At 37.8% G+C, this 72,089-nt stretch overlaps 3 protein-coding genes and 1 long non-coding RNA gene across 4 annotated transcripts; 1 reads left to right on the forward strand and 3 right to left on the reverse strand.

Moving 5' to 3' along the window:
* Positions 1 to 14,743: 14,743 nt before the first annotated feature.
* On the forward strand, positions 14,744 to 17,992 carry LOC133830963 (protein MODIFIER OF SNC1 11). Its single transcript, XM_062261096.1, has 6 exons — positions 14,744 to 15,143; positions 15,786 to 15,887; positions 15,992 to 16,150; positions 16,249 to 16,309; positions 16,424 to 16,481; positions 16,601 to 17,992. Exons 1-5 carry the CDS (start codon positions 14,863 to 14,865, stop codon positions 16,457 to 16,459), a joined length of 639 nt encoding a protein of 212 aa, XP_062117080.1. The 5' UTR covers positions 14,744 to 14,862; the 3' UTR covers positions 16,460 to 16,481; positions 16,601 to 17,992.
* A 1,739-nt stretch (positions 17,993 to 19,731) lies between these two features.
* Positions 19,732 to 23,023, reverse strand: LOC133830964 (probable protein phosphatase 2C 38). The gene is made up of 5 exons (XM_062261097.1): positions 22,429 to 23,023; positions 21,801 to 22,232; positions 21,013 to 21,380; positions 20,455 to 20,691; positions 19,732 to 20,338 (listed from the first exon to the last, which is right to left on the reverse strand). Exons 2-5 carry the CDS (start codon positions 22,108 to 22,110, stop codon positions 20,114 to 20,116), a joined length of 1,140 nt encoding a protein of 379 aa, XP_062117081.1. The 5' UTR covers positions 22,111 to 22,232; positions 22,429 to 23,023; the 3' UTR covers positions 19,732 to 20,113.
* A 1,727-nt stretch (positions 23,024 to 24,750) lies between these two features.
* LOC133829270 (uncharacterized) lies at positions 24,751 to 26,410 on the reverse strand. Its single transcript, XM_062259101.1, has 5 exons — positions 26,298 to 26,410; positions 26,065 to 26,142; positions 25,869 to 25,989; positions 25,427 to 25,785; positions 24,751 to 25,323 (listed from the first exon to the last, which is right to left on the reverse strand). The coding sequence occupies exons 2-5, from the start codon at positions 26,094 to 26,096 to the stop codon at positions 25,086 to 25,088; spliced, it is 750 nt and encodes a 249-aa protein (XP_062115085.1). The 5' UTR covers positions 26,097 to 26,142; positions 26,298 to 26,410; the 3' UTR covers positions 24,751 to 25,085.
* A 33,809-nt stretch (positions 26,411 to 60,219) lies between these two features.
* On the reverse strand, positions 60,220 to 61,176 carry LOC133829271 (uncharacterized). Its single transcript, XR_009891651.1, has 3 exons — positions 61,109 to 61,176; positions 60,815 to 60,879; positions 60,220 to 60,508 (listed from the first exon to the last, which is right to left on the reverse strand). It is a non-coding gene; the product is annotated as an uncharacterized LOC133829271 (long non-coding RNA).
* Between the last annotated feature and the right edge of the window lie 10,913 nt (positions 61,177 to 72,089).

Raw genomic sequence — 72,089 nt, forward strand, 5'->3', positions numbered from 1 at the left:
GTTGAGGATCACCTCTTCGATTTCCTCCATCGGCTCTATCACCCTCTCGACCCCCACCCTAGGGTCGAGTTCGTCAACGTATGCCTCTCGGGCACCCCCAGTCTCTGGTAAATCCTCTGCCAAAGGTGCGGCAACAATCGCCTCCTGGACCGTGTAGACGGATCGGACAGAGACGTTATAACAGCTTTGTGCACTTCGTTGGTCTCCCCGGAGGGTGCCGATACGCCCGTTGTCGCATGGAAACTTCAAGCATAAGTGTCGTATCGAGGTTATGGCCCCAACATCGATTAGGACCGGTCGACCTAGGATGGCATTATACGCTGTGGGGCAGTCGACCACCACGAATGTGCAGTGCTTGTAGGCACAAGCGTCGCTGTCCCCTCTAAGGGTGACTGGAAGTTGAATTTTTCCTAAAGGCATGAGTGCTTCCCCATTGAACCCCTGGAGCTGGATGGGGCATGGGATCAGATCTGTCTCGGTTAATCCGATCGCGTGGAAGGCAGCTTTGAAGAGGATGTTTACGGAGCTTCCATTATCGACTAGGATCCGTGACACCTTCTTATTGGCGATCTGGGCTTCCACGACGAGGGGATCGTTGTGGGGGAAGTGCACATGTCGGGCGTCATCTTCCGTGAAGGTGATGGGAAGATCCATCATTCGGGGACGCTGAGCAGGTGACTGAACCAAGGCGCACATCTCCCCGGTGTGTTCTAACTCCCTCAAGTACCTTTTCTGGGAGTTGCGGGTGCTTCCGGCAAGGTGCGGTCCTCCGGAAATGGTGGCCACGTGTCCGTCAACGGGTGGCGGAGCAAGGCCAGGCGGATATGGTTTTCCGGGTCCTGGAGTCAACATGGCAATGGGTGCCGAAGAGGTCGGAGCAGGAAGCGCTGGGAATTGAGATCCAGGAGCTTGGGGGTGACCGGCCCCAGGAGCGCTAGCGGTCCCCCTCTGTCCCAGAGAGTATGCAGCTCCGTGAACTACTCCCTGTCCGGGATAGATTATGGGTATCCTCACCCATTGACCGAGGTGTCCCGCTCTTGCCAGGGACTCGATCTCATCCTTCAGCTGAAGGCATTCATTTGTGGTGTGCCCCACGTCTCCGTGGAACTCACACCTCTTATTGGAGTCTCGCGGACGCCTTCCTCCGTGAGACACTTTCGAGGGCTTCCGGTAGTTGACCATATTACAAGTCGCCCGATAGACATTCTCTCGCGAGTCTATCAAACTGGTGTACTCCGTGAACTTGGGCTCATAGTTCTTCCGGGGTTTCTTTGAATGGTCCCCCCGGTTGGTGTTTCTTCCACCTCGTTTATTCCGTGATTGGCTCAGATCTTGTTCTGGGCCTTCCGCTTGCGGTTGCGACGGGCCGGGAGCGATACTACATCCGGTCGGTACAGCCCCGTATCCAGAGAAATGGGTTTGACTCGGCGTCTGAGCAGATGCGGAAGGTCCATACACGCTTGGAGTGAACTGGGTTCCTGGAAGCGTGAGGGCTGGTGCGGGAGCTTGCGAAGCGAAGCTCGGTGCAGTCACGGAAGGCGTAGGAGCTGGAGGAACTCCAAAGGCCTGTTGGTAGGCGTCTTCAAGGTTGATGATTCCCTGAGCTTTTGATATGAATTCGGACAGAGTTTCTGCTCGTCTCCTTTGCATTTCTCCCCATAGCAGGGAGCCGACGGTAAGCCCCGATTGAAGGGCGATCAGCTTCATGTCATCGCTGACCTTGGTCTTAGCAGCAGCTTCCATCATTCTTTGAATGAAAGCTTTGAGGCTCTCATTGGGTAGCTGTTTGATGTTGGTTAAGGAACCAACCTCCATGTCGTGGTCCCGGGCAGCAATGAACTGCCTCCGGAATGCGGACTGTAGCTCCTTCCAACTGTGGATGGATCCGGGAGCTAATCTTTTCCACCAGTCCTCCGCGGACTTGGTAAGGGTAAGTGAGAAGCACATGCATTTGGCATCCTCACTTACGCGCGCCACTTGCATCATCTTGTTGTATTTAGCTAGATGGGTGCGCGGGTCTGTCCTCCCCTCATATAATTCTATATGAGGCATTTTGAAGTTCTCCGGGAGGGACGTTTCCGCGATCCTCCGAATACATGGTTCCGGGTCTTCTTCCTCAGAATCTGACAGGGCCCCACTTTGCTTCCGGACCAACTTGGTCAAGGCAGCGATCTGTTCCTCGAGCCTCTTTGTATCGCTCTCCGGGAGGTCACGTCCCCGGAGCTTGTCATTGAGGTGATTTCGCAGGTCATCTCCGCGAGGACGGGCCTTCTCTCCTTTGGCCTTTTCATACTTGGCCTCCAACTTTTTTCTTAGGTCCACCGTGGACCAGCTATCTTCGGAGTGCGTGTCCACAGCCCGACCGTCCTGGTTGACGGAATCACTGGGGCGGTTGTTCCTTCCCCTAGGCCTGGGTGCTTTGGCACCGAGCCCTTTAGGCACAGAGTGCCCCCTTGGGGCTGAAGGACGTCTGGGCTTAGGAGCGCCAGAGACCTTCTGCGCGCGGGGGGGGGGGGGGGGGCAGTCGGCCTGGTGATCCACGCCTTTAGGAGGTGCAGGGGCGTTAGTGCGCACAGGCTCCCCAACTTTCTCTTTGCCCTTGTTAAGGGCGGTTTTGGATGGTCCAGCAGCGGCGGGATCCGGCATGGTGGCATCAGCACCACCTAAAACAGGGGCGTCCTCGTCCGAGTCGCCTAGATCTCCGAACTTGCTTTGGAGGCGCTCCATCATGCGCTGCATTTTTTCGGAGACACGCTCCTGTTCAGCAAGCTTGGCCTTAGTGGCCCCCAGTTCTTCGGCTACTTAGACCAGTTCTGGATCCTTCTCGTAGTAGTAACCATCTTTGTAGTAACCGTCTCGGACATACTCTTCTTCGCTTTCTAAGTATGTCGTATCTTCAGTACTGACCCGATCCTGGCGGGATGTCGGGTCTTCACCTTGGTAATCCGAGTCGTGGGTACTTTCTCCTTCGGTCTGGGCAGCCGAGGGTTCGTTTTGTACCGCATCTTTCATCATAGTATCGGGGTTGACCTTAGTATTCTTGTCAACCGCGGATTTTCTCGTAGTCACCATCTTTTCAGTACGCAAAAAAAAGAGCTGACTAACAACTTCCTACAGCTCTCAATGAAAGCACCAAAATGTTTACCGAGTTTTTCGGAAACGAATACAAACAAAATAATAAAAAGATAAGAACTGTAGAAGTGCAGAAATATAAATGGACAAATAGGTTTTTTACGTGGTTCAGGCGTTAATGAGCCCTAGTCCACGAGTCGATGTTATTATACTTGTAGAGAACTACAGTAAGATGGCTGGTGTACAAGAACCTCACAAACTCACAGTGTTTCTCTCGAGTTCTCTAGAAGAAGACGAAGTTAGAGAGATTTTGACAGAGTTCTTGCTATGTAATTTTTTCCTCTCCCTCCTATTGCAAAATGAGGAGGTCTTTATAGCCAGAGTTCTGGATTAGGGTTTTACTCTGCCCCCCTGAGTCTTAATTACACCAGCCATAAATAGGGGATACAATTACAGTCGTCGCCTGGCTACCAGGTTCTATGTGGGTATATTTACATGAAAGTATGGGGAATGTAAAAAGGCAGCTGTCTTTTCCAAGTTGTCAGCGGAACAGTAGGCGAGAAGGTACTTTTAGGCGTGCTGGGATGTGTGCGGCCTTGACCTGTCGGGCGTGTCAGGCGGGATCCTGTGTCAGGTGAGTATCATTCCAACTATGCCTCCTCCATGACTCGACCGCTTGATCTTCTTCCGTGCGAGGCACGGAACTGTATCCGCGAAGGCGACCCGAAGAGTCTTCTCCTGGAGGGACCTTCCCCGAAGGGTATCCTTTCGGGAGTCCGGGAGGATTGATTAGCTTCCTGGTCGCGGTTGCTTGAAAGAGTATGCTGGACACTAAACGGGAGAGGTGGAGCCTTTTTGTCCCTCCGTGAGCTCTGGTCACCTTTCGTGAAAGACTTTGATAATTCTGCTTCCCCGAAGCTATCCATCTAAACGCTATCCGGAAATCTGGATAACAGAGACTGTGAAGAAAGTAGAAGATCGGTTCAGTTTTTTGATAATACTCTACAACAGAAATGATACAAGAGTTAGAGAAACTGAAGAAATGACTATTTCATTCCGCTACGTATACTGTAAGTATTCCTATCTTTGTTTCTCTTTGAATTCAATTTTAGAAACATGTTATAGGCTATCTCATATTAATTTGTTTAATATTAGATATACATGAAAATAAATAAAGATCATGTATAAGTTTTCCTAACAACTGGCCTCAGAGCCTTTGGTAATCTTTATTTTCATGCATGAACATGTTAAAAATTGGATTATTTGATGTGTTTGAATAATTGGATGGTTTTTCATGTTATTATGAAGTATATTGATTTTATGTGATTATTAGCAATTTGTAGGTTATTTTGTTGTGTTTTTTATACTATTAATTTTTATATATGCTATACTTTGTGTAAAACATGTTAAAAATTAATTAGAAAATGGTTTTGATTTGAAAAATTGCTCAATTTTTTTTTTAAAAAAAGCGCATCAATGCGAGCACGTGCACCGGCGCGCGCCAACCCAACAATATTTTTTTTAAATTAAAGAAGAATAAAATTTGTGGAAATAAATTATTCATAATCAAAGCCAAAAATATCATATTTGTTTTTTATTTAAAAATATTTTTTTAAAATAAGATATTTTTGTTAGTTGAGATTTAAATAATTAGATATTTTTACAAAGATTCAAATTCAAATTTAAAAATAGTCTAACAACTTAATTTTAAATCTTTTAATATATTAAAATATTATAATTAAGATATCAGATATTTAAGATATTTTCTTTTAAATTCTTGATCTTTTTATTAAATCTTTATTTGAAAATATAAATAACTGTTTATTCTATAGTTTTTAATATTTAAATTATTTGAAATTTGAATATTGTTAGTTAGATATTTTCATGGATATTTGAATTTGTTAACTGTTTTGAGATATTTTAGGGTTGTTATAGCTATTTATATATATATATTTAAAATTGTTAAAATATTAGCTAATAGTTGTAACAACACAAGATATTTTTGAAAAACAATTAAGATATTTATTTTTTAAAATTAAAAATGGTTAAATTTTGAAAAATATCATTTTTTCAGCCAATTAATAAAATATTTTTTTTAATAAATAGGATTTAATTTAACTTTGGTTAATTGTTGATAAATCCTATTTAAATTTTTTTTTTTTTTAAATTAACCTAAATCAAGTTGATTGTTGATAAATGACATTTAAATTAACTTTTGTTAATTGTTGATAAATTTTATTTAAATTGACTTTTTTTTGTAAAAATTTAATTAATTCAAATTTTTTGATAAGTTCTAGATAATTAATTGTGTTTTTTTTTGCAAATGAAATAAATTGTGGTATTTTTGCATAAATTCATAGAATTGCTCATATAGTAACATGATTAAGCCCATCCAATTATAACATGTCTGTGTTGCACTATATATGATATTTTTGCAATCGGGCTTAGATGCATATAGTGACTCATATGTTTGTTAGATATATGGTTTGTGCCAAATAAAATATTCATAAAATAATAGGTTTTATTTGGGCCCATTAGAAAATGTAAAGTGTAAATTTCTCTCTTGTGGGTGATTCCACTTGTGAATGCCCATTTGCTTTGCATGACTATAGTGGGTCTAATCAATAAATAACAATTAATAAAATGAAGGTTTAAATTCCTGTCTTTTGGACCTTGTATGGAAGATAGGGGGCATTTGTAGTGGGAACGACATACTGGATTCAGCCCTCCTCCATACAAGTCTAATTGTTAAGGCTCATTTACCTGAGTTGGACTTAATTGTATAGGTTCATTATATTAGTTAAACCTAAATATTGATTAGAAACAAATTAATTCTAAATTAATTGAATTTGTTTCAAAGTGACACTTTAGAATTAATAGGAAATTATAGGACTTTGGTTTTAAATATTTTAATTTGTCTTTTTTTTTTTTTGAAAACCGTAGTCATTAATTTTCTAAAAATAAATAATAAAAATACTATTTTTAATTTTATAATGAGCTTATTTTAAGAATTTTATTCGATCTCCAACGTTGGTTTAACATAGTCAATAGCTTAATAGGGCCTCGAGGCGCTTTGATTCGTCCCCCTACGGAAGGTGTTCATTAGTTATTTTGACAAGGTTAGATTTCGAAAGATAGATAATTATAGGTCAAATTCTACTAGACTCACCCCTACGGTGACTACTAGGACTAAATCTATGATTATTGAAACCGTGGGTCTAGCTCATAAAATAAGAGATTTTGTTTTCCATTTTGATCGAATAGTAGGTTGTTAATAGTGGTGTCCATTATTAAATGAGTTTACAACTCTATTTAACTAGTGCTATTTTTTAATCTCGCCAACCAGGACAATGATATCATATATTAGTTAAAAACTAAAAGAAATAGAGATATGATTGTTTTTGGTATTTTTTTCTCATATCTTACATATTTTTGGTATATATTGTGCTATTTCTTGAAATATGTGTGAATAGAAGTTTTATTGAGAAAATGCGATTGATTTCTATTTTATTGGTAATTGGTAGTTTTAAGTTATGAATGTGTCTATTCCCATCCTTTCTCAACTTTCGATGGAGAAACTCACTGGAGAAAACTTCCTTAAATGGAAGCAGAACATCAACATTGTGTTGATTGGTGACAACTCCAAGTTCGTCATGTCTGAGGAATCCCCGGAAGTTCCAGCTGAAGGAGCTACCAAGTCTGTGAGGGACAAGTATGAGCATTGGCAGGCGGCTAACAACAAGGCGCGGTACTACATGTTAACTAGTATGGTCGATACTCTCAAGACAAAGATGGAAAATGTTGAGACAACCTACGAAATCATGGATCAGCTCCAAGACATGTTTGGTGCCAAGTCAGCGCAGACTTGTTTCGAGGCCACCAAGAAATATGACAATGCTCGAATGGCACCTTCTCAACATGTTCGTGATCACCTGATCAAGATGACAAACTACTTTCAGGAAGCTGAACTGCATGGAGCCATAATAGATAAGGAAACTCAAGTTGGCTTAATCCTCAACAGTCTCTCTCCAGCTTTTCTGCCATTCACCACCAACTATGTGTTGAATAAACTCAATTATGGTCTGACGCAGCTCATGAATGAGCTTCAGAATTTTGGGTCTATCATGGGTGGACCTAGTAAGGGAGGAGAAAAGAAGACAACTACTACTGCTGCTGCTGATCCAGCTAAGGCTGAAGCTAACCAAGCTTCATCTTCGAAAGCTGGAAACAAGAGGAAAGGTGGACAAAACAACAACCCCAAGCCTGCAAAGGCGAGTGCACAACCAAGTGTACAGACGCCTAAGGGGAAGAACAAGAGAAACAAGAAAGGTAAAGGTAAGTGTTTTCACTGCAAAGAGAAGGGGCATTGGAAATAGGATTGCCCCAAGTTTCTAGCAGCTAAAAACAAAGGTAATGATTATAGTTCATTTATCTTGGAAATATATGTTTTAGAGAATGATAAATCTGTTTGGATTATTGATTTTGGATCTACTAACCATGTTTGTAATTCTTTAGAGCTTCTTGAATCGTGGGAGGAAGTGGACGAAGGCAGCTTAAAGCTTAGACTTGAGAACGGAGCGTTCGTTGCGGTCCAAGCTAGAGGAAGAGCTCGTCTAAAGTTTGGAAATAAATTTTTAATTTTAAAAGATGTATTTTTTATTCCGGATTTTAGTAGAAATTTAATGTCAGTTTCTATGCTGCAATTAGAACGATTTGTTATGACTTTCACAAGTTTTAATATATCTATCTCTTTCAATGGATCACAATTGTGTATTGCATGTTTGGAAAATGGGCTTTATATCCTGCGACCTAACGAACCCCTTGCTCTTAATAATGGTTTATTTAAAGTAACTAAACCTAGGACCAATAAACGTTAAAAGATCAATAACGATAATATGACGTATTTATGGCACTTGAGACTAGGTCACATTAGCTATGATAGGATTCAAAGACTTACAAAGGACGGACCTTGAGGGAACTCACCTTAGGTGAATTACCTGTATGTGAATCTTGTCTAGAAGGCAAACTGACCAAGCGTCCATTCTCTGCAAAGGGTGATAGGGCCAAAGAACCACTTGGTCTTGTGCATTCAGATGTTTGTGGACCTTTGAACGTACAAGCCAGGGGTGGCTTTGAGTATTTCGTCACTTTCATTGACGATTACTCTAGATAATCATGTCTTTACCTAATGCATAGGAAATCAAAAACATTTTTAAAGTTTCAGGAATTCCTAGCAATGACTCAGAACCAATTAGGTAAAACGTTAAAGATCTTGCATTCTGATAGGGGTGGAGAATATTTGGATATGCAGTTCCAAGATCATTTAACTGAACTTGAGATTTTATCACAACTTACTGCCCCAGGTACTCCACAACAAAATGGTGTAGCGGAACGCCAGAATATAACTTTATTGGAAATGGTTAGATGCATGCTTAGTTACTCAACTTTACCAACTTCGTTCTGGGGACATGTAATTGAAACCGCGAACGACATTCTCAATGTCGTGCCGTCTAAATCAATCCCCAAAACACCTTTAGAATGCTGGAATGGTCGTGAACCTAGTTTACGCCATTATAGAATCTGAGGGTGTCCCGCTCACGTCCTGAGGAAAAAGGAGGGAAAGCTAGAACCGCGAACTGAAGTTTGCATGTTTGCTGGCTATCCTAAAGGTACTCGGGGTGGAATTTTCTATAGTCATTCAGAAAAGAAAGTGTTTACTTCTACAAATGCTACTTTTCTGGAAAATGACTATGTCCAGAACTTTAATCCTCGTAGCAAAGTAGTTTTAGATGAGATGGTTAAAGAATTGACTCTAATCCATGTTCCATTGTCATCAACGCAAGTTGATGATGAAATTCCCACTCTTCATGTCCAACCGACGCAAGTCAATTTAAATGAAGAAAGTACCACTGTTCCTGAGCAAACATTCATAGAGCCTCGTCGTAGTGGGAGGGTTTCTAGGAACCCAGTTCGCTATAGTTTGGACGGTGAAACCAATATGGTTGTTGGTGACACTAGTGATGATGATCCATTGTCTATCAAATAGGAAATGGCTAGCCCTAAAAAGGAACTATGGCTCGAAGCCATAAAACAGGAAATGGAGTCCGTGTACTTAAATTCCGTCTGGGATCTTGTAGAAGCACCTAGTGACTTTAGGGCCATTGGGTGCAAGTGGATCTACAAGAAGAAATGAGGTGTTGATGGAAATATCGAGACTTATAAAGCTCGATTAGTGGCAAAGGGTTATACCCAAAGAGAAGGCGTGGACTATGAGGAAACTTTTAGTCCGGTAGCCATGCTCAAATCCGTTCGCATCCTCTTATCCATAGCAGCCGCTCTCAACTATGAGATCTGGCAAATGGACGTCAAGACATCTTTTCTTAACGGAAAGTTTGACGAAGTCATTTATATGGATCAGTCAGAATGATTTAAAGTAGCCGGACAAGAAGGAAAAGTTTGCAAGTTGAATAGGTCCATCTATGGACTTAAGCAAGTTTCTCGTTCCTGGAATCTTAGGTTTGATGAAATAATCAAAACCTATGGCTTTTAACAAAATATTGATGAGCGATGTGTTTACCAACTGAAGGCAAATCAAATAGTGGTATTCCTATTCTTTATGTAGATGATATCTTACTCATTGGAAACAATGTTAAGTAATTATCAGATGTGAAGAATTGGTTGAGCACTCAATTCCAGATGAAGGATTTGGGTGAAGCAAGTTATGTTTTAGGTATCCAGATCATCAGGGATAGAAAGAACAGACTCTTAGCTCTATCTCAAGCAGCTTACATAGATAAAGTGCTTGAACGTTTCTCAATGACAAATTCCAAGAACGGGCATCTACCATCCCGCCATGGAATTCATCTCTCAAAGAAGCAGTCTCCCCAGACTCCTGAAAAGGAAGATGCAATGAGAAAAGTTCCTTACGCATATGCAGTTGGAAAGTCTGATGTATGCCATGTTGTGTACTAGACCAGATATCTACTATGCAGTGGGAGTAGTGAGCAGGTATCAGTCAAACCCAGGACCAGAACATTGGATAGAAGTTAAGCATATCCTGAAGTATTTGAGACAGACTAGGGATTATATGTTAGTCTACAAGAGTGGTGTTCTAAACCCTGTAGGCTACACCGATTCAGATTTTCAGATTGATGTTGATGACAGGAAGTCTACTTTTGGAATGGTGTTTACTCTTAGGGGTGGAGCTGTGATTTGGAGAAGCGTAAAGCAGTCTGCAATCTCAAATTCCACCATGGAGGCTGAGTACATAGCTGCGTCAGAAGCAGCTAAGGAAATAGTCTGGCTAAAGAGGTTCTATTCGGATCTTGGTGTTATTCCATAAATGAATAAACCACTTGTGTTGTTTTGTGACAATACAGAAGCGATAGCCAACTCGAAAGAACCTCGAAGTCACAAGAGGAGTAAGCATAGAGAAAGGAAGTATCACATTATTTGAGAATATGTGGCCAGGGGAGATGTGAAGATTATGAAGATTGCAACTGAAGACAATCTTGTGGATCCATTTACAAAAACACTACCAGAAGATACATTTGATAAGCATATCAAGGAAATGAGATTAGTAGAATTAAGCCATTAGTTTCAATTAGTGCAAGTGGGAGTTTGTTGGGGTTTTATGCCCTAATTAAAACTCAAATTCTTTGTAATCTCATTTTATTATCAATAAAAGAATATAAATCATTTTTTGACTTGGTCAATCACTTTGCTCACATGTTTTATTTTCATGATTATTTGTTTAATATAAACTTCTATTAAATCACGAGCATATAGCTAATCTTATTTATAGTGACGTAATCACAGTGGAATATAAATATGATTATATGTTCAAAATAAATTAATCCTAAGATTAGTCAATGCACATGATTTACACTGACTTGCTAATCTACGATATGATCTACTCACACATCACAGTGTTATGTTCTTTCCAAAACATTAACAAAGTAGATAAGATCGAATGTATTTGTTACATCGGATTGGACCGATATTGACAGTTGATAAGATAAGTAAACATACCGTTATTATCTATTCTAGTCATATCATATAGTTGACCATAGGTCAATTTAATCTCAATTCTGAGTGGTTAGTATTCTAACTGATTGTATTATTTGAGTTCTTTGACTTGTTCGTTACCAGCTTACGCTACGGACTAGCTCATACTTACATCTTGGGAACTCGGTAGTATAATTGAGTGGGAGTGTTAATCATAGATATGAACATCTATAGCTTCTGATGAAGAAGTGAAACGATGGTTTCCTTTTAGTTTGGTTCAAGGTGCTAAATAATAGAGATCTCATTTCAGTAATTAAATTAGTTTACTAAAATATCATTTACAAGAAACTAAGTGTTTTAAGGATAAAATACAATGAGGGGTAAAACGATATTTTAGTCTTATCTCATTGTAGATCATCTATAGAGGATTGAGTGACAATTGTGGTTGTGAAAATGGATAATTAATAGCGTATCTATATTTGTTATAGAGCGTTCTATGAATTCAAGAGTGCAATTCCAAGTCTATAGTGGAGTCACGAGGAATTAATAAGTTAGTAAATTTATTTGTTAGATTTATGATAACTTATTGGAGCTTGATTTCATAGGCCCACGGTCCCCATTGTATCTTTGATAAAATCATCTAGATAATCTCAATTAATTGATTTAATTATTAATTAGAATTATCAAAGTTGACCAGGTCAATTTTGGATAGTTTCACAGAGTTATGTAATTTAGAGAAGAAAAGAGAAATTATGACAGATTTATTAATTAAGATAAATTGGTATCTAAATTAATAAATAAGTTTAAAATCAAGGTTCAAATTATAAATAATTAATTTGATAAATGATTTAATTAATTAAATCAATATAAAATAATCCAGGGCTTGATTTTAAGTCCAATGGGCTTATAATCAAATGAGAAATTTCACGAGCCTAAAGCACATAATAATTTCGATCTAGGGCTTTAAAATTACTATTATTTTATTGATTTTTTAATTAAATTAAATGGCCTAATTGAGTCTATAAAATGAGTGCTTAGAAAGAAGTCTAGAGACAAGTTTGACAAGTCATAAGTCAGATTTTCTGATAGGTTTTAGATTCTCTCTAAACACAAGTAATTTTCTAAGCCTCTTATTATTCTTTTATCTTCTTCTCTCTGTATCTATCTCATGTGTTGAGAATTGCCCACGCTAGTCTAGGTGATTCTAAGGATACACTGGAAGACTGTGAAGAAAATAGAAGATTGGTTCAGTTTCTTGATAATACTATGCGACATAAATGATACAAGAGTTAGAGAAACTGAATGAATGACTCTTTCATTCCGCTGCGTATAATGTAAGTATTCTTATTTTTGTTTCTCTTTGAATTAAATTTTAGAAACATATTCTAGCTATCTCATATTAATTTGTTTAATATTAGATATACATAAAAATAAATAAAGATCCTGTATACGTTTTCCTAACAGCAACGTGCAATGTACGTTTGCTTAGTTTTAAAATTGTAAATATTGTCTATAATTTTAATAAAAACGGATTCACTGTTTTTAAAATATATATATATATAATAGAATGAATTATAATTCTATAGTATATATAATTATTTATATAAATAATCTCTACATATATGATATCTAAACACAATGTTGACATAAATATATTTACATGGCTTCATGACATCTATATAAAATACAATAATATTTAAAAAGAAATTAATAATAAAAATAAAATAAGAATAGAAAATGTCATAGTGTTAACATATATATAATTATATATAGTGTTGAAATTATAATAGAATGAATTATAATTCTATAATATATATAATTATTTGTATCAATAATCTCTATATATATAATATCTGAATACAATGTTGACATAAATATATATTTACATGACTTCATGACATCTATATAAAATACAATAATATTTAAAAAAAAATTAATAATAGAAATAAAATAAGAATAGAAAAAGTAATAGTGTACGAAGACAATAATATACATGCATTAACTATTTTTAGTTTCTGATGTATCTCACAATATCCTTTGGTGAATTTGATGAAGAAAAAAAGCTCCAATCAAATGATAAAAAAATAAATTATCACACAAATTTATAACATAAAAAATTATGTATGATTTTATTATTTTTAAATAAATATGATTTAATTATTTAAATTATCCTAAAATATCTTTAAAATATCGTTTTTAATTGATTAAATTTAAATTTAATTAAATTTTATTTAAGTTATAAAATATATGTGTTTATTATTTTTAAATAATTATTAGGGCTGTGCAGCAATTTTTACAACCCGCCCAACCCGAATAATCCGCCCAAACCAACCCGAAAAAACCATCAAAAAAGGCAACCCGAATAAACTGACCAAAATTTAAACCGCCCAATTGTTACATTGGGTGGGTTGAAAATAATTATCAACCCGCCCAATATAACCCAACCCGCCCAATTAAGAATTTATTATTAATTCATTTGTTGACCCAAGATTTGGCCAACTGACACGGAGTCAAAATATGCTTGATATGAATGAAAGAGATGAGAAGAACATAATGACAAAAGTGAGTAAGACACAGTAATTTATAGTGGTTCGGCCCCAGGATCTGGTAATGACCTACGTCCACTTAGAATGATATTGATATAAAAATCAGAAGAGTGATCAAAGAACTGGGGTTCAATGAGTTTCACTAATCTCTGAAGAACGATACAAGTTTACTAGGAGAATTACTATAGTCTCAAGCGATTCAAAAGCCAAAAGTCCCATCCCTTGAGCTATCTCTTGCTATTTATAGGCTCAAGGGGATTACAAAAGATTGTTACAGATATTCTTTCCTGAATAATCGGATACCCAGAAGATTGTATGAGATAAATTCGGGATTCATAAAGATCTTCCCATAAATGTCGCCTTGTACACAGAACCATCGACCAGACTGGTCGCGGATAAGACAGGCTTACACTGCTTCTAATGTGTCCTCTAGTCGATACTCTAGCAGACGTTTCCAGGTGTCAGCCACGTGTCCAGGGATTACTTGCCACATCATCCATGCTAATTTTATGGATAACATCATTATTTTTAATATATTCAAATAAATATATAAATTAATTAAATTTTGTTTTAATTTTTTTACTATAAATTTAAAATATTGTTTTAAGTTTAAAAAGATAAAATTCACACTATTAGTACTAGTATTTAAAAGAAAAAAATTACAAAAATGTAAAAAAAAAAAATCCACTTTTGTTTGGGCGGGTTGACCGACCAACCCGCAAAAAAAAAAAAACCACTTCGGTTTGGGCGGGTTAACCCGACCAACCCGCTCAAATTATTGGACGGGTTAAAATTTTTTTTTCTTAATTGGGCAAGTTACGAGTCACTTTTGCTAACTCGATTATGACATTGAACGGGTAAAAATACCTTGTAACCCGACCAACCCGCCCAATGATTAGCCCTAATAATTATTGTAAAATATCATAAAAATATTATATTTTAATTAATTTAATAATTATTTATTTAATTTTATTTAAATTTAAATCATAATTATAATTTAGTGAATATAAAAATATTATCGAATATAAGAATATTTAAAGTCAACGAGAAAAATAAAAAATTGTTTGGTTCCTTGAGGTGTGTGTATATATATATTGACAATGACTAAAATATTTATCTTTTCTTTCATAGAGAATGGTTTCCAAGCCTACCGCATTCTATTTTGTTCCATTACAACAACCCTAGCTTCATTCTTTAGATTTTCCTTCTCATTTCTTATACCCTCCACAGTACATTTATGGCTAACGAGGCGGAGAAGTCAAGCGACCATACCCCTTCCATTGAAAACCCTACCAAGACCGCCGACCCCCTACCCCCACTCCAAGATCCCAAACCCGATGATTTCACCGGAAAGGACCTCGACGATGGCGCCAAGCCTGCTCTCGTTGACTCCTCCGCCGCCGGGACCGCTACTGTGCCTCCCGTCTCAGACATCGAGAAGAAGATCCGTAGAGCAGAGCGTTTTGGGATATCTGTGCAGCTCTCCGAGGTTGAGAAGCGCAACTCCCGAGCTGAAAGGTAGTCATCTTTAATGGTTAGGGTTTTCTGGGGTTTTTATTTTCCCCTTTCGTTATCTTCGGTTTTGTGCCGAGAAATTGACTTGAAAGATTAAGTGTGGGAGCTAGGGTTTAAGATGACAATCCTTAGAATTTCCAAGATTTTCATGATTTTTTTTTTGTTATCTACGGGAGTTAGGGTTTACAAGCTTCTGTTATCATTACTCTGTATTTTTTTCATTCTATTTATGTTTGTGTGTGATAAGAAATTAGTGGAAAAGATAACGAAAATAAGGCTCATGGTTTACTTGTTTAAGATTTATTTCATGCTTAAGCCTTTTTAGTATTCTTCATTTACTTTTAGAATCCTTGGCGCCCCATCGGGGTTATGGTTATCTAGGGTTTCTTTCTTTTCTTTTTTTCTTCTACATTCTGAGAAATTAACAAGAAAATATAGTTGATTTGTTGTATATATTGATGGACATAGAATAGAAGGGATTTGTAAAATCTTATCGTTTGTCATCTTTTGTTGGGTTATGAACTTTATAGGGAAAAGTTACTTCTTAGATATGGACAAGCGGACAATGTGCTTGATTTATTGGCCTCTTCCACTATCTTTTCTACCCCGTAAGCGAATTTTTAACATTGGTTGATCTTATCGCAGGTTTGGCACTGTTACAGGCTCTGCATCCCCAACCCCATCTGCAGCTGGTTCAGAAGTATCTAAGAAATCGGAGGAGCTTAAAAGAAAAGCTAGAGCAGAGAGGTTCTTTTTAATCTTTTCAAGAAACTTGTAGTTCATTGATTATCTTAACAATTTTTTTCTTGTTGTTTAATTGTGATTCATGTTTTATTTTCTATTTTATTCAGGTTTGGCATTCCTAGTCCGACAGTAACTTCTGATGAGGAAGGCAAGAAGAAGGTAACCTTTGACGAGGAGGCTAAGAAAAAAGCTCGCCTTGCTAGGTTTGCACCTGCCTCCAAAACTGATCTCATAGAAGATGACAAAAGAAAAGCAAGGGCTCTCAGGTGAGGATATCTGCTAGCTATTTATAAAGCCGTAGAATATGTGTATATGTATCTGAGATTATTGATCAAAGGAAGGTTCTATGTTTTTATGTTATCAGGTTTTCGAGCACCCCATCAAATTCTGTTCCTCAAGTGAATGGAAAGTCCAACATTGAGCAGGTAAGGTTTCTGTAATTTGTAGTGAATTTGTGTTGGGTGCAAACTGAAGTCAAAGCCAGTACTGTGATGTTTTTTATATGCTTAGAGTGCTGATGTTTCCTATTTGCACTACAGAATGCAGCTATTGCTGGTGAGGCTGGGGGAGATTGAACAGAAGTACCTTCCTTAGATAGTAAGATGACTTGTTCAGTTGTAAATTTTGCTTGTTAGTGACTTGGAATTTTGATACACTACATATCTAACTGAATTTTATTAGCTTTGTTTTAATTAATTTTTGTTCCTTTATGACAGGTCTAGGTCCTAACAGTCTGGATTTCCTCAGTTTTTTTTTCTATTTGTCTTGTCTGCTTCCCGTTATGTGGGTTCTCATGTGCAGCCTCTCCATTGTTGGATACCTTCACCAAAGTAAATTTAACAGGATCTTGGCAGCAGTAGGAGCTTTCTCTCAGTTGAATATGCCTGTCACTATTACCCAGTGAGGTCTTGAATTTAGCAACACCTACATAGAGTTGGCTTATCTTGCAATCTACTAAGAATATCAGAAATTCTGAAATTAACACTAGGAAAAGTCGTGTCAATTTTAGCTACTATTTTGTTTAGTTTACTCTCTTTTTTTTTTTTTTTTGGTTCACCTCACTCATAACCCACTTGCATATCATTTTGGGCAACATCTCAGTACTTCATTTGGTTCATATTCGTGATGCTGTGTGATGAATGATCGGGGTAAGTTAGTTTTTGTTGCAATTGATCAAAGAATAGATATGTCTCGAACTTCACTGAATTGCTTCATTAAGAATTTTTATGTTGCTGGTGTAGTTAACCTTGATCAATTTGGCGGGGAAAAAAATAAGCGGAAAGTTTTTAACTTTATTTAGAAGCAACCTTCTTGCTGACTCAGCTTTAGCACTTGCTATAGATGTTTTGCATCCTTGCATTGGTCATTTTTTCTCCTCTGATTTTCTAACTATTTAATGGTAAGAATGAATCAATTCATCGTCTTATAAACACACTTACTCAGGAAAGCAGGAAAAAAAAGTCTCCTTGTTTCTGGTAAGACCAAAGATGATACAAGGCTGTGTCATTATGTGACTGGTATATGTTTGAAGGCTGTGCTAACAATAACCGACTGTATTATTATTTTGACTATTATATTATCCATGTGCACTTCATTTGATTGCATTTGCATTAGATGCCATTTGGAGTTGTATTAGAAAAAAAAATGCTTTGCCATCATACAAACATGTCAAAATGGGGTTCGCTGGCAAATGTGTTTGTCAGGTGAAATAACCCGTTTGAGCTTATTATTGGCATTTCTTTTGTCAGAAGAAGATGAATCTTTCTATGCTTTTCGTAGTTGTTAGTTATGGAATTTGTGATGTCTTGGTTGGTTATTTGGGATAAGTGAACTCTTTGGAGGTGTTGGTTACTTTTCTTTGGCTTACTGGGTGAATACGTAAATCTTGAAGACGGGAGAGTTGAATTTAAATTTATGGTATTTATCAGCTGAGTTGATTTTGTAGTCTTTTTGTTTTTGTATTTTGTGTATGGAGATTTCTTCATTGCAGAAATTCACAAATATATACCGTTCTATACCAGAGTTCAGTGTTTTCTTGTTTATCATGTAATGGGAGGAAAGACCAGATTACTTTAAATTTGAGGGAATCAAACTTTATTTTACTGTTATTATTTTTAAGTTACTTTGTTTTTTCATGCCTCTGTTGTGATGATATCAATTCATCCAGTGTTCCTGAATTTGATGACACACTTCCACTGGTAGATAGTTAGTGTGCAGTGCTGCGAAGTATATGATAGATTCCTCCCTTATTGAAAACATTTCAAACTTTCACCTACAAGGCATTTGACCTAATCAAGCTGATAGCAAAAATTTAGGCTTCAAAAAGTTACTTTCAGTAAGTTGGGTAAACTTCTCAGTTTTCTTAAGCTTTCGGCAAGTATTTCGCTTTGTGGCAAAATCAATTATAATGTACTTGTTTAAAAAAGGGAAATTTGCGGCATAAATTCTCATTTTGTTGCTAATAAGTACCTAATTTTTAAAAATTGCGGCATATATACTTATTTTGTTCATTTTGTTGCTAATAAGTACCCAATTTTTTAAAATTACTGCATTAATACTCAAAATTTCACTTTTTAGACTCTGCCGTTGGTACCCACTTAACAGAGTTACTATTATTAAGGACACGTGTACTGTCTTGATAATTCTTTTTTTTTTTTTCACCTAATTAATTAAGAAAATACAATAAGTACCATCAATAATGTGTTTAGCTTTATTTTTAGCCCAATAAAAAGTCCAAGAGGAAACTTTAGAGTACTTACTATCAGATGTCATCTGTCTGTAAAACTTTAGAGTACTAATTTTTATTTTAATTAGTTTTATGTATTTTCTTAATTAATTAGGTGAAAAAAAAGAAGAATTATCAGGACAGTACACGTGTCCTTAATAGTAACTCTGTTAAGTGGGTATCAACGACAGAGTCTAAAAAGTGGAATTTTGAGTATTAATGCAGCAATTTTTAAAAATTGGGTACTTATTAGCAACAAAATGAACAAAATGAGTATTTATGCCGCAATTTTTAAAAATTAGGTACTTATTAGCAACAAAATGAACAAAATTGGTATTTATGCCTCAAATTTCCCATTAAAAAATTTAGACCATTGGATTTTACTTAAATAGTCTATAGATTTAAAGCAAAATTCATACCCTTGCCGCACCGAAAATGACTTGGCTCTTGCTGACGTTCTTAGACAAATTTATGGGTATTGCTTTGTAAATTGCAAGTGAATTCGAATTTCAGACCTTTTGAGAATAAATCATGCCTGACTATTTGAACCAGGAAAAAATTACATGTTTATTTACAATTTCACCTTTGATTATTATATTTACACATTTTTTTATAACGTTTTTTTTAACTTGCTATAATATATTTTTTTTCAATCGCTTTGGGTTCAAGGTGGTACTATCATGATTTACTCTTTAAAATAGTAATTTGGATATTTACTCTTTAAGATAGTCATTTTGATATGTGGAGAACATAGATTTTTTTTTACTGTGTCCTTCTTAGATTTTTTTTTATTAAGTAACATTGTAATTTTACATTTTAAATTGATAGGCTAAACTTTTCGTTTGACCTCTTCTACATTTAACTCAACAATTTTAGTAGCCTAAATCCTTTTTAATGGCTTGAGTTTCATTCCTTTTTAATCTAGAACCCATTTTACTACCTAACATCATGGCATAGATTCAACATGTATTTGAGCTTCAATTATAGCATTCGAAGTTTGAAGAGCCAAGCTCTAGTTTAGGAGCCTAGTATGTTTTCAACTCATACATGATATCAGTACTTTGTCAAGATAATCCCATGGCTTCAACTTCGTGGGATTTTGATTACTGAGACAAGAGGAAGTAGTAGAATGGAATGGAATTCAAATTTTACACATTATTCCATAAATGAACAATCTTCAAACCTTAACTAGACATTTCACATTTGAGGTTTTACATTAATGAAAGATTTTATCTATTGCCAAATAAATGGCACATTTCTTAGCTTAACAGTGTAAAAGATTTTATCTACAGAGACAGCAGGGAAGGGAAGGAAGGCGCAACTTATCTAAAGCCCCAAGGCCAAGTTTTTTCCAACCAAGAGTAGAGATGAAGAATCATCATGGGGCGATGGGGAGCTTTCCAATTGAACCATAAGTTCAATTCATTAGTAGCATGATTTCAGGTGTTGCTATCCCTACGAGAAGCTTGACATTTCCAAACATTTTCTATTATTCTAATAATTTTCATGTAGTGGGAGCAACAGGGTTTCCTCCCCTTATAGAAACTGGGGAGCTGTGTAGGAAGTTCTCGCTTATCGAATGTGGATCTATAAACACAACTACAACTGTAATATCATCGTGAAAATGGCGTCTCACTCCCCGGTCAATTTTTTTCAGGTCTGAGTATCTCAGCTCTCGCTTCTTAGCTGCTTCTTCGAGCGCAGATTTAACAAGCCTCCTGGCAATTCCCTACATAAGAAGGAAAATAGAATGTGAGTTATGTCCGTGGAAGGCAAACAATGATAAAACCACATAGACTAATTGTTGGAGAGTGCATATGCATAAATACTAGCACCAAATCTTACATTACGCGGGTGGTTGTGGACGATGTCAACTGCCTCCTGGTTGCTAAGATGTTCCCATAGGCCGTCTGAAGCAAAGATGAGAAATTTATCTTGGCGGCTGAGTTTTTGAACTGTTATTGATGGTTCTGCACTAAGGATTGGCTTGAAGAAAGGTTCAGGAAGTCTGAATTTTTGTAGTAGAGGCTCTCTGTTGAATTCTGTTCTCTTTAGATAAGCATCACCAATAGATCTTGAAACCTGCAGAGGCAAATGATTAGACATTATTATCTGGCGGTGTCACAAGTTTATGAACATCTTGGATCCACGTTCATGTTGGAGCCATGTGCTCATCTCCATGTTCACTGAACTTTTGGTTTACAGCGAGACAAGATGATTGAGTTTCAACACTTGGGATGAAATCCTAGCACTGAACAAATTCTGGACATGTTTAAGGTGAAATCCTAGGACTAGGTTTAAGGTGAATTTTATACTGCTAGATAAGTTTTGCATTTTCTTTATAAAAATGGCTTAGACAACATTGGAATAGTGAAATCAAAATAGAAAAGTCTTGAATTTTACCTGAATAAGGCCCTTAACACGCCAAACTTTATGTTTTAACACCACAATCTGTGGATCATAAGGGTGCATTGCTTGAAGTTCCTCTCTCACTGATGGAATACTTGCATTGTGCTCTGAAGATAACTGAACAGCTCTGACTTCATGAGTTGCCCTTTCTTCTTTCCCTAAAACAGCCCGGGAATCTCCAACGTTTGCAATGTACATCGTTCCGTTACATATTATTCCCACCAAACAACATGTTCCAGCAGAAGCAATTTGCGGTCTGCTATGCCACTGTCTCTCAACATGAGAAAGAAAACTCTCTTCTGTGGCCAAGAAAGCCTTCTTGATAACATGTTCCGTTACGCCTTGATGCTCAGCTACAACTCCTGCCCAAACCAAAATCAAATAAACACTCAGCAACTCACTACACTGCACTGAACAAGAAAACAACATTTAACACAATTTCCTGATCCTCCCCAATTAGAAATCTTTGTACTAAAAGGGAAAGTTTAAGCCATAGATCTATACAGATTACCTTCCCATTAAGCTATTGATACTAATAAGAGAAAGCTGTTTTTTATGATCAATTAATGTGAATGTGATCGTAGCAAACTTCTTCTTAAACTAGCCTCCCCGCCTAACCCTACAATATTAGGCTCGTGAAAGACTCAAACCTCAGAACTTGTGGGAGCAAATCACATCATATCAAACAACTATATTGGTTCAGGTTCAATATAGAAAGATCTTTGCAAGTTGATAACCATCTAGGCATAATACACATCAAAACAATCAAGAGAGAGACATACTCTTAAGATTGGAGAAAAGGTTCTCATTGACAAATCTTGAAGCCTCAGGTCCTCCATGACCATCATATACACCAACAAAGGTCCCATGAGGACCAGAAGTTGTGGAACTCAGTGACCCAGATTCAAGTTGGCTTTGATCTTCCAAAGTAGCATTGGCTTGAATCACAGCCATTGAAAAAACTCCATAAGCATGGTGACCCAGATCCTTATACCACATCAAACCATCAACCCGACCGGACCCATCACCCCCTCCTCCTCTACGACGAGGTCCATCACCCTCAACAGACGGTTTCCAACAAGGTTTAATCATTTTCAAGCAAAAACTTCAGAACAAATAAGAGTAGTAGTAAGTTCAACACTCATTATCCCAAATGACCCAGAAGCCGCAGCAGCAATCAATGGAATATGAATCAGGTCTTGTTTTAACTTGTGCTGAAAAACAAACCCATTTGGTAAAAATATATACCCATCAAGCCAAGACACCATTAATAGGACCAAAGTAGAGATAGATAGAGAGTAGAGACCAAATGGGTATGGGCTAAATCAACTGAAAAATGTCTTCTTGGGACCAAAAAGCAATAGCTTTAAGTGAGTTCAGAGAATATGAAAGCGTGCTGGTTCTATGTACCTTGAATCTGGGTTGCATATGTTTGGCCCTTCCATGTGTGCCAATCTTTCAGAAAACAAACTTAGCTGTAAAAGCACATACACATTTCTTGAATGCCAGAGTTGGTCCAAGATCAGAGTGATCAAAGGGGAGCAAAGGATAAGAGAAGGGCTTGGAGTTTTTTGGCAGAAGATCTTCAGATTGTTGTCAGATGAGATCTAAGATGGGAAAAAAAATTAAAAATAACAAAAAAAATGAGATTTTTAAACTACAACCTCTGACATTGTTGTGTTCTCTCTCTCTCTTCTCCTCAAGCTTTCTTTCTTTATTGTTTTATGTTTTTGTGGCCAAGTGGGGTTTTTGAGAGAGGCTTTTCTGAATTTCATGGGTGAGGTTTTGAGTTCTCTGACCTTTCTTACGTCTACTAATCCATCCACCATTCTAGGCAAATTTTCTTCATCTCTCTCCTACTTAGTGGCAGCTCCTCTCTCTCTCTCTCTTTCTCTCTCTTAACTTTCTCTCCCTTAATATTTATTTATGTAACATGGGAAAGAAAGAACTGTTTGTGCACAAAACCGTGTCTTAAACCACTTTTTTTTATTTTTTTTATTTTCATGGGTGTTGGCTTGGGACAACCCTTTTGAAGATTTGATTTTTGGCATCCAACATTGACCACCTTAACAACACCTAATCTTTTTTGTACTTATTTTTAAGTTAAAACAACTTAAATTGCATCTACTTATACGAGTTATGACCCCAAATAATAAAAGTATTAAATTATTGAGCTGTGATGTGTTTTACAATGTCTATCACAAAAGTCATAATAAATAATGCAAACTAATATTAACTATGCTTTGGAGTTGGCAATGAGTTGGAGTCAATAGGCAGGCTGAAATTCTATTTGATACCATCCATGGAGACCCATGCCACACCATTACTTCTCTCTATTCTCAAATAAGGGCCAATATAGCCATTCTGGTTTCCCAGCATTAATCTTTGAAAAGGCCCTTCATGCTTATTGAAAATAGGACAAGAGACCCACCAAAGAAATTTAAATAATAATAATATAAAATTTTATAATTAATGCACTTACTTGAAAGAGAAAAACAGACCGTATCATTTTAGTTCTAAACAAGTATATTTAGAAAGTTTGTAGTGCTACCTAAGAATCTAGATTTGGTTGAGATAGAGAACCAACAATATATATAGCTATAGTTTGTTACGCCACTTTTGTTTATATGGCTAGTAATTTGCAAATATTAGAAATGTATTGTTTTCTTAGTATCACGACGACCCTTTTTATGAGACCAACCAATGCACACATTGAGACTCCAATATTGGATGAACATATGCATCTTGATCAACTTGGTTCATACCGAGGACCATCCACTATACCCTCAATTAGAAAACAAAATCAAATGAGAGAGACAGAGAGAGAGACCTATTGTATTCTAGAAATGGTTAGCTGTATGGATAAAAAAGAAAATGAAGAAAAGAAAAGCAGTGCTTTGTAAGAAATTTGATCGGTTCTGCTCTACTTTTCTTTGTTTTGAATCTAGCTCCATATCTAACTATATATTATTTGAAAATCGAGAAATTATAACAAATGCTATATAGGTACACAGATCGGACTCGAACTTCAGACTTTGTAGAAGCAAACCACGTGTCTTACCAGTTCATACTCTTCTCAAATGATATTTTTTCTGCACATTTGACTTAGTATTCTCTGTAGTACTAAATAGAAATTAGTTACAATTTCACTTATTTCTTATCCCTTTTAAAGTTTGACCAAGGTAGGTATTAGGTAAGAAAAAGAGAGCCTTCTGATTTTCAAAGATCATACCAAATCTCAGTTAAGTAACAAGTTTGTAACTCAATTAAACTCTCTATAGTCTCGTCTCATATTATATCATCATATTAGATTTTCATTTCCAACCATGTCAGGTAAAACCATTGGTCTAACAAGACCAATTCAATCGTTTTAGGAGAAAAACCAAAGGCTGTCTAGAGACTTTATATCAGACACTATTACAGCGTCTGTATTATATGTACATGGACATGTGATGGGGTGCATGTAACTCCAAGCACTGAGTAGACTGATAAGCCAGGCTAAGGGAATTTGTCTAAGGCTTTATACCAGTCTTTGTTTCTTTGGCAGTATTCATTCTAAATACTCCACTACTGCAATTAAAGCATGTTTCACCTTTGGAGAACATTTTTATTCATGAATTATTCTAATTATAATTGTGAATTTTGAATCAAATTTTTTTGAGCTTCTAGCCAAGCCAAGCCAAGCCAAGCCTAAGTGGACAAGTCACAAGAACCAAGTGAGGTGACCCCCCATTCAAACCAAACTCTTGAAAAATTCAATTAAAAAAAAAATGGGCATAAACATTTTGGATCAAACCAAAAGAGGGTTTTAAAATTAAGAAATCCCACTTCACATGCTCTCTGTGAAGTGATGTGAACACAGTCAAAAAGAGATCTTATTACATCCACACACACACACAGTTTCATCCATATATTCTGCTATTTTATCTCAACTATTTGCATATCAGAATATAAAGAGAAGTTATTCTTAACAAAATGTGATTTTATTGTATAATGTCATCTAATAAGGAGATAAGCACATATATATATGTGTGTGTGTGTGTGTTTACTTTTAACACAGCTGAGTTTTAAGTTGGGCCAACTCTAACCATACATCTTCTTATCTCCATTGGGCTTTGAATTTTGTCTCTGATATACTTAAGTGAGTCAACAGTTTCTGATACATTTTCATGAACTGGCTTTATCTCAATCCTTTTGGGGGCTTCAGCTACAAAGTAACTCATTGGCACTAGTGCAAAAGAGTCATCTACATATTCCTCATGATCAATCTCATTCTCTTCCACTGAAGATCTTAAGTCTACAGAGCTGAATAGGAAAATACCAAATTATTCTTTTAATCAGTATGCAGATTGTATGGACTACAGATCTCAAGTAGGAGAGAAAGAGAGAGAGAGAGAGAGAGAGATACCTTGATTTATGACTTGGGTTATCATAGAAATCTTCAAAGCTAGTATTATCTTGATCAATTGAATTCTCAGCATTAGGACTTTCATGATTTTTCTTTGATTTTTGTGAGGTAACATGAAAATTGGACTCATTCTCTTCTGAGTCAATGGGGCCTGAAGAAGTACTACTAGATGTGATAGTGAATAATGATCTACAAGATGCTTCACTCTTCTCAGAACAACATGATTGTTCTGATGATTCCACTGATATGGATGAAGAAATGTTAAGACTCTGAAGCTTTTTCTTTATCTTCTTAAGCTTCTTTTCAGATTTGTTCCTCAGTTTGATCTCTTCTTTTAACAGTTTCTCTAGCTCTATTAGCTGTAAATAATAAAAAAGAAATCAAAATTTTGAACAGAGAGTAAGTTGAGATAATTTTATTATTATGATAAAATTAATCTAACCTTACTCTCCATGCATTCGGATTCCTCTTTAGCCATCCTTGAAGCTTGTCTCTCTGCAAGAAGCCTTCCTCTTAAGCACTCTACAGTTCTCCAACCATCATCTCCTTCCATTTTCTTGTCACTGATACAAACCCCATATCACATTTCAATATATATATATATATACAGAGAGAGAGAGTAATGAGAGAGAACCCACCTGCATTTTCTGTCATCTTCACTAGTTTCCATCTTTTTGCTTCAAAATCCTCAGTACTCACAATGTTTCTAATCAGACCTATGAACTTAAAAAAAAAAAAAGAATCAAAGAAGAATGTGAAATGTTTTTGTTTTTGGTCAGAGAAAGAAAGAATCTATAGTGGAAAAACAAAGATGCCCACTGTTAAATATTTGTTTAGAAAACCAAGACTACTTGAGAGAGGATGGACTCACTCATGAAAATTTAAAACTTTATAAAAATCCCATGTTTCCATACAAGCCAGAAGACAGAAGTATGTTGTTGTTGTTGGTAAATGTGATTGTTTTTAACTACCACATCTTTTTTTTTTCTAGTTTTCAGTTTTACCCCTTTTTTATTCTTAAAAAAACATTTTACTATATATGGTTTGCATTAAAACCACTTTTAATAAAGTTTCACTTTAAAGTACTCCACGCCTCAGATATTGCAATAAGCTCACTACTTTTGATCTGGAGGAGAGGACCCTTGAGTAGGAAGTATCCATCTATAGGTGCCATTTAGATAATTATATATTATATGTAAAATTATATATATATTTTTTTTAGGGTTTATACATTTTTAGACCCTGTGTTTTGCCTAATTATTTGTTTGGATTCTGTGTTTTGACAAATTATTTTTGGACCTTGTGTTTTGTAAAATGGTTCAAATAGGCCCATAAACCTGATTTTGATGAACAAAAAATTGAATATAACAATATAGTTCTTAGGTAGAATGATTGTATTTTTGTTTTGAGTTGTTAGTTTGATGAATTATTTGTAATTTTAGTTCAAAAAACTTTGATCAAAATAAGATTTAGGGGTCTATTTGAATTATTTTAGAAAATATAGGGTTCAAAAAGTAATTTTTTAAAATACAAGATCCAAACAAGTAATGAGCTAAAATACAGAGTCTAAAAACGTATAAACTCTTTTTTTTATTGATTTTTTAGACATTAAGAATGTTTCATAACAAAAGCTATAATTAAGTTTAGAGTGTGAGCAGTAAGATTCATAAATAATCATATTTATATAAAGTGTCACAAAAATGATAAAACTAATTTTAGAGTGAGCAGTAAAAACTGAGTTGTGCCCTTGAAGAAATACCATTTGATCAGATATTTCAAAATTCAAATAGTGACAGATATATTACGCAGAAAAAGCATTTATTATGAATAAAGAGAGTGGTGGGTAGATAATTACACTTGTACTTGTGAATTTATATAATGTAGATGTACATATTTCAAATTTTGAATAAACAATACCGTGTATGTACATAATAGTACTAATAATAAGAATGAAAAAAATAAAAATGGTCACGTGAAGTACCCAATTGTTTAATGGGTAAGGTTCTCATTTACTTGTTAGAAACCTTTTGAATTCTATTGTCTTTGCCTCACTATTTGAGAGAAAAAAATGTTTCAAAGTTAGCATGTGAAAAAAAAAAGTGGATACTTCCAAAGATTTTTTTTTCCAAAAAAAAATGATAGTAATATAATTTACCTTTATGTAAAGTTAATAAATAAGTTTTTTTTTTGACAAAGGAAAGAATTCATTAAACTGAACATAAATACAATAGGCTAGGCGACTCTGCGTTGAAAACAGCAGATGCACACTCAGGGATCAACCCCAGCCAACAACACTTGAGACACTCGAACCAGGCCTTCAACGAGTCATAACCGTTTTCATAGTAACCTAATCTAACCACCACACTCAATGAGCCACTTTTAATAGATGGGAAATTTGGGTATTTATGCATAAAAATGAGGTCATAAATAAAAAATATCCTACCCAATATATGTTGGGATTAGGCTTCATAAACCTTTGTAAAATTCCATTGTTAGTAATTACCAAATTAATTAAACCATGTGAATTAATTAAAGTGCGGAATGGTAATTAACTGTTTACACAGATTCCAGTTCTGTCGGGACAGAATCCGAACTTGTCACGACAGAAACTGAACACAATGAAAAGACAGTGCAAAACAATAAAGAACACAACGAATTTTTACAAGGTTCAGAAACCCTTTCGGATAACTTACTCCTTAGGGCCACGCCCAGAGAATAAAACCAATTAATAAAAAATCACAAGTACAAAAAACATTGACTTAAACAAAACAAGACTCCTTCTTGAGATTTGTCGCAACTTTGTTGTACTTCTCTTCACTAATCTGATTTTGATTGAAACGCTCAACCACTTGAACTCCCTTCAATGGCCAGCGAGTGCTTGCATCCTCCCAACGCAAGGCTTGTAAAAATCTTCTCCCGAAGACTATAAACGTTGTGTTCAAATTACAATGTGTATTCACTCATGAACATGGTATAAACTCACCACTTATGACCTTGAATACAAAGAGGAACTCTCACAAATATTACAATAATGCTCACAAATAATGCACCAAAGAGTTCACTCTTCTCACTGCCTTTAGAGCCCTATTTATAGAGTCCTTTTTCGTGCTCACAAATGATGAGAAAGAATTCTTCTAATAAAGGCAAGAATCATAGAAGTTATTCTTGATTGACGAAGAGTTGCCTTATTTAGAAGATGCTGATCCGACAGATGCGATATCGGTAGGGACAGCTCAGACCTGTGTCAGATCAAAACAAGCTCAAAAAGGAAACAACAATTAATAACACTAAGAACCAGTTTCCTGATTGCAATCCTTGAGCTGCACGAAAATATATAAGCAAATAATCCAAAAACAACTTTGGGTAAGTACCGAATATTTGCAATATACTTTTTCCCTTTATAAACAAAATGAGACAATATAGGCTAAATAAGGAAGCACATTATTGTCCAAAATTCACAGAAAGGGAAAGTGGATTTCCAAAAATTGTAATAAAGGAAACCAAACAATTCCGAAAATTATAATAAAGGGAAACAACTAATTCAACCAATTTTATCTTTTAAGAAAAAGACACTTCTATAAAAATGCCAATTATAGGATTTACACTTTGTTTATATTACATCTCAATGACAAAATTATACAAGGAAATCTAGTAGCGGAAGCACATGCACCCTAGAGGGTGCCATGTGTCACGGGCCGGCTATTTGGGTACTCCAACTAGACGGAACGTGCGACACTTGCAGACTCTTCAAGCTAGCAAGTCAGCCTACAACACACACCTACAGGCAAACAAACTCAGTGGTTAGCCACATACACATCTCGGACATGCAACAGGCAATAACGAAGTATGAGCAAGCACAAAGCAAGTCATTCCTAGGAACGTCCACACAACACAAAGCACCAAGGCATGCTCACTTACAAAATGTCCCCATGTGGGTGTGCCAAAGGGGCAGCACGCCACACTCTCCCCCACTCAGTCCTTCGGCGTCCTCGACGAAGTAGCTTGTAGATCTTCAATCTTTTGCGTGAGCTTCTTCAAGTCTTCTTCCCTCTCCCAGCTGATCTCGTCATCTGCGAGCCCCTTCCATTTTACCAGATACTCTTTATGCTTTTTACGGTCAGTGGTGACCGTCCTTTCCGCCAAGATTTCTTCAGGTTGACGCTTGCTCCTTGGCTGAACGATGACTCCTCCTCTGGTTGACTGGTTGCGCTTTGGATTTTCTGGATCTTCATGATACGGCTTCAAGTTGCTGACGTGAAGGACTGGGTGTATCTTCATCCATGCTGGTAGGTCGACTTTGTAGGAAGTTAGGCCAACTTTTTGAGATGATTGAGACCGGACCCTCGTACTTGCGAACGAGTTTGATGTCTTTGTCCCCTCAGAATCTCAACTGTTCGGGCCTCAGCTTGATTAACACTAAGTCACATGCTTTGAACTCGAGTGGTATGCGCTTCTGATCTTCCCACTTCTTCATTCTTCTTGATGCTTTTTCTAAATAAGCTCGGGCAATCTCTGTCATTTTCTTCCAGTCTTTTGTGAAGTGAAAGGCTCGCGGGTTCCGACTGCGATATTCGTCCACTGTGTGGGGCAACAGTGGTTGCTGTCCATTAACAACTTCAAAAGGGCTCTTATTCGATGAAGAACTCTTCTGAGAGTTGAAGCAAAATTGAGCTACATCGAGTAGTTGCGGCCAATTCTTCTGATTGGCATTGACAAAGTGGCGCAAGTACTCCTCCAACATCCCGTTGAATCTTTCTGTCTGCCCATCTGTCTGTGGATGGTAGCTCGAGGATATGTTCAGTTGTGACCCCAAGAGACTGAATAGTTCGGACCAAAAGGTCCCGGTGAATCTTCCATCTCGGTCACTAACAATGTTCTGGGGCACTCCCCAATATTTGACAATATGCTTGAAAAATTGTCGGCCTGTCTCTTCTGCCGAACAGTACTTCGACACTGGGATGAATGTTGCATACTTCGAGAATCTGTCCACGACCACCAAGATCGCACTTAAATCCCCTGTCTTCGGAAGACTGGTGATAAAGTTAAGCGACACGCTCTCCCATGGTCGGCTTGGGACTTGCAAGGGCTCCAACAACCCAGGTGTCTTGTTCCTATCGACCTTGTCTTGTTGGAAGACGAGATAGGTCTTGGTGTACTCCACTACATCATCTCGCATTTGTGGCCAGTAGTATCCCTGCTTCAAGAGTGCGTGGGTTCTCTGCCACCCTGGATGACCTGCCCACAAGGTGTCATGACACTTGCTTAGTAATGTCCTCCGCAAATCTCCAGCTTTCGGAACATACAAGCGACCCCCTTTAGCCCACAGAAGATCATCCTCCACCTAGAAATGGCGAGTCTTGCCTTCTTTTACGAGCTTCAGGATGGTCCTGACAACCGGGTCTTTCTCCAGGTTTTCTTTTATGCACTCCTTAAGTGGAGTGTTCACCACGCTAGCCGACAAACTAGCCAAGATCTTTAGAGTTGCCAATTCTGCTTTACGACTCAAGGCGTCAGCTGCCTGGTTCAAGCGTCCTGCCCTGTGCTCAAAACGGAAGTCGAATTCCGCCACGAACTCCTGCCATCAAGCCTGCTTAGGGGTCAGTTTCGACTGAGTAAGGAAATGACTAACCGCTGCATTATCTGTCTTCACCACGAACTTTGACCCCAGCAAGTAATGCCTCCACACTCGCAAGCAATGGATAACTGCGAGGAGTTCCTTATCCTGGGCAGTATACCGCCTCTCAGCTTCAGACAGCTTGCGGCTTTCATATGCGATCAGGTGGTCTTCTTGTACTAGTACCCCTCCCAGAGCATAATCTGAGGCATCTGTCTGTACTTCGAAGGGCTTGCTAACATTTGGCAAGGCAAGAATAGGATCCTTCATCATGGCTTCCTTCAAACTCCTGAATGCTTCAACACACTTGTCAATCCACGCCCAAGTCACACCCTTTTTCAGAAGCTCGGTCAAGGGTGTCGCCCTTCTTGAGTAGCCGTCCACAAATCGTCTATAGTAGTTGGCTAAGCCCAAGAAGGAGCGGAGTTCTTTCACATTTGTGGGGGCTTTCCATTCTTGGATTGCCCTCACCTTCTCTAGATCCATACGAATTCGGCCATGTTCCACAACGTGGCCTAAGAACTTGATGCTCTCCTGTGCAAACGAGCGTTTCTCGCGCTTCACATATAGCTAGTTCTCTCTCAACTTCTGAAACACTTGAGCCAAGTGTTCTTGATGCTCTTCAATCGTGGCGCTATAAACCACGATATCATCCAAGTACACCACCACGAACTTATCTAGATACTCGTGGAATACTTGGTTCATCAGTGTACAGAAAGTAGCAGGTGCATTTGTCAACCCAAACGGTATTACTCGAAACTCAAATGCTCCCTATCGAGTAACACAAGTTGTCTTGGTTCATCCCCATCTGCAATCCTCACCTGATAGTAGCCCAATCTCAAGTCCAACTTTGTGAAGTATTTGGCTCCACTTAGCTGGTCGAACAAATCAGCGATCATAGGGATGGGGTAGGTGTTGCGAACTGTCACCTTATTGAGAGCCCTATAGTCGATGCACAGTCTCAAGCTCCCATCGTGCTTCTTCTGGAATAGCACTGGTGCGCCAAATGGCGCCTTCGATGGTCTGATGAAGCCTGCCTCCAATAACTCTTTTAGTTTTCTCCTTAACTCTTCTAGCTCAGGGGGTGCCATTCTGTAAGGCGCTTTAGTTAGAGGTTTTGCTCCCGGCACCAGCTCTATCTGGTGATCAATCCCCCTCTTTGGTGGCAAGGATTTGGGGAGTTTATCTTGCATCACATCCCCATACATATTTAAGACCCTCGTAATTTCTAGTGGAACAATCTCTTCCACTGCTTCTTCAAACACGGTGGGTACCGCTACATAAGTGGGCTCCTGCTTCTTCACACCCTTCTTGAACTGTAAAGCTGATAGAAGCTTCACACCAGGGGGTGGTTTCACCTTTGTAGGCACCATTGCAGGAGTCTCTCCCATTATGAGCAAGCTCCCAGTGGCAGGGATTGGAATGGCACCTTTCTCGGTTAGAAAGTCCATTCCCAAGACTACATCAAAGTCATCCATATGGACCACCACTAAATCAGTCTGCCCCTCCCACGTGTCGATTCTAACTTTTACCCCTTTAGCCACGCTAGTTGTGCCCAAGGCCTTGGATTTGACCGCTTTCATGCGGCCGACATCTTTCTCCAGATTTAGTCCCAGTCGCTTTGCTTCGAGTTCAGAGATGAAGTTGTGGGTGGCACCCATATCGATCATCATGCTTTTGGCGGGCTTGCCATTGATGGTGGCATCTACGAGCATTAGCCCCTTTCCCAGGGTCTTCTTCCCTTTTTCGCCATGTTTCTTGAGAGCATTCAACAGGCGGATAGCGCCAGTGTGCGCGTACTCTTCGTCTTCCTCTTCTCCTTCGCCCTGTTGTTCTTGGCCAATGAGGGCATTCAACTTGCCCCGGTAAGGGCAAACTGCCGACTTATGTGGGCCTTTGTAGAGCCAACAAGCTAGCGGCTTCCTCCCTGCAGCGGCATCTGTACCTCTGGAAGAATTGGACTCAGCTGTCCTCTTCTCTCCCCCACTCTTGCCCTGCCATGACTTCCCAGACTTCTTACTCCCAGCGCTACTTGAGCTAGTTGGAGGGGTAGCCCTTTTCAGTAGGTTGCTCTCCGGAGTGTAGTCTATTAAGCGTTCAGCAGCTGCTTGAGCGGTGGCTAGGTCAGACACACGCTGTCTCTGAAGTTCTTGCTTGGCCCATGGTTTCAATCCCTCGAGGAAGCAAAAGAGCCTGTCTACTTCGGACATGTCCTTTATGTCGAGCATTAGTCCCGAAAACTTCTTCACATATTCTCAGACTATCCCAACTTGTTTAAGCTCTCTCAACTGACGTCGAGCCATATAAGCGACATTTTCTGGCAAAAATTGCGTCTTTAATTCTCTCTTCAGGTCTGCCCAAGATGTGATGGTGCACCTGCCATTCTCTATGTCATCATACTTGGTCCTCCACCACACCTTGGCATCCCCAGACAAGTACATGGTAGCCATGGCGACCTTTCCATCTTCCGAATCAGCCCGCACGGCTCTAAAATAATGTTCCATGTCGAAGATGAAATTCTCCAAATCCTTTGCGTCTCTGGCCCCGTTATAGGGCCTCGACTCGGGTACTTTAGCTTGGCCATATTCCATACCTATCGGCCCTGTTGCAGGGGCATTCCCAATCGCTCGCATGGTCAGGTTTACCTTGGCAGTTAGTGTAACGACCCAAATTCGCTAATAAGGCTTAAGGGCCTTGATTAGTGTGCCAGGAGGGCAGGTTGGGATTTATGTGTGATTTTATGAATTAAATGCATGATTATGATTTAAAGCATGTTATTTGGCTATTTGTTTAACTGAGATGCATGGCTATGTTTACTAGTATGCATGTAGGCCCGGATCGTGTTAGAAGGGCATAATTGTAATTTTGGCCATGTTGGGCATAACTGTATTGATATGTGATAATTTTATTCTGTGAATTGTACCACGTGGGTGTGGTTGTTTTATTGTGATGCACGTGCCGAGACGGTCCTAGAGAGCTAGTTAACTCAAGAGTCACAACGGGATTTCTATACCCGGCTCGGGAGGAGCCTAGGGGTACCTCGGGATTTTATGGTTAAGTTGAGGTTTAGCGGGTAATGGTTATTGGAGATTTAGTAACCTGGGTAACCATTAGTTACTGCTGAGAGTAACAAGTTTTAGAAAGAAAATGGTAGAAATGAAATAGAATGAAAGGACTTAAGTGCCCTTGAGGTTTAAGTAGGAAAGGATAGGCAAGGAGGGGCAAAATGGTCATTTGGTTGGGAAATAGATAAATGGCAGCTGGGATTTGGGGGTATACGGTTTGGGGCATTTATGCCACTTGAGGCTTGATAGAAATTGAAGAGAAGAAAGAGAAGGAGAAAGAAGGTTAGGGCAAGAAGAAGAAGAGAAGGAGAAGTGGGAGTCTAGGAGGAGATCAAGGACTTTGTGTGGGTTCTCCATTTGAGGTAAGGTTTTTTAGACTCATCTAAGTTTTGATTTCTGTTTTGATTGGTAAAATCTAGAGCTTAAGTTGTTTTTGTTGAGTTTTGAGTTAGTTGTTTGAGTTTTGGTTTGGGTGGCTGAAAATAGGCATCAAGGGGTGGATTCTTGGGTGTGTTGATGTTTTGATCTTGTATCTAGTGCCTATAGGTTGTTAAGTTGTTCATATGAAGCTTGGAATTGAGTTTTGGGGTTTAGATATTGGTCTAGGGTGATTTGGAGAGGTTGAAGCTCGGGAAAACGCGAAGGAAAAACCCAGAATTCTGGGTCTGCGAGGGCGTGCCGCGGCACGGGTTTTGCTTGCCGCGGCGGGGAGCCTCTGGTTTATGGGTGCCGCGGCACAAGGCAAATTTCAGGATGGCATTTTTAGGCAATGTTAGGCCTTTGCTCCGGGGGTTCGGGGGATGTCTCCGGGGTGTTGTTTTAAGGTTTTAGAGGTCCCGGGAGTGTAGGATTGGTCCCGGGAAGTGGTTTTGGGTTGATTAGTAATGAGGTATGTTTCTTGTGTGTTGTGACTAGGTTCTTGGAGAGGCTCGTGCTAGAGGACCGTGCTCGTGGATTTAGTGCATCAGGAGGCTCGGAATGCAGGTAAGAAAACTATAACACCCGTAGGATAGGGCGTGGGCCCATAGTATGATTGCGGGGCGCGGCCCTATATTGCATCACATGTTAGGGTGCAGACTTAAATGAATAAATATTTGATTGCATGTTGTTGTGTTATATTATATGTGTGATTATGATGAAATGAACGGCAAGGGCCGAGTACGGCGTAAGCCGGGGCGGCCGTGGGCCGAGTACGGCGTAGGCCGGGGCGGCCGTGGGCCGAAAGTAACACCTAGCACATGGGATGCTATAGTCAGGGCGGGGCCCGGCGGATTCATGTGTTATGCTATATTCAGGGTGGGACCCAAGAGATACATGAGTTATCCTCGCGGTGAGAACCGATACCCCAGGGCTTTGGTAAGGTCTCTGGGGCGGCATGGCCGTGTTTGCTTAGTCTAATGGTTGACTTGTTTATTTGAGGATTATCTGTTATGATAAACTGTATACATTGCATATGTTATGTTCTGCATGAGTTTTCTTGCTGGGCTTCGGCTCACGGGTGCTCTGTGTTGCAGGTAGGGCAATGACTGAGTCAACCAACCATGAGTACGGAGAGCGTGAAGCGACGCGTACATGTTTGGCCTGCCCGACTGCTTTGGTTGGGGGTTTATTTGAAAATGGCTGTAATAATCTATGATTTTTATGATTTATCAACTGTGAACTCATTTTTTGATGTAAATAGTTTTCAAACCTTATTTTGGGATCCCAATGTTTAATATTAGGAGTTTTATTGAAACAACGCATTTTTCTAAGATTACAGCCTTAACTTTTAATTAGTCACACTTTCGTTTCAAAACCTCGGTTAGCGAGATCCTTGCACACTGTTTTGTCTTAAAACTCACTAAGTAACGGCTCTAAGGAAGTAGGGCGTTACAACTTGGTATCAGAGCGAGCCAAGGTTTATTGGTTCTGGAGATCGACCGAACATGTACGCTCGCTGTCAGTGACAAGCTCGACTCAGGGTTGGTTGGTATGATTGATTGATATGCTGAACATATGTTTGAATGCCTTGTTTGCCTGTTTACTTATATGGAGCATGATAGATGAAATAACATATGCATGAGATACTGATAGGGCCTGGCCCTTGACTATTGCATGTTGAGATTAATGCATGCTGAATGACATTATGATGTATATGGATGAATATTGGCATATTGGTTCGCGTTTTGTGTATATGCGATTAATTTTCTGGATGAAATTCATATGTTATATCTGTATATTGGCTTGTATGAAGCATGATGAGTATGGAAATACTTAGTGATGATTGAATTTGGTAGCTAAATGTATATCATTGTGGATTTGACCTAGTATATGCTTGTGTGTGCATTATACCTGTAAATGTTCAGATCTAGTTGTGGATTGGTTCAGGGTATGAACCTCTGAGTTCAGGAGTTTGGTCGGTTTTGACGGATGAACTCGTGTTGATTGTTCCTAGAAGGGTTTTGTGGACCGGGTATTGTGTTGAAAGGGGATTCTAGTTATAAGTTGGAGTTGAGATCTCCAGTTATCCCTGAAAGCAGCAGCAGTGAGTCACTAGTGTGTGAGTAGGCTGTGGAGTTTGTTAGTTGAGATGGGATAGAAGAACAATGGATTTCTACGGGGAAGGAGCTGATTTATAAGCTTTAGCAGTAAAGGTGACCAGTGTTGGTTTACTGTGAGGATGGATAGATAAAAGTATTATATGAGAGGTTTAAGGGGGTGTTATCCTCGGGTTTTGAGGAGAGCTCGAGTTGGCAAGGGACTTATCAATAGACGAGCAGAGTTAATTCCACCCTTGGTTAAGAGGATGAGAGATCCTGATTAGAGGGTTGTGTTAAATGTTGAGGCAGGGAGTTGCCTGGAAGTGACACTCGGGCTAAGGTACTAGCTTATTGGGTTGGAAAGAACCTAGTTGATGAATGGTTAGAAGAGATTTTAAAGACATGATTAGAACCATGGAGACTGGTGGGCTTATAAGTTGGGTTCGGACCGTTAGGGTAACAACAGCGTAATTCAATGGGTTTGGTAAAGCGAGTAGTCCATTTCAGGAAGTTATACTGATGGATGTATCTGGAATTGGTGGCGACCCATTTAAGGATATGAGATCTGGTTTAGTCTAAGGTATTTGGGTCGCTTCGATGTAAGGACTTATCGTCTGCATGTGGATGACGGAGAGGGCCATGTGGTTCGAGGAACTGATGGTTGATGTCTGGAGCATGAGTGCTAGAGTCGCTATGGCAGTGCTTCTTTGGATGGAATTAGTAAAGTTAGATTCGTGATAATCGAGTTAAAGGAACCCCGGATAGTTCTATGGCTTCTGGATTGCCAGAAAAGGGGAAAAGTCTGATTGATAAGATGGTGCTTGTGTTGATAGAACGCAGCGAGGTCGGATTCTCAATTTTGAGGTAGAAGGACCCCAGACAGTGCTTGGGCACCTAATTTGAGTTTGGAAAGAAACATGAGTGAGAAGCTAGTTACCAAGATGGCGATAGGAACCAGGGAGGTTATTGGTATGCGTGAGGGAGAGGATGCCACCTGAGAGGAGGTCAGGCGAGGGCATGACGTCTGCATGGATGACTCAGTATGATAGAATGGAATTCCCGTGGTGAGGGAACGGAGAACTTGAATGCCTCGCTACATTCGTAGTTCGAGGCCGATTCCTCGAGGATGAGTATTAAACAGAATGGTTTATGCTTTGGACATATGACGAACTGGAAGGACTCGGTGTTATGAATGCTCCGAGAGGGTGATGGACATAGAGAGGTTGCCTCAATGGTGCCATTTGAGAGGCTAAGGACAGTAATGCTTATTGAGAAGGAATTAGAAGCTCTGGCAGATGGATTGTCGTGGATATCATCTGGAGTACATGAAGGAGACAGAGCTGACCAGTGGGAAAGCTATATGGTTATGCACAGAAAGATTTAGGTAATACTTCAAGGTCAGACTACAGATAGGATTGGTTTAAGGAATGTTGTAAAAGACGGTTTTGGCCGACAGAAAGCCTATTGAAACAATCGAAGGAATTTGAGCCTGGTGTAGCCACTGTGTTATACTACGGGGATTGTTAGCATCGTCGGGGTAGGACGAAAAGTACGATGTTGGATACAAGGTAGGACGATGTCTCCAAGAGTTGATCTATGACCTGTTAAATTCCAGTTGGAAACCAAGGAAAGAGACATTTCAGGAATTTTGTTTTGAACTGAGTAAAGTGCGAGGAGTTGGTAACAAAGATTCTAGATTTGGTTCAAGCTACGGCAGCACAGGTAAGTTCTTTAAGTAGAGGATACAAGAATGGTTCAGGCAAGTTCCCTTCAAGTTCACGAGCAGTACATGTGGATTACTCCCAGACGGAAATGGTGAGCAAGTGACTATGCGAAAGACGTTTGTACCCAGAAGGCAGAGTCTCAGGTAAGGTTCTACGGATTGTTAGTTTGAGCGTCGTCAGGAATACTCAGATTAGAGCTACAAGGAGAAAGGACAGGTACGATAAGATTTGATCTGAAGCCACAAAGAAGCTAGTGAAGAACGTCTGAAGAATGGAAAGCATAACAAGACTGGTAAGCGCGTCATCCATTGCACAAGCACCTCCGGAGACAACTACATCAGAGATGAGGAGATCAGTAAAACTCGAGGTTAGACGGACTGAGTGGTGTCAAATCAGAAAGAAATTCAGAAGATAAGGTAAGGTTGTTTAGTATCGGGTAATGATGGAATTTGCGTGTGTTTTGGTTAAGTAAAGAGTGATTTCATAAAGGACCTGATCTATGGTAGGATTATGAAAATGTGGGAGTGCATCACGAGTTGGGCACGCCCAGGAATAAATTGACGCGAGGATGGATTGAACCTTGCGGGAGACGAAAGAATGAATGTGGTTGATAACCTTGGAATGTTAAGTTGACAGTTATGCATATCATAAAGTGCTTGAGTACTGGGTATTAGTAAGAAGATAGCGCTGAGACACAGAGGTGGTGAAAAGTAATGGACAGATGATCAGTGTTTGAAATCCTCGATTGAGCGAGGGGAGCTATAATTGGAGGCGAAACTCCTAGCTGGGAGGCGTGTATCAATCAAGGAATAACGCTATAGGCTGTAATGGAGTGGACAAGGCAACGACTGAGATCGGCATGATGTTAGTAGGTAATGGTTAGCTGGTGGGTGTCACTGAGCTATGGAATTCAAAGTGTTGGCTTGAGTTGAAACAGGGAAGGACCCTGTCATGGTGGTACAAGTAAGATACCAGGATCGAGTGAGGGATCCAGTTAGGATTTGGTTTTGAATGAGGGTTCTGAATGGACATCATTCCACCTCCTAGGGTACGTCGTACCAGGAGGGTCGAGCGGATGACAGAATCTAGTGTTTTCCTTTGGACCCTGAGGGGTTAGGCGATGTGGTGGTGTATCGTGGGAATAGACCACAATAGACCTTAAGTGAGGCATTTGGACATGAAAAGTTTAACTCGGCTGCTTGAGTTAATGTTGTAGGGTCAAATGAACTGGTTTCAGGTTAGAACGTCGATGATATCGAATTGAGACCCTATAAGATTTTAAGTTTTGGAATGGATTTAGTGAACGAAAAGAACAGAGTGGGAATCTAGGATTATCAGTTGATTGCAAGTGGAATGGCAGTCTGAAAGTTTATCAGGGATCTTACAGAATTAAGCGCTGAGTAGACGAATACTTGAGGTATTGAGGGAAGTGTAATCCCTGATGAGTTAGTCGTGGTGGCAGTTGCTGATGTCTTGATAATGTAACGCGGCATAGGGCTTGATAAGAGGTGAAGTATAGTGGATACTACAGTTTGGCTTTAGTTCAGAGAGAAAGACAAGTAGGTCGTTGAACTTCTTAAGGCAGGAGTGTCTGCCTATTTGGAAGAAGAAAGAGTTGCATCTCTGCGTAATAACAGACGAGGATCTGTAAGGTGTTCAGAGAAAGAAGGGAGAGTTCTGATCCCATGATTCAACATAAAATTTCGAAGTTGTACTAGGTGTTAGGCCAGCGGGGCCTACAAGCTGATCCCACCTAGTAGAGGTGATGACGTTTGAGTATCTATGGAATCAGGAATAAGACAATGAATTGGTCATTGTAATCTAGGCAGACCCTGGGCTTCGGCAGGGTTGCAGTGTTAAAGGGGGGGCTATCGAGAGTATGGCTATTAGACGAGATCTTGCGAGCCAAGATTGTTCTCCTGAAAGAGCTTTGGTGGGAACTAAGGTAAGGCGATGGACCTTGGAGATTATGGTCAGGTTGCGGGTTGCTGACTGATGTGTTTGGGTAAATTTCGAGGACGAAATTTTTATGAGGAGGGGATAGTTGTAACGACCCAAATTCGCTAATAAGGCTTAAGGGCCTTGATTAGTGTGCCAGGAGGGCAGGTTGGGATTTATGTGTGATTTTATGAATTAAATGCATGATTATGATTTAAAGCATGTTATTTGGCTATTTGTTTAACTGAGATGCATGGCTATGTTTACTAGTATGCATGTAGGCCCGGATCGTGTTAGAAGGGCATAATTGTAATTTTGGCCATGTTGGGCATAACTGTATTGATATGTGATAATTTTATTCTGTGAATTGTACCACGTGGGTGTGGTTGTTTTATTGTGATGCACGTGCCGAGACGGTCCTAGAGAGCTAGTTAACTCAAGAGTCACAACGGGATTTCTATACCCGGCTCGGGAGGAGCCTAGGGGTACCTCGGGATTTTATGGTTAAGTTGAGGTTTAGCGGGTAATGGTTATTGGAGATTTAGTAACCTGGGTAACCATTAGTTACTGCTGAGAGTAACAAGTTTTAGAAAGAAAATGGTAGAAATGAAATAGAATGAAAGGACTTAAGTGCCCTTGAGGTTTAAGTAGGAAAGGATAGGCAAGGAGGGGCAAAATGGTCATTTGGTTGGGAAATAGATAAATGGCAGCTGGGATTTGGGGGTATACGGTTTGGGGCATTTATGCCACTTGAGGCTTGATAGAAATTGAAGAGAAGAAAGAGAAGGAGAAAGAAGGTTAGGGCAAGAAGAAGAAGAGAAGGAGAAGTGGGAGTCTAGGAGGAGATCAAGGACTTTGTGTGGGTTCTCCATTTGAGGTAAGGTTTTTTAGACTCATCTAAGTTTTGATTTCTGTTTTGATTGGTAAAATCTAGAGCTTAAGTTGTTTTTGTTGAGTTTTGAGTTAGTTGTTTGAGTTTTGGTTTGGGTGGCTGAAAATAGGCATCAAGGGGTGGATTCTTGGGTGTGTTGATGTTTTGATCTTGTATCTAGTGCCTATAGGTTGTTAAGTTGTTCATATGAAGCTTGGAATTGAGTTTTGGGGTTTAGATATTGGTCTAGGGTGATTTGGAGAGGTTGAAGCTCGGGAAAACGCGAAGGAAAAACCCAGAATTCTGGGTCTGCGAGGGCGTGCCGCGGCACGGGTTTTGCTTGCCGCGGCGGGAAGCCTCTGGTTTATGGGTGCCGCGGCACAAGGCAAATTTCAGGATGGCATTTTTAGGCAATGTTAGGCCTTTGCTCCGGGGGTTCGGGGGATGTCTCCGGGGTGTTGTTTTAAGGTTTTAGAGGTCCCGGGAGTGTAGGATTGGTCCCGGGAAGTGGTTTTGGGTTGATTAGTAATGAGGTATGTTTCTTGTGTGTTGTGACTAGGTTCTTGGAGAGGCTCGTGCTAGAGGACCGTGCTCGTGGCTTTAGTGCATCAGGAGGCTCGGAATGCAGGTAAGAAAACTATAACACCCGTAGGATAGGGCGTGGGCCCATAGTATGATTGCGGGGCGCGGCCCTATATTGCATCACATGTTAGGGTGCAGACTTAAATGAATAAATATTTGATTGCATGTTGTTGTGTTATATTATATGTGTGATTATGATGAAATGAACGGCAAGGGCCGAGTACGGCGTAAGCCGGGGCGGCCGTGGGCCGAGTACGGCGTAGGCCGGGGCGGCCGTGGGCCGAAAGTAACACCTAGCACATGGGATGCTATAGTCAGGGCGGGGCCCGGCGGATTCATGTGTTATGCTATATTCAGGGTGGGACCCAAGAGATACATGAGTTATCCTCGCGGTGAGAACCGATACCCCAGGGCTTTGGTAAGGTCTCTGGGGCGGCATGGCCGTGTTTGCTTAGTCTAATGGTTGACTTGTTTATTTGAGGATTATCTGTTATGATAAACTGTATACATTGCATATGTTATGTTCTGCATGAGTTTTCTTGCTGGGCTTCGGCTCACGGGTGCTCTGTGTTGCAGGTAGGGCAATGACTGAGTCAACCAACCATGAGTACGGAGAGCGTGAAGCGACGCGTACATGTTTGGCCTGCCCGACTGCTTTGGTTGGGGGTTTATTTGAAAATGGCTGTAATAATCTATGATTTTTATGATTTATCAACTGTGAACTCATTTTTTGATGTAAATAGTTTTCAAACCTTATTTTGGGATCCCAATGTTTAATATTAGGAGTTTTATTGAAACAACGCATTTTTCTAAGATTACAGCCTTAACTTTTAATTAGTCACACTTTCATTTCAAAACCTCGGTTAGCGAGATCCTTGCACACTGTTTTGTCTTAAAACTCACTAAGTAACGGCTCTAAGGAAGTAGGGCGTTTGCATCAGACGATCCAGAGTTATGACTTGCAGAGGAAAGATCCCTGACCCTTTCGTCCAGGCCATCTAATTCTCCCGACCGCTTCTCAAGTGCTTCGATCCTCTGAGTGGTTCTCACCATAGTGTGTTTTGCCAAGCTCTTTCTAACTTGGCTCTGATACCAACTGTCACGGGCCAGCTATTTGGGTACTCCAACTAGACAAAACGTGCGGCACTTGCAGACTCTTCAAGCTAGCAACTCAGCCTAAAACACACACCTACAGGCAAACAAACTCAGTGGTTAGCCACATACACATCTCGGACATGCAATGGGAAATAACGAAGTATGAGCAAGCACAAAGCAAGTCATTCCTAGGAACGTCCACACAACACAAAGCACACAACAAGGCAAGTGGCACGCAATGGCCCAACGAAGATAACAAACAAGTAACACATAGGCAACAAGGAAGCACACAGGGGCAAGTATGGATAGATATTGTTTTATTAATATATAGCCTTGATAGGGCAAGGGAGTACACAGCTTTGGCCCCTATCTGCTGATGGCCATGGTGCTTCCCTAAGTCACCAGGTCACCTCCCCTTAAGGAGCCTTCTAGGGAAATAAGGTCTTCCCAGGAACATATATGATTTTTGTCTGGGAGACATATGCATAATTACAAAACTGCCACTACCCTATCCCATGAGGTTGCTTGGTGCAAGACTTGACTAATGATCAAGCACCAAGGCATGGTCACTTACAAAATGGCCCCATGTGGGTGTGCCAAAGGGACAGCATGCCACACCATGCCCCCAATTTTTTTAAAAATATATAATTTTACATTAAAAAAATTATTTTTTTAATTTAATATTTAAAATCTTTTTGCTTGGCCCCTCCTGTCCACATAGGCCACTGGGTAAATCAATCTCATAAAATAGTTAAACATAAATTACAAAAACACAATGGATAAAGTTTAGGGTAGACATTCCTTGAAGAACAAAACCCTAGGGACATAAAATCACAAGCTATGATTTTATGTGAACCATAAAAGTGACAAGATTTGACACAAATAGAGATTTGTTGTCCAAAAATCTCTATTCCTAACCTTCCTTTGAAGATGCTTGAAGCTACAATCAGTGGAATGAGATTGAGATTCACAAGCCTTGGATCACCATGCAATTCAGGCCTTCTTGATGAAGATCTTGGAGAAAACTAGTAATATTGGAGCTAGAGAGAGAGAGAGAGTGTGTGTTCTTCTTTAGTGAGAGAAAGATGTGAGTGATCAAGTCACCGATTAAATCATTTTAACCCCTTAAATAGTACAGGATCCTCATCAGACTCAACCAATGATATTAGAGCATTTAAATTTAAGTTTTTGAGCTAAAACACGTAACCGTACAGACATTCTGTAACAGACCAGGCGATGCGTCGCCCTATACCAGGCAACACATCGCCTAGTACTTTCTCTCTTTAGGGTTTTGAGAGCCCAGGCGACACGTCGCCTCCTAGGAGGCGACATATTGCTAATACCTCTATAATTAGGCTCCATGAGGTGTCTCAAAACATCTCCAAATGCTCCCAAACTTTTGGGTACCCTTATGAACTGCAAATAAACATTTTGGACCCAAAAGTTTGATTTAAAAATGCATATACTCAAAGTCAACTTTCACATGTTGAATTTTGTGAAATCGTTATTGTTTTAACACCTCTTCGTGCCTAAACAATTCCACCATGTATTTAACCAATCTCAATATTCCCCCGCTTGGTTAAATACATCCTCTCTTTTCTAGCAAACGATATTAGTGCATAAAGTAAAGTACCTTTTGGGTTTGAACTTTACCTTAATGAAAACACTACAAAGCTTAATTCGAAAGGCTAAGATATTCTTAAAAGATTGAACCTAGCATTCCTAGTGATAAAAACTGGCAATGTCTCACACACATTTATCTGATTACTTATGTATTTCCCACTGTTCGCGCCCAACACTATTAATGCCCTTATGCTTGATCCATTCATGAACCATCTGGAGAGAAAAATCCTACTCTCTTGAGAGGCAACCCACCTCTAGGTTCATATAGGTGAAATTCTTACAACATCTTTGCTACCTTTAGAGATGCTTGTTACTCTTAACTGAACTTTATTGAAAGCCTTAGTCTTAACCCTCTCTTCAGTAGCAACCAACATTAACTCACCCTTGATGAGACTTTAGATTGTTAATGTTGAAACTATTCCCTTATCGAATGACTTGTTCTTACCCATTGAACTCTACACTTGATGTAAATAAGTTTTGAGTTGGGTTGCCGTTATTAGGGAATATATATATCAAGGATTTTTAGTCTCATCCCTCTAATTGTGGAACTAGCAAAATCTCTCCCAAGAGGTTTGGTAAGTGGATCTGCTAAGTTCTCACATGATTTCACATATGAAATTGATATGATACTCTTATCACTCAATTCCCTCACATAGACATGTCTTAGACTTATACGTCTAGACTTCCCATGGTAAATCCTGTTGTAAGCTCTAATCAAAGTAGCTTGATTATCACAACCTATCGAAATCTTCGAAACATCAATCACGGTTCTTGGTATCTTCAACATGAGATCTCTTAACCACTTGACCTCTTTGCCGGTTATCGCTAGAGCTACAAACTCAGATTCCATGGTTGAGTGACATATACATGTTTGTTTCTTAGAACCCCAAGAAACCACACCCCCACCAAGGGTGAACACCCAACCAGTTGTGGAGAGATTATCTCCTACGTCGGATATCCAACTTGCGTTGGTATATCCCTCAAGTACATTACGAAACTTAGAATATTGGAGGTATAAAACTTTGGTCCTTTTAAGGTATCCAAACACTCTCTCAACCGCCTTCCAATGTAAGATACTTGGATTTCTAGGTAACCTACTAAGTTTACTAACCGCAAATGCAATGTCCGCTCTAGTACAATGAGCGGCATACATCAAACTCCCAATTGCACTTGCATACTCTAGTTGAGCCACCACTCTCCCTTCATTCTTTTCAAGCTTTAGACTTGAACTGAAGGGTGTGTTTGCCTCTTTGATATTGAGATGTCCAAACTTGTCAAGCATTTTCTCAATATAATGAGCTTGACCTAAGGCATATCCATCAACACTCCTAACTTTAATACCTAAAATGGTATCAACCTCTCCAAGGTCCTTCATCTTGAAATTAGAAGACAGAAACCTCTTCGTTTTTATTATGCATTTCATGTCATTACTCAATATCAACATATAGACACACTAAGATGAAATAGTCATCACAAGTCTTAGAATATAAACACTTGTCCGCAATATTGTGTCTAAACCCATCCAAAATAATGGCCTCATCAAACTTCTCATGTCATTGTTAAGATGCTTGCTTCAAACCATATAATGATTTGACAAGCCTACACACCTTATTTTTATTCCCCTTTAGAGCAAACCCTTCTGGTTGTTCCATGTACACCTTCTCATTGAGGTTAACATTTAAGAATGTCGTTTTGACATCCATTTGATGAACATATAGGTTGTGTATTGATGATAAGGCAAACAACAATCTTATAAATGTTGTCCTTGCTACCGGTATAGGTATCAATTTAGTCTATGCCCTCTTTTTGTCTAAACCCTTTGGCCACCAATCTTGCCTTGTAGGCTTGAATGATCCCATTATTATTGTACTTCTTTCAAAATACCTACTTACACCCTATTGGCTTTGATCCTTGTGGTAGATCAACAATCTCTCAAGTGTGGTTTGACATGATTGAATCCATCTCATCATTTATTGCATATTTCCAAAAATTAGAGTCTCTTGAGGACATAGCCTCTAGCCTCTAGCCTCTTGGAAAGTCTTAGGATCACTCCACTTGAAATACCATAGGATACTTCCAAGTAACTCCCTTATGGTTTCCCTCTACTAGGTAAAGAGTCTCCACTTGAGAGGTTTGATTTTGTGATCCATTCTCTTTAAGCCTTTGGCTTCTTCTAGGCAATATTGGTTGCTCTACAACCCTTGAAGGTAACTCCTCTTAAGTGTTATATTATTTCATATAATATAATATTAGATTAAATAATGTGACAAAATGTGATTTGTCACACAAATGTGATTTGTCACACCTTGTAACATATTATTGAGAGTCACAAAATTGGACACATGTGTGTGCCCAAATGTGACATATTTTGGAGTTACAAATTTGTAACTCCCAAATATTACCCAATAATGTGTATATTATATGTTACACATTTGAGATTGGATTTCATAAAGCCATATGAGAAATGGCTGATAGAGATATGATTTTAACTCTCATATTGTGTATGGAAGTTACAAAATCAAGTGGGAATAAATTGGAACGTTTTGGAAAAAACTTAAAAAATTAGTTGCTGAAACTGACCAAGGGCCGCGGCGCTTGAAACAAGCGCCGCGGCGCTTGTGGCTGACAGATTCATACTAAGTCGGTTTTTATCCAATTTTGAACGTTTCCAACAGCCAAGTAACTCCCAAATCTCTATTTTAATTCTATAAAACATCCAATTAAACATTGGTAACAGCCATGGGGGTTGGTGGAATTTGAAATTCAAAGGGGTATCTCAAACTCTATAAATAGGAGCCTAATGCTCACTTGTAAGACACACCATTTTTCATCCACAAAGCACTTGGCTGAAAAATACACCAAAAGGCTTGATAATTCCAGAGAGCTATTTCCTAGAGAGATCCCTTAGTGCTTAGAGAATAGGGGGAAATAAGCTTTTGGACAAAGGTCTTGAACCTTGTTCAAGTTGGTGATCCCCACTTCTCTACACTTTGGTTGTGTGAGAGTTTGTTTGTGTTTTTCATTCTTGTGTTCTTCTTATTTACTTGTATTGTTATAGTATTGAGTTTGTAATCTTCTTCTTCTACATCTTTTTATTTACTTGTATTTTGAGCAATTGAGTTGTAATACTTATTTAATAAATATTATCTTGTCCATTGTATTTTTGCATAGAGTTGTAATTGGTTTTTTTCCATATTTCCATTGAGCAATAATAATATTCTCTAACAATCAAAAGCTTATGTTCCTTTTCAATGGAAGGAGAAACCATGGAGATCATATGAGGATCCAACTTTGAAAAGATGGTAAGATAAGGTAATGCTCTTCTTTGGTTTTCTTAGAAGATCTAATTGTTTTCATATAGTGATAGAAATGAGAAGAAGAAAAGTTTATAAATGAGATTCATTGTTTTCTAATCTCCTTTGTTTTTTAGTAGTTAGATTAGAAGATAATATAATATCTTGAGTTTTTATGATATGTGATTAATATGTAAATAATCTAGTAGATTATTGGGTAATATGCTTGCATGTCATAGAATTGTCCTATTTTGTGTTAATGGGAAATTATTAGAATGACAACTATATGAGTTTTATATGACATGCCTATATATTGATTTTGTGAATCAATAGAATATATCAATATGTGGATATGTGAATTATTGTATGATATTTGTGATATATTTACAATATTATTATGAGATTAACAATGTATGCTAATATGATGGATATATGTTGACAAATTGTGTGAAATTTCTTTGAGACATAATTATGTTAATATATAAAAGTATATTGATACATACATGAGAATTATCATGATTATTATGGTGTGCCATATAATATGATTATTAAGGTGATAACAATATAAATATGTTTTATCATATTTTATTGCAATATGATGAGTTACCATTTATTTGGTAAATAAAGATAATTATTTGAGAAATTAAATTTCTCATTTAAGTGTTTACCATCTCACTTTATGAGATAAGAAAAAATGAAACCAAGGGGGGTTACATCTTTTAATGGTTGTGTCTTGCCATTGCAAGAAAATGATCAAAGTGGATTAAAAAAAAAAAAAATTATGGGATGACATATTGACTCAATAGACTTATAATCTAAAGAATAGTCAAAAGAGAAAATATTTAATAATTATTTAGTGACAATAATTCTTAAATATTGAATATCTCAATGAGGAGACATTTTCAAAATTGGAGAAGCAATTTTGAATATTTACATCAATGGTGAATAAAAGATAACTTTATTCATTTTGGTTAAAGATGGTGATATGTTTAAATTAATCTCAATGAGGAGATAATTTTAAACAAAAACATAAGAAATTAAAGTGTTTAAATAAATCAATGAGGGTTTATTTTCTTTGATTTAAAGTATTTAAAAATTGACATTTTCATTTTCATTTTGATGAGGAAATCAATGGATGTCAAATTGTTGTTTTCAAAAGAGACTCTTAAGAAATACACAAAAGTTGTTTAAGTGATATTGAGATTATTTAGACAACTAAAAGTAAAAGTTGCTTTGAAAGAAATATGCCTTGCTTTAGCAAGTAAATAAATCAAGATAAACGTTGAGGTTTTATCTTGAGAGTTTATCATGTGGCATAGAGGATTCATGATGAACTTTGAGAATCATAGGTCTAGATTTATCTTGGAGGATAAATGACTTATTAGAAATGAAGAGATTTCTATTTTAAAGTGATATTTTATTATCATTATGTGAGAAATGTGGGGGTGATGCTCCAAAGTTAATCAATTTATTTTGTTGATAATAATTGATTAATTTGGTTATCCTATCAAATAGGTGATTTGGAATTCCACATTTTAAATCATATTGGCTATATGTGTATAGAATGAACAAATCTAGACATGTTTGGTGTCTAAAGTCATTGTTTGTAATATTTTGATTCAAGAAGGAATCAATTTAAACATAAAGGAGAATTTTAGAAACAAAGAGGTTTCTAGAATTAATATTCAAGGAAAATGTTTATCTTGGATATAAAACTATAAAATAGTAGGGGTGTTGACTATGGTCAAAATCACTATTTTAAAGGGGTAACTATTTTAATCAAACTATGGCTAGCAACAAAGTTTGAATAAAATAATGAAAGTGTCTAAGTATGCATACATGAGAAAAGAAATTATTCAAATGGAATTATTTCTACATCTCAAGGGGTGGGACTTAGACTCCCTAAAGAGATTCACGGTTGATGGTAACCTATCTTAATACTAGTAACCAAACTAGTATTAGGTTCAATAGGTAATAACAAGTCAATCAAGTGAATAGTAGTAGTACTCAAATTTTGTCCCATCTGAGATATGAGTACTAGTGTGTTACCAAAATGAGGGTTAAAACCGAAAGGTTTTTTTAATAGAACTCAGTCTTGAAAAGACAAGTATTTTAGGGTAACAAAATACTGTAAGAGTTCTACCTATATAAACCTAGGGGTGGTGCCGCCCCTCATGAGAATTGGGAGTCATTCTCAAGAAAAGTCTATGAATGGAATGTGCACATGGCCATTAACGGTGCAAAAGCGAGACATTGAGGTCTCAAGTGAACACAGCAAAGGTGTGTGTGTTATCACCGGTTTGTTATCAAGGGATAGTGGTTCAATGCTTCGGCAACCAAAATTTCAACAAACTTTGTGATAATTACACTAAGGTAAAATTCAAGTCGAAAGACATTTTACTTTATGCACCAATGCAAAAGTTTCTATAGAGAGTGATTATTTAATCAAGTGGGAGAATATTATATTTTAATATAATGTTTGATTGATTAAATAAGTGTTACAAAAGTGATTATTTAATCTAGTGGGGGAATGTTATATTATTTCATATAATATAATATTAGATTAAATAATGTGACAAAATGTGATTTGTCACACAAATGTGATTTGTCACACCTTGTAACATATTATTGAGAGTCACAAAATTGGACACATGTGTGTGCCCAAATGTGACATATTTTGGAGTTACAAATTTGTAACTCCCAAATATTACCCAATAATGTGTATATTATATGTTACACATTTGAGATTGGATTTCATAAAGCCATATGAGAAATGGCTGATAGAGATGTGATTTTAACTCTCATATTGTGTATGGAAGTTACAAAATCAAGTGGGAATAAATTGGAACGTTTTGGAAAAAACTTAAAAAATTAGTTGCTGAAACTGACCAAGGGCCGCGGCGCTTGAAACAAGCGCCGCGGCGCTTGTGGCTGACAGATTCATACTAAGTCGGTTTTTATCCAATTTTGAACGTTTCCAACAGCCAAGTAACTCCCAAATCTCTATTTTAATTCTATAAAACATCCAATTAAACATTGGTAACAGCCATGGGGGTTGGTGGAATTTGAAATTCAAAGGGGTATCTCAAACTCTATAAATAGGAGCCTAATGCTCACTTGTAAGACACACCATTTTTCATCCACAAAGCACTTGGCTGAAAAATACACCAAAAGGCTTGATAATTCCAGAGAGCTATTTCCTAGAGAGATCCCTTAGTGCTTAGAGAATAGGGGGAAATAAGCTTTTGGACAAAGGTCTTGAACCTTGTTCAAGTTGGTGATCCCCACTTCTCTACACTTTGGTTGTGTGAGAGTTTGTTTGTGTTTTTCATTCTTGTGTTCTTCTTATTTACTTGTATTGTTATAGTATTGAGTTTGTAATCTTCTTCTTCTACATCTTTTTATTTACTTGTATTTTGAGCAATTGAGTTGTAATACTTATTTAATAAATATTATCTTGTCCATTGTATTTTTGCATAGAGTTGTAATTGGTTTTTTTCCATATTTCCATTGAGCAATAATAATATTCTCTAACATTAAGTTCATTCCAATGATATTGATTCTTGATGCTTATTGTCACTATACAACAGACTCTCAAAGAATTCCACTTCTCTTAATTCAATTATCACATTAGACTCAAAGTCTAATAGTCTATAAACCTTGCTATTTGAGGCATAACCTACAAATACACATTTGATGGCCCTTGGACCTAACTTGGTCCTTTTAGGCTCTGTGCTCTTGCAATAAGCAAGGCACCCCCACACTTTGAGATATCCTAGGTTGGGCATCTTTCCCTTCCATATTTCATAAGGTGAAATTTGATTCTTCTTTAGAGGAATCCAGTTTAAAATATGACAAGCGGTAAGCAAGGCTTCTCCCCATAAAGCAAAACTCAAATTCGTATGTAATAGCATAACATTAATCATTTCAACATAGGTTCTATTTTTTCTTTTCGCTATACATTTTTTTTGGGGAGTATAAAGGGCTGTGCATTCATGTATTATATCATACATCTCACAAAACACATTAACTTCATTGGAAAAGTATTCACCACCTCTATCACTTCTAATCACTTTAATTTTCTTTTACAATTGGTTTTCAACTTCGGCTTTATAGATTTTAAACATGCTAAAGGCCTCATCCTTATTTTTAAGCAAGTATACATATGTGAATCTAGAATAATCATGAATAAAGGTAATAAAATACCTATGTCCTCCTTTAGTAATTATTCCATTCAATTCACACAAATCATTATGTTTCAAATCTAACAAATTAGTTTTCCTTTCAACACTAGGAAAATGTTTCTTTACCATCTTAGATTTAACACATAATTCAAATTTTTCATGCTCAACATCATTGCATACAATTAAACCACATTTCATAACTCTTTTAATTGTACTAAATCCTATTTGAGCAAGTCTATTATGTCATAAAGTAATGGAATCAAAACCAAGCACATAAGAGGAAGATGAGCATGCATTATTATCAAAACCATTGTTCTTGGTACACAATTTAATCATCCCATCACAAGTATAACCCTTTCCCATAAAATAGTTGCCCTTTGATAAAATTAGTTTACCGACTTCAAACACCGCTTTGATGCCTAGTTTGCTCAACAAATGCCCACTCACAAGATTCCTACTCATATTTGGAACATAAAACACATTGGTCAAAAGAACCTTTTTTCTGAATGTGAAGCAAAGATCAACGTTCCCCTAGCCCAACACCTTGAACCTTTGGTCATTCCCCATTTGGATCTCATGCCCATCATTTGACTCCTCAAAAGTCTTGCAAACCTTTCTATCATAGGTTACATGAATAGTGGCACATGTATCATACCACCACCCTTGCACCTTTCCTTGGATGACATTCACCTCACTTAAAGTGGCAACCAACTCCTCTTGGTTATGTTAACTTTAAATCCATTGGTATGGGGCTTTCGATACTTACATTCTCTAGTCAAGTGATCACTCTTGCCACAAACAAAACAAGAGTCTTTCACACCCTTTAATTTCCCTTCATTGTTTCTTGGAGCTAGACGAGTATCTTTCTTTGATTGAGGTTTCTTGTGAGTCTTCCCTTTGGATTGAGAGGGTTTCTCTATGGCATTAGCCTTGTATGTCCCAACATTAGACTCTTCCATACTCTTGTCTCTAGACCGAGACTCCTCTTCAATCCTTAGGTGTTTTAAGATTTCTTCCAAAGATATCTCTTCATTCTTATGGAGAATCTTCTTCCTATAGCCTCTCCAAGATGGAGGTAGTTTAACTATAATCACTCCCACAATGAAGGGTTCCGGCAATGTTATCTTGAGGGTGGACAACTTATTCACAATAATTTGAAGCTCATAAATTTGGGGAAGTAAGGGTTTAGCATCAAAGAATTTAAATTCCATGTATTGAGTGGTGAGAAATTTCTTTGTACTTTCTTCTTTGGTTTTGTATTTCTTCTCAATAGCTTCCCATATGTCCTTAGCCGATGTTGTATTTATGTAGAGATCATAGAGAAGATCCAACAATGCATTGAGGATGTGGCATCTACAAATGAGTTCATCTTCTTCCATTTTATTCCTTTCTTTGATCACTTCTTGAGAGTCATCATCCCTTGGAGCCTCCAAGTTCTTCAAATCTTTGTCAATGATGTAGTGAACTTTCAAAGTTGTGAGAAGAAACTTGAACTTTCAAAGTTATACCCATCAAATCTATCTAGTCTAACTAGATCTTGAGACATGAATTTTGGGGCTGAGATTGAAAAGCTTTCTTCTATGACTTTATCTAGCATAAAAACCTTTAGAAACACAAGAACTTTGACACAAAACAAAGGTTTAGAGATAGAGATATTTTATTGTTAGGATTAGGCTTCACAAAAATTTGTTTGTATTACAACTAAATGACAAAATCATACAAGTAAATCAATCTCATAAAATAGTTAAACACAAATTATAAAAAACACAATGGATAAAGGTTAGAGTAGACCTTCCTTGACGAACAAAACCCTAGGGACATAAAATCACGAGCTATGATTTTATGTGAAACACAAAAGTGACAAGGCTTGACACAAATGAAGATTTGTTGTCCAAAAGCTCTATTCCTAGCCTTCTTTTGAAGATGCTTCAAGCTACAACCAGTGGAATGAGATTGAGATTCACAAGCCTTGGATCTCCATGCAATTCAAGCTTTCTTGATGAAGATCTTGGAGAAAACTAGTAATCTTGGAGCTAAAGAGAGAGTGTGTTCTTCTTTAGTGAGAAAAAGAGGTGAGTGATTAAGTCACCAATTAACTCATTTTAACCCCTTAAATAGTATAAGATCCACATTAGACTCAACCAATGAGATTATAACATTTAAATTTAAGTTTTGGAGCTAAAACACGTAACTATACAGACATTCTGTAACGGTCTGCGTCGCCTGGCTCCAGGCGATGCGTCACCCTATACCAAGCTACATGTCACTTGGTACATTCTTTCTCTAGGGTTTTGAGAGCCCAGGCGACATATCGCTAGTGCCTCTGTAATTCGGCTCCATGAGGTGTCTCAAAACACCTCCAAAAGCTCCCAAACTTTTTGGGTACTCTTATATACTCCAAGTAAACATTTTGGACCCAAAAGTTTGATTTAAAAATACCTATACTCAAAGTCAACTTTCACATGTTGACTTTTGTGAAATCGTTATTGTTTTAGCACCTCTTCGTGCATAAACAATTCTACCATGTATTTAACCAATCTCAAAACTATATACATGCCAATTTAGTCATATTGTTTCCCTTAGTTCCCAAAATACCCTTGCCATTTGTTTCCCACACACTCTCTCTATTCTCACCCTCACTCTCTCGGTCTCGAAAGAAAAAAAACCTCGAATCCACGAACCCAAGAAAATCGCGTGTGGGTATTGTCTTCCACGACCACGACGAAGCATCTTTGGCTCTCGGAGTTGACAATTGGAGAAGGCGAGCTCGAGAAAACGGACCAAACGACAAGGAAAGAACGAGAAAATGACAAAGGTGAGGGATTTAATTTTTTAATTTGCAATATGTGTTTGTGGCTGGTTTATTTGTTAATTTTTTTTTCATGGGATAGATCGGGGCTGGGAAATAAAGAGATTTGGGTATTTTTAAAGTTTTTTGACCCACCTCGATAGAAATCGACATGTCTCAACATGCCTCGATGAATAGGGCCTCGATAGAAATCGACAGGACTCTACATGCCTCAATAGAAAGAATTCAAAATTGTTGGTTTTTAGTACCTCGATAACCCTCGATAGGTCTCGATAGGCTTAGATAGATGTTGAATTTGAATGTGTCTCGATAGACCTCGAAAAGTCTCGATGTAGCTCGATTGAACCTAGAGGTGAATGATACCTCAACATGCCTCGATAGGCATCGATGGGCCTTGATGTTTAGCTGGTTGTTTTTTAAATTTTTAGCTGAATTTGTGCCTTGATATGCCTCGACAGGGCTTGATTAAAATATACATTCTTAGAAATTGTGATACCTCGACAGGCCTCGATGGGCCTCAATGAAAACTGTTTGCCTTTCAATATGTATTTCCTCGATATGACTCGACATGCCTCAATGGTCCTTGATGGTTACCAAATTTTTTAAAATGTATTATTAACAATTTTTTTTTGTTTTTTTTTTCAGATGCCTGACCTTATTGTACCGTTGGACAAGAATTTTCCAGCTCGTGTTACTTATAGGGGGAGTGCTCACTTGGAGACCCTTATAGAGTAGTTTCATAGGCATGGGTCGATTGAACGGGCAAAGACATGCACATTGGGATAGTTCTTTAAGGCGAAGGCCTTCAATTTTTCTAGGGTTCTACTTTGCGTAAGGTGGAAAGCAAGAAGCTTGAAAAGGGTCAATTCTACGTGGGCAACAGTCTATGTAGATTTGGTATTGTGGAGTTTGGCCTAGTTACCGACTTGAATTTTGGCAACACACCGTCTCAAGATGAGTTAAAAGAACATCTTTCAAGTGATCGAATCATCGAAGAATATTTTAATGGTGAGGTGAAGGTTAGTTTTGGTCAGTTGGAAGATGCTTTGAAGGATTGTACAAACCTAGAAGATGCATTTAAGCTGGGTTTATGCTACTTGATAGAGGGGGTACTGCATGCCCTTGAGAAGACAACTAGCATATAGGGTGATTCACTGAAGTTGGTTGAAGATCTCGATTACTTCTTCAAGTATCCATGGGGGAAGTTGTCATTTAAGAAGTTAATTAGAGGAGTTCATAGAGACATGAAGAAGCAATCAAAATTTTACAAGGACAAGAAGAAGGAGAGTTCAGGGAAACAACAAAATGAGTCCAAGTACAATTTCTATAGTTATGCCCCCACACTTCAGTATTGGGCTTTTGAGGCCATACTAGATATTGGGAGGAAATATGGTGAGAAGAGTGGGAACCAAATTCCCAGCATGCTTAGTTGGTCTACCAAGACCGATATCTTTCATTCTACAACACAGTTGGTTCCGTTGTTTGGCAAGACTCGAGTAAGTTCCACTTTATCTTTTTAAATGTGACAAACTAATTTATTTAGGATTTAATTTATTAAAGTATTTTTGAAATATGATATTTTTTTAATGCAGTTGACTGTATTTTTCATGTTGAAGCCACGTCTTGGTTAGGTAGAATACTACAATAGCCTCACTGATGTTGATGGTGATCTATTCTGTAATGCCCCGAATTCTCCGATATGGTTTAATGGCGGGATTAGTAGGCCGGGAGGGCCATACTTGTTTAATTATGCCATTAATCGAATAAATGCATGTATATGTGAATTATATTATTATATGATGTTAAATGCATGCATGTCGGTCCACATTTGATAACAGGGGTGTGATGGTAATTTGGCCCGTTGAGGGTATAATTGTATGCATGTCAATGATATGTTGTTGAGACCACATTATAATGTGGGTTTGTTCGAGCCATTCAGCATGAGACGATCTTGGATTATTTAAAATAACGGTTTAGTCATAACGGGAGTAAGTTCGAGGCTCGGGGTGAGTCTCGGGATGTTTTAATGATTAGAGCGTTGCCAGAATTAAAGGGTAACGGGATATGAATTGTTGGTATTTGAGAATATCGAGAATAGCGGGAATTGGAGAGCATTAATTATGATTAACGAAATAGGTGAAAGATGATGATTTTACCCTTGGGGAGACTTTGGAAGCTTTAAATGACCTAGAGGCATTAAGGTCATTTGGCTTGGGTTATATATGTTTTAAGTTGGTTGCAGAAGCATATAGAACAAAACAGAGCAAGCTTCTCCTTCCCGTACATCATCTTCTCCCTAATTCCCTTTGAAGTTTTTGGTCCCAAATTGAAGTAGCAAGATAGGAAATCAAAGCTTGGAGGTTATAGACTTAGCTCATCTACTAAGGAGGATTCAAAACCAGCTGGAGGTAAGGATTTGTCCATGAATTTTAGGTGTTACTCTATTTTTCTTTTAGTTTTCAGCCTATAGATTTTGATGTGGAAAGTTGGAATCAAGGGGAGTTTTTGTGTATGTTTGATTGGGTTTTGGTGAGGGGGTGATGTAGGTGAGGTTTAGGGGTTGAATTGGAGGTTTTGGTAAGGTTTGGGGTTGGTTTGGAAGGTTGGTTCCAAGGAAAACGCAAGGGAAGAAAAACCAGGGTGTTGGCTGAATTAGGGCCGAAGGGCTGCGGCGCTTGGGGAAGGGCCGCGGCGCTTGAGGCAGAGGCATGAGGGGATTGTTTCTGTTTCGAGGAAGGGCTGCGGTGCTTGGGGAAGGGCTGCGGCGCTTGAAATTCATTTTGGCCAAAAATGTGTTTTTGACCTAGGGATGCAAACCTTAGGCATCGAGATCGATCCTACTACCCAGTTTAGTGGGATTCGATGTCCCGGAGGCTAGGTCTTAGTCTGGAAACATTTTATTACTCAATTTATTTATGGAATCCCATATTTGGTTATGATTAGGTGACAGCTAAAGGACTAAAAGTCAGATCGTTCTCAAGGGTCGTTCTTATTATTAATCCTCGCTCGAACCTGAGGTAAGAAAACTGCACCCTGTGTATATATGACATGCGTGATTGTTATTGAGGCATGTTGATTGATAAATGTGGATGTGGATTGCCTATTAAATGCTAGCGAATGTGGTTTTACTTGTATATGTACTGACTAGTCAGGGACACTAACCTAAGAGTCAGAAATGGCATAGCGTCATGAACGTCGAGCCAAATGAAGATTAGATCTAATCGATATCAGCGTTGAATGGCTCTAAGGCATTAATGCTGGACCGACCCTAAGGTCAATGAACTTATAAGTGCTTGTCTAGTCTAAGACTAGTTACTAGAGCCAGGGCTTAAGGTCCCGGTGGCTGTTTGTCACATGGCTAGGGAACGCTGTTCCAGGGTTATGACTTTAAGATCATGAGGAGGGTTATGTTGGTGACTAGTCACCATGCACCTATCCTGTTCGAACTAATAAAGGTTCACTTATCTATAAAGCCCCGGTGACCCTATCGTCACAAGGCTAAAGGGAGCTGGACCCATTTTAGTGACTTTTGCGACTGTCACCTATTTGTTTGGACTGATGGTCCTGAATGATTATTACGATCATTGTTGATATTATATCATGCTTTATTGTGTTTTCTTGCTGGGCCTTGGCTCATGGGTGCTATGTGGTGCAGGTAAAGGGAAAGAAAAACTCACCCAGCCTTGAGTGGAGAGCTTAGGTGGTGATGTGTACATATGCAGCCGCTTTACCACCACGGCCACGGAGTTCTCAGAGGAACTAGGGGGTTTACCCTATTTTTGCCGCTTAGGTCGGCGGGTCTGATATTTTGAAACAGTAATGACCTTTTTGAGTTGTAAATAACTTGTAAATGTTCTTATGGGCCCATGAACAGTTTCATGTATTTAATAAAATATATCCTTTCTTTTTGTTGGTTTTCACCTTAACCTGTTAATGACACTTAGAACACGTTTTTAACCAAAGGACTCGGGTAGCGTGTCAAATTTCTGGTTCACCGTTCACTGTAATAGTTCTGGGGTAACCAGGGCGTTACATATTCCCTGACTTGGGAATGGGAGTGGCTGAGGTTGAGGGTGAAGTAGAAGAAGAAGTAGGTCTAGAGAAAGTTGCACAGAAGCTGGCTAAGGTTGCAAAATCAGCTTCTATTTTTTATGAGGATGTCCTAAAGGAGGTTGAGCCCACTTCTAAAGCAGTTGCATCATCATTAGGGCATCCCTCCCATCCTAAATGAGAGCCGCTGGTACAGAGGCTTGAACGAGTAGAGTAAGGCCAAGGAAGTTACTAGAAAATCAGTCAGTGATCATGGCTCAGTTGGCGAAGTTATTACATTGGGTGAGAAGTGGTCTTAGGCATCAGATATAGAGTCTGACATCCTGCCTGCAGATTATGAGGCTGAGGGTCCTTCTACTCTTCTAAAGGAGGTCATGGCGGCCAGTGATGATGGTACGACTGGTGTAGTCATTTTTTATCCTAGCGAGGTTGAAGGCCTTAAGTAAGAGGAACAAACAAAAGCCAGAGTGCTGCAAGGACTTCACCGACCTGACAAGGCGCACACGAATGTGCTTAGACAAAGTTATAGTCATTGTAGATCCTTTGAAGCCGTGTGACGAGAAGCAATTGTGTACGTTTGAGAAGTGGATCCTAGGGAAGATTAACCATAAGCATGATCAGGATGTGAAGACTGGGATCCATAATGTGGTGTGGTTCATACAGTTGAACATAGTCAGGACTTGGCTTTGGGATTCAGTAAGTACTTTAGTTATTTTTTTTTTCTTTTCATTTTAAATTATTGACTTTTTTCCCAAAAAATTTGACTTTATTGCAGCATATCGGTGTGACCCTCCATTTGTTGCGTAGGCGACGCCGCTTCTTGAAGGGAACGTATCACCAAGAGGAGGTTGTTTTAAATACAACATTCCCTAGGTGTGCATGTGTCGTTGGATGAATGCTAAGTAGACCCGAGATAAGTTTGTGTGGGATGAACACTACAAGAAAAAACAGTATTCATAACACTTAAAAACTGCTAACCGGGACTATTGATAACGCTTCTGAAAATGCTAACATAGCCCCTGTTATTAAAAGTCCAATCTTTTCTATAACAGTATTTGAATGTTATGTTTGGTGTTATCTTAAACTATTCAATAACACATTTTGAGTCGCTATAATATTCAAATAATAACATTTAGATAGAGTTTTTGGTTATAAATTTGAAGTTTAATCTAACACTTTTTTCATAACACTTTTCAACTGTTACATTTGATTATTTTGATAACATTTTTAGTTTGTTATATTATATAAACCATAACGATTTTTTACGCTTATAATATGTTTTTAAATCATAACATATAGTAATAAAATTGTTACTTTAGTGTGGATAATATATTTTAAATTATTTTTTGATAAGTATACTTATATGGTTTTTTTTAATGAAAAGATTTTCATTATTGTATTTTGATAAACAAAATCAAAATTAATCATAAAATGTAATTCTCAATAGATTGATAAACCATAAGTATTACATTAAACAATAACTAATTCAAACCATGAATGTGTCTACTTCATGAGATCTTAGTTCTAACTTAAATTTGAAAGCTTAACATAATAAAGTTTTATAATCTTGAACATTTTTTACTTCAAACTATAGTTTGGATGATGCTATTGTTGCTGTTGCTGTTGCTGATGTTGTAGCTGTTCTTCAGCTTGTTGTGCTTGACTGTGAACCCCAGATGGTGTACTAGTCCTTCGAGGGAACTTGTTCAAACTCTCTGAAAAATAAATAGAGAAAGATAAGCAGCAAATATAAAACTGCATGCTAACAAGAATGAAACTATTCTCATAAGAAATATAATCCAAGGTCAATAAGTCTTGGAACCCCTTGTAATCTGGTTTTGGTATCAATAAAGATTCATTCTAGTTATTCAACATACTAGTGTGCATCAGCAATACAAAGACCCACGAACAGATTAATGGTGTATTCAAGAGACCACTGACACTCTTTAACCACAAAATATAACTCACCTTCAAGAAAATCTTTTACACTACCCAAACCTTCATTTATTCATTTTTTTTACCTTTTATTGGGTGCCTAACATCTAGCAGAATTTATCAAAAATTTGAGGCTTTCCAAGTCATCATCCTGTAATAGCATGAAGAATTTAGCCGAAATCAGCATCATTATGAAGTGATAAACCAGATATTTCTAGACAAGTTTAGATCTATTTTGTTCCTTTGTTTACTTTTTAGTTTTAGGATATACACAAATAAGATTTAACAATAAAGATATCTTAAACAAAGAAAGAAAAGAATTTAAATGTTATAAATTCTATAGATATAGGTGCATCTGTAATTAAACAAAGAAAACTTACAGTAAAAGTAGTTACAGTTCTTTTGGTGCACAGATCCAGCCTCAAGTCCAGATTCTTTTCATGGAAAGATACGTCTCTGAGCATGTGACAAGTATAGACATGTTCAATCTAAAAGAATAATTAATTGGAGAAAAACACAAACCTCAGAACTTGATGATGAAAGTTAAATATCATCAACTTGTTTTCTTGTTACAAAATCTACTGTGATCAAGTATAGACTGCTCAACCTCGACTGAACTGAAGCAACAAAATAAAAGATTAATCAAATAACCTATATCAAAAGTTAACATTACAAAACAGTGGTAGATTTCCCTTTTTCTGCTAGAATAAACATCATACGTATGCAAACACTAAGACTAAATCCCTCTAAAAGACTTCGATTGGTAGAGAGAATTAAAACTAGAAACAACATATTCCATTATAAAAAGATCTATTTAAACTATCGAGAATAGTCACATTCACACAAAACCAATATACATAAACTATGTTCCTCAAGCTATACAAAATCTAAAAATATGCGTCCTCATATCTTACAAATTGAAAAAATCCCACTCAAACATTAGAATCCTGTCGTACCAAAAAGTAATTTTAGTGTCCACATCATTATGTCAACATCACATGTTTAATTTATCTCAGTTTCTCCAAAAATTTACTCATCAAAATAATTTGAAGCCTTGCATGGATTCTATGCTACATTACCCCCAATTAAATATGTGGAATTTCTAATAATAGGCACATCCTAGGTTAAAAATACATAGATAGAAAGATGTATAAATTACATAAGAGAAAGAGGGAGAAAGCGAGAGAATACATTGTAGGCAAAGGAAGCTCTGGTTTGACTCTTGGTGCCATAGTTACAATGTTTGTCTCAGGACGAATGGCTTTCCCTGTTGCTCCCGTTGCCATGTCTTTTTTCAGCTTTTTAACTGATGAGCCCTGCTTTCCTCCTTTTGCTGATCTTTTCTGAACACATGAGTTAATATTAAGCATCACAAGAGTGGATGCCAGATAAATATCCTATAACTAGACAGTCACAAACACAGTCTAAACAGAGGTTACACAGATATGGATAGTAAAAGAAATAACCAAACATTTTTGTTCCTTATTTTCCTCCCACTCCGACTCTTTAGTTTCTCCTTCTGCCTTTTCAAAATCAGAAGGCAAACCCCCAGTCTTTTCCAAGCGTTCTTCCAAAGAGTCTTCCAGCAACTATAAAAATATGGCAACTACTTAAATTTCCTATTACTAACAAACATATATGGGAAACTGTCATATAGAAAGAAAAAAAAAAACCTCTTTTAGGCTACTAAATAACTCTCTGTAGGTTGACCAAGTTTTAAATAATTAATTTAGAAAAGAAGAATGATGCTTATCATTCCTAAATAATTTTGAATGAAAATGAAAAAGGGAAAAACATGTGATAAATACTGAGATCAGAAGACAAATGAAAAAGGAATGAATAAAAGACATTTAGATTCCATTTTAACTTCAACATACCAACATGAATCAATGGATCATAAGTGTAATACTTAGAGCACAAAGATGGGGTAACAGAAAAAAGCAAACCCGATTGAAACAAGATAACTTTGTTGACTTACCCCCCAATGTATTTCCTTCTGATTAATCTGACTGACTGCATCCTGGCTGCTGCCAGTCAATGTAACAGCCTCCGCATCATCAGAAATTGAGTTGGGCTGTCCAGGAGAAACTGCAAACCAGTACACATGCATACATTACACTTCATATAAAAATAAAGGAAGCATTTTTACATAAGCGGTAAAAGAAGAAACGTGTACCTTGAAAGTTGATATGCTCATTGATAATACCAAGTACAGTGGTAGATTGAGACTTATGCAGAAATTGCAGAAGAAGCTCATAAGAATACTGAGAAGACAACAAGTCATGAGTTTTTTTATACTGCTGCCTCACTGATTCAAGTATACGTATGTTACTAGCAATCATAAGCAACGATTTTGATATCCTTCCAGAAGACTGTGCATAATACCAACACACTAATACAGTGCATAGGTTATTCATAACTCAGCAATAAATAAATAAATAAATTACAAATGGCCCTTGGCACCCCAACCTAAATCATTTACTATAAATAAGAATTCAGGTATACAATGGAACCATGAAACACACAAATTTTACTAAAAGGACCAAGAAAATTTCTTGAGCTTGTGAAACAGAAGTACCAGAACAGAAGACAGACCCAGATATTTAAAGCTTCTTCACTGATGATAAATAACAAATTAATAGTCCAGTTTGCTCACGGAGGTAGTCGTTTGAACTTTAAAAAATAATACGGCAGCTCAACAATATAAAGCATTGGAGGTCAAGTCCCTTTACAATGTCACTATGTACCAAAGAAGTAAAGTTATACTTACAACAGGGACAATGTCAAAAATCAGAAGGTAAAACATGAGTGAAGATGTTATTGCATGCCTCTCATGTGCCAATGTAGTAAAGACATGATTCTTAATCATATATCTTTCTTATAATATTATTATCCTAATTAATTTAGATCTTTGCTTTGATATGACTAAGCTAGTAGTTTGAATGCAATTGAACCTAAATGAATAGGCTTCTGATTAAGTAAAAACCTTAAACTAAATAATAAGGATACATAATGAAAATTTAATGAGACATGATTCAAATTAGAACACTTTTACAGTTGATAAAAAAATTCTCAAACAAAAAGAAATTTCAAACAACTTCGTTTTTGTCTCCTTTCATTTATACTAGATTTTTCAAAGACAAAACAATATTTTTATGATTGAAACACACACAAAGTAACAAGAGAAGAGCAGAAAGAGCATATCCTCAAAAAAGGAACAAAAATAAGAGCTTGATACATAATCTAAAGTTTAAAAGACAAAAAAAAAGAGCTACTAGTCCAAATCATATTATAAAAATCATATCTAACAATCCAAAAATCATATCAAACAGTTTCCTTTCATTATAAATAAAAACATTATAACATTTGACTTAATAAAAAGAAACTCCAAACAAATACCCCTATTTCCAAAAACCCATTAATCTAACTTTCTCATTGCTTAGGTTCGTTCCTTGTATTTATTTGCAGCAAAAAAGGATGAGACAATGTTAAAAACAACCATTGACATTCTAAAATTTAATCTCACTTATAATTCTCACTTAGAAATATTGAAATCGTCTCAAATCAACCAAGATATTTGGGAATCACAAGCTAATTTAATCATGAGAAGAAGAAACACCTGCAATCACATTAAGATCCATGGAGCCTTTGCACAGTCACCAACACTTGTTTATGAATAAAGAGAGAGAATAGAAAAAAATTTCCATAAAACTAAGAAAGTATCTTATCCCTAAAAAAGCAGGGGAGAAAAGGATAACCCTAATAACCATTCCAGAAAAAAAAAAAAGACTAAAGGAAAACAACACTTAAAACAACCATAATTCTAAAGTTATCCATCACTAAACCCTAGTAAAAAAACAAAAGTATTGCTAAAATAAAAAAAAAAAAAAGGCCAGTAACAACCTATAAAACAAAATCAAGTAATATCAATTAACCAAATTTCAAACCATACAAGTAACTAAGAAGAAAATGACAATAGCTTTGATTATACATTTCATAGTGCACAATAATTATGCCAACCTTCTACAATTTATATGCACACAAAATATTTAAACATTCCACTTTATACGCACAAAAAAAAAAAAAAAATAGAAACATATATATGAAGCAATATAGAAACAACATACAACACAATAGTTTGTAAAACAATTTTAATAACAATGGATTGCCATTCAAACTCAAAGTCACAATTTAAATCAATAGCCAATATAAAACATAAACCACCCAAAGACTTCAATACGGCTACTGCATCAAGAGCAATGACCATACGAAATCACCAAAATAAATCTTTACAACAGATTTATAAACCCCCTTAAAAAACTCTCTAAAACATAAAAATCTACTAAAAACTCAAAGGCAACACCATTAATTAGAGGCAAAACTAACAAAATCTACTAAAAAGTAAACAAAAAAAGTCCAAAATCAGTTTTGATACACAAATCTTAAACAAAAGATAGAACAAATTCATAAATATGATACTTGCAAATCAAAACATATAATAAAATCTATCATGGAACAAACTCATGGCTATGAAATATAATCGTAAATCTGAAGCAAAAAAAAAAAAAACTCGTAGAAAAATCCTACTGAAACTTTGTTGTAAATCCCATAAACTATGAATTCGAAAAACAAATTCCAACCGCACAGAGAAAACTAGAAATGCATAACTCTAAACAAAGAAAACAAAAAGACAGGGCAAAAGAAAAAACCTCTGTCTCACATCAGCTGCACTTTTCCGTGAAGACGAGTCGGACCCCTCACCGAGCCCAAGAGCAAACTAGTGTTGTCCTTCCCCGCGACACCACAAGCACCTAGATGAAGTCCCCTTCGTCACACCAAAATGTTAATTTTTAGTAGGGTAAAAATAGATATTCTTAAATCTAAAACAACACTTTTAGTAATTTTTTACAAAGTAATAATCCAACAAAGTACCAAATTATATATGCCACATAGTAATTATAAAAATAACATCATTTTACTATGTGACATCTAAAAAACGATACTTATAATTATATTTATCTTCACCTAAAAATTTACTTTTATAAAACTCATATTTAGTACAAATGAATCACATGAAGAAAAAAACTAACTTTAAATATGTGGAAATGGAACTGCTCTCCAATTATGCTTACCTGCCCTAAAAATGTTGCTGCAGCTATAATTTGAAGTGGGGATTATCTAAATATGAAACCTTTGGGTTTTGGTTAAGAGAAGAGAAGATGACAATATATTTAATAGAATCGACACTACACACTAGGTGTAGGTCTCAATCAATTGAAACTCTATTCCAACTTATAATCAAGTAAATGAATGGCTGAAAAGAGTTCCAAGCATATACATTAGATATTTATACACATGATTATTATGATTCAATAGGTCATACTGTGTCCGACTCTAAGATGGGTCTCTCTGAAAATAGTGTTTATGAAAACATAAATGGGGATTTGAATCACGACAACGAACAACCAAATCGAATAGATTCGACAGAAGTTTCTTAAAAGGATAAGACACTAAGAAAAAGACAAGCTAAAGATAAATAAAGATAAAGCCGTGAAATATTTTAGCTTCAAAGTTACTGAAATCAATTTGATGATGATAAATTCATTCAATCAAATATGTAATGGCACACAACAATGAATCAAACACTAACAAGCTCGTGGGATGTGTGTTTTTCTAAGTTAATTGCTATACAGAATAAACTCTTTTCTTTTCCAATTTGGAACCTTTTTTTTTTGTTAAAGTCAAACCAAACTTTCTATGCATGTACATGATATACAACAAGATACCTCAAAGCTGCTTCCTCTGGATATGCTTGATCTCAAAAGATTTAGAGACTCGTCTTCTCCTCTGGATATACAACATGATTATTGTCTTGCAGCTGTTCATGAGGTTTCGAGGGTGAAAAAGATAAGATCTTCATCCTATAGACATAACAAGAACAAACAGGGCGATTTTCAATACAAGAATCAATTTTTTCAGAAAATTGATGAATTACGTTTTTCTGTGACCCAAATAAACAGTTAATATCACAATTACATACAAATTTATAGCCTTTACGATATAACCAGACCAGACATGAAAACCCAGGTGAATGAAACCAACCCTCTTTTTTCATAAATTAGAATACATTACTAAATATAGTAAAATTCACATCAGCCAACAATCTGTATTATCAAATACAGCAGCCACAAGGAAGATAATGACATTCTACCAAAAGCAATGTCAAGTTAAGAAATTCAATCAATCTTTTATTCTCCTAAAAGAAATACCGTTGAAAAGGGACTGAGAGAGAGACCTAACAGAACCTTGAAAAGGAATGCTTGAAACAGATATGGCTATAGTAATATCAGATATGCCTGAAACAAATTCAGTCAAGAAAAGACAAAACTCCCACCATCAGAACTCGGGACCAAATTGTTTGAAATATAATCTTCTTAACTAAATCACAACCAAACTAACAATGAAAGAAACAGAGTTACCAATCCTAATAACCCAATACCCAACATCAAATTATGTAGTAAACACTCTGAAATAACTATCCGAGCAAACAGTTTCAAATTTTCAATCTCCCCCAAATATAAATAAAGTCCCAAAGCTTTCATTTTTAGCAATACAACAGAGCCAAATCCAGAAGAAATGAAAACCCAGCAAATCAAATGAAAGTACCTCATGGAAGTTGCAAACAGGAACTTTCTCAGTTGTTCTCTTGCCCGGAGAGTAATCAATATCAGCTGCTGTATTAATAATACATTACTAAAATACAGTAAAATATGATGAAAAATAAAGTAATGGTATCGTACCTTAAAAAGACGTAAGCAGAGGAGAATACGAGTCGTGGTAAGTTGAAGAACTTCAGATAGTCGGCGTGATGTACAGCCTGCGATACAGCCGTTGTGTGCTCCGGAAGCTCGTACCAACGTCGTGAGGTAGAGATAGATGAGACGAGATGAGAGTGAGAGAGGATAAGTGTGTGAGAGAGTGTGAATGGAGGAGAATACATAGTGCAAGAAAGAGAGGCGGCAATGGAGGCTGAGAGAAATTGTTTGGGTATCTTAGGTTTAGGGATTAAATTTTGGCTGAGAGAAATTAGACCCAATTTTTTCATTTGGCGCCTGGGTATATTTCATATGGCGCCAAAATATTTGTTCCGTGTTTTTTTTTTTCAATCATCTATCAATAGCACTTTTAAATATATGTTATTTTTTAATGTAATATATACTAAAAATTGTTGTAGTGGAAGACATAACGAAATTCACCAGTGGCATGTTTGAACAGTTTTTGGAATCATGGAGGGATGCAACCACCATATACTTTGCCTTGCATGTTCCACATGCACAACATTGGATCACCATCGAGGTTTCTATTCTTACTTGGACCATTGTCATTTACAATTTTGATATCTCGGTCCTCAGTGACTCAGCTTTGGGAGAAATCATGACTCATTGGTGCAAGCTCTTCCCTACTTTGCTACACCAGTCTGCGTTATTTGATGATCATGATAGACTACAGTTGCAGCAACGTGAACGACCTACGCCCTTTCAATGTGCATGACTACTTCCAGAAAAGTCCCTCAATCGAAATCAAGGTACAAATACTAACATTAGTCGTAATATGGGGCTTCATGTTTATTATGTTTCAATTACTTTATTAACAATGTTTTTATGGTCTTGAATGCAGTGGCAATTGTGGCATGCATGACATAAAACATATAGAGCATCTTCTTGCGAATCTCCCACCTGATGCCATTGTGGACGAAAACATGCAGCTTTTCAGGACTTGATGGTGTCTGGACCTATGGTACCAGACATTAGCTCCTTGAGTTCATTGGCATTGATTTTTCCTTTGTATATATATTTATAAGCCTCGATAAGTATTTGTATGACATATATGGCTCAATAGGTCTTGTTTATTTTTGTGTACTATCAAATATAGAACTTACGACTTTATTATTTATAAAAAATTATCTTTTTTAAAAATACAAACAAAATCACCAAGTCCGTCCGCCTCGATAAAAAATGATAGGTGTAAGAAACTGCCTCGATGGGCCTCGATATGACCTCAACAGGCCTCGAGGGAACAAAACTTGTTATGAAACACTATGCCTCGATTGGCCTTGATACGACCTCGACAAGCCTCGAGGGAACAAAAACATGTCATGCAATGCTATGCCTTGATGGGGCTTGATAAGACTCGACAAACTCCAAGGCATTGGCATGAGATGATTGGACTCAATGGGCCTCAATGTGACCTTGACAGAACTCGACGACCCAAAACTTGTTATGAAACACTATGCCTTGATGGACCTCGATTCATCTCGATTGGCCTCGGCATGTGTTAAACATCGAGGCAGAGAGAAAAAACATGTGTGGTTCCTTTTGTTTTGATTAAAACCAACAAATTAACAACAAAAGTACCTGAATTAAAAAAACACAGTGAAATCAATAAAATCCATACAACAATGTCTAATGTTAATATCCCAGTGACATACACTTAAAGCCTAGCGTTACATGACTTCCAATTGTGCCCACTTCCACCACTTCTGCTACACTTGTGTGGCTGGACGACACGTTCCCCGTTCGAAGGATAATAGTTTGTCTTCGGCCTCCCCAATTTCTTCTTCTTGGGCCTTCCTACAGAATTTTTCTCAACAGGGACGTCGGCAACCATATCTTTGATGTGATCAGGGATTACCCATTCATCCTCGTTGCCAACATGGTAAATAGTTTCCTTATAAGTGAAATGCCCTACTGCCTTAGAGCCATTACTAAGTGAGTTTAAAATGTGCAATTAACTCGCTAATCGAGGTTTTAGGAAAAAAGTGTAATTAAACCATAATCATAATTATAAACTTGAGAATAAACCTTTTATTGAAAATTATAATACGTTTAACATTTGGGATCCCAAAAGATTGTTTAGAAATATTTACAACTCAGAAATATAACCAAAGTCGACTAAACGACAAAACTTAAGTTTAGTACAAACATCCCCCAAAAGTATCCCTGGTCGTGGTAGCCAGGCAGACCAGACATGTACGCGCCGCTCGTCACGCTCACCATACTCAAGGTTGATCGACTTTCCCCTTGCTTTTACCTGCACCATAGAGCACCCGTGAGCCGAAGCCCAGCAAGAAAACCCTCACAAGCAGATAATATATGCATATCAAATACTTAACATAAAATCAAGCCATCATCAGGTTATACACGTACGGCCATGCCGTCCCAAGCGCTTTACCAGGCCCTAGGTTCGCGGTCTATACCGTAAGGATATCCCAGGTATCCTTTAGGGTCTCGCCTTGGCAACTCGCACTCCATGTGCTAAACGCTGCTCTCGGCCCCTTGCCATTCTCGGCCATCGCCGTTCCATCATTTATATACACACATAATATAACTAAACAGATATTCAATCACATAAAAATTCTATTAAAGGGCCACGCCCTAAAACACAGTCATATAGGGTTGAGCCCTACAACTCAATCATATAGGGTCGAGCCCTACAACACAAGCTCTATGGGAACAGTAGTTTTCTTACCTGCGTCCCGAGCTTTCCAAGCACCGATGTCCCGAGTACAGTTCCCTAGTCTGACCCTCGCTGAAACCCTAGTCACAACGCATTAACAATATCCACCCATCAAGTTCTTATCCATTAAATAGCTTTGGGTCATAATTCTAATCTTCGAGACGTTGAATTCTATCAATCCGGGTGATAAAATCCATCCCGAGCCTTAACTATTAGGTTCCCAAGTCAAATCCCACTAAACACCCTGCATCTTGAACTAGGGTTGCGACCCAACCCCTTAAAGGCCGCGGCTTGCCTCAAAACAGAGGCTAAACGCCTCCCTGGAAATACACATGGGTCGCGGCATGCTTGGCCAAGTGCCGCGGCGCGCTCCATGGTCAGTGGCCTCCCTAGGCCTTGCGTGCACACGAGCCGCGACCTTCACCTCCAAACCCAGAAAACCACCATTTTTCCCTGCATTTCCTTCGAGCCAATCCTTCTAAAATCATCCCAACTCAATACCCAAACCCAAAATTAAGCTTGAGCCTCCCTACCACATTATCTAAGCTCCACAACAAATCCAATACATTCTTATAAACTCAACCCACAGCAAAATTTAACTCATGATTCTGGTTCACATGCAACTTACAACTCTAGCTATAATTCTACTGAAACTCAAGGGATTTTAGAGTTAGACCCCTTACCTCAGCTGATGAATTCAAGCTTCCACTAGCACCTCAACCTCCAAAATTCACCTCTTCCAAGCTCCAAGCCTCAAGCTCCCAAAATCCCAGCTCCAATTCCTTAGTTTTGACTGGTTTCCTCCAAGATGTCACTAAGCCTCCAAGTGAAGAAGAGAAACCGAGTGAGGGAGAGGGAGTGGGTCGGTTTAGAGAGTTCCAAGTGATTCTATGATTTATTTTATCTAACTTAAGTCTATAAGGTTACCTCAAGGCTCGGGGTACCAAAAACGTCCCCGAGGGCAAAATGGTAAATTTCCCCAACATTCCCTCCTAGGCATTTTAACCTCAAATATATCTCCGAACATTTATTTCCATAACTGGATAACCCCACAAAATGTCTAATACCCAAAATACCCCTCGACTCGGCCCGAGTCAGATTTTCGACCCCGTTGTGACTCTCTAGCTAACCGCTCCCTAGGACTGTCTCAGATCGTGCAACACATATATATCACAATTATCATATTTATACCCTCAACGGGCTAAAATTACAATCATGCCCCTAATAACCAGACAGGGCCCACATGCATATTTAATTCACCTAAACATGCATTACTAATCACATATTCACACAAATTCACATATTATAATAATAATTCACTTATTGCCCTCCAGGCATGCTAATCAAGGCCCTAAGCCTTATTAGCAAATTTAGGTCGTTACAATAAGTGTCCATGCATGACTCAATTTTGTAGTTAGGGGAACACAATAAGTAGATGCTTACGGTCCTTTTTCTGGATGCAACAAATGCATGGACACACGGTATCTCAATGGTTTGGAACATGAAACAGGAGCATGGTTTTGTTGTCAAGTTCACCTCTCCATCACCATTAACCACAAGAAATTCATGATGACCAAGGACTTGGACATCTAGGAAATTTTCTTTTAGACCAATTTGCTTCAAATCTGCCTCCGTCAAGGGTGCTAACACACTTGTTTCTTTTGTTTCCTTTTCATGTCTATCAGCAAACCAAGTCTGAAGAGTGAATCGTATGAACTCAAGAAAAGTTGCAACTGGAATGGTCCTTGCCTCCTTGGTTTTATTGTTAAAGCTTCTGCGTAGTTGCTCATCATGATATTGTATCGATTTCCAGGAAAATAAATGCGAGTCCACCTTATAAAACCA

This window comes from Humulus lupulus, chromosome 4 (assembly GCF_963169125.1).
Source record: "Humulus lupulus chromosome 4, drHumLupu1.1, whole genome shotgun sequence".
Taxonomy (NCBI): Eukaryota; Viridiplantae; Streptophyta; class Magnoliopsida; order Rosales; family Cannabaceae; genus Humulus; species Humulus lupulus.

What these genes read in the sequence shown, in the direction of transcription:
- LOC133830964 (XM_062261097.1), bottom strand. Translation starts at nt 22,110, where the DNA reads ATGATTAAACCTTGTTGGAAACCGTCTGTTGAGGGTGATGGACCTCGT. An exon ending in CCTTTTCTCCAATCTTAAGA is followed by an intron (nt 21,381 to 21,800) that starts GTATGTCTCTCT and finishes TGGTTTGGGCAG; the next exon opens with GAGTTGTAGCTGAGCATCAA. An exon ending in TCCACAACCACCCGCGTAAT is followed by an intron (nt 20,339 to 20,454) that starts GTAAGATTTGGT and finishes CTTCTTATGTAG; the next exon opens with GGAATTGCCAGGAGGCTTGT.
- LOC133830963 (XM_062261096.1), top strand. Translation starts at nt 14,863, where the DNA reads ATGGCTAACGAGGCGGAGAAGTCAAGCGACCATACCCCTTCCATTGAA. An exon ending in CGCAACTCCCGAGCTGAAAG is followed by an intron (nt 15,144 to 15,785) that starts GTAGTCATCTTT and finishes ATCTTATCGCAG; the next exon opens with GTTTGGCACTGTTACAGGCT. An exon ending in AGAAAAGCTAGAGCAGAGAG is followed by an intron (nt 15,888 to 15,991) that starts GTTCTTTTTAAT and finishes TATTTTATTCAG; the next exon opens with GTTTGGCATTCCTAGTCCGA.
- LOC133829270 (XM_062259101.1), bottom strand. Translation starts at nt 26,096, where the DNA reads ATGGAAACTAGTGAAGATGACAGAAAATGCAG. An exon ending in GAAGATGACAGAAAATGCAG is followed by an intron (nt 25,990 to 26,064) that starts GTGGGTTCTCTC and finishes GGTTTGTATCAG; the next exon opens with TGACAAGAAAATGGAAGGAG. An exon ending in AACCCAAGTCATAAATCAAG is followed by an intron (nt 25,324 to 25,426) that starts GTATCTCTCTCT and finishes TTTCCTATTCAG; the next exon opens with CTCTGTAGACTTAAGATCTT.